Source organism: Maylandia zebra, linkage group LG19 (assembly GCF_041146795.1).
Source record: "Maylandia zebra isolate NMK-2024a linkage group LG19, Mzebra_GT3a, whole genome shotgun sequence".
Taxonomy (NCBI): Eukaryota; Metazoa; Chordata; class Actinopteri; order Cichliformes; family Cichlidae; genus Maylandia; species Maylandia zebra.
This window is the reverse complement of record NC_135185.1, coordinates 17,086,131-17,156,018: the sequence shown is the minus strand read 5'-3', so window position 1 is coordinate 17,156,018 and position 69,888 is coordinate 17,086,131. Positions and strand designations below refer to the sequence as shown.

General features: G+C 40.6%; 3 protein-coding genes and 1 long non-coding RNA gene across 4 annotated transcripts; 1 reads left to right on the top strand and 3 right to left on the bottom strand.

Moving 5' to 3' along the window:
• Positions 1-8,360: 8,360 nt before the first annotated feature.
• On the bottom strand, positions 8,361-9,144 carry LOC143413928 (uncharacterized). Its single transcript, XR_013094491.1, has 4 exons — positions 9,057-9,144; positions 8,872-8,980; positions 8,587-8,657; positions 8,361-8,468 (listed from the first exon to the last, which is right to left on the bottom strand). It is a non-coding gene; the product is annotated as an uncharacterized LOC143413928 (long non-coding RNA).
• A 4,176-nt stretch (positions 9,145-13,320) lies between these two features.
• On the top strand, positions 13,321-14,756 carry LOC112436599 (uncharacterized). Its single transcript, XM_024806328.2, has 3 exons — positions 13,321-13,502; positions 13,601-13,883; positions 14,016-14,756. Exons 1-3 carry the CDS (start codon positions 13,321-13,323, stop codon positions 14,667-14,669), a joined length of 1,119 nt encoding a protein of 372 aa, XP_024662096.2. The 3' UTR covers positions 14,670-14,756.
• A 12,041-nt stretch (positions 14,757-26,797) lies between these two features.
• On the bottom strand, positions 26,798-31,401 carry LOC143414141 (G-protein coupled receptor family C group 6 member A-like). The gene is made up of 4 exons (XM_076877871.1): positions 29,963-31,401; positions 29,586-29,880; positions 28,652-29,413; positions 26,798-27,019 (listed from the first exon to the last, which is right to left on the bottom strand). The coding sequence occupies exons 1-4, from the start codon at positions 30,148-30,150 to the stop codon at positions 26,798-26,800; spliced, it is 1,467 nt and encodes a 488-aa protein (XP_076733986.1). The 5' UTR covers positions 30,151-31,401.
• A 1,884-nt stretch (positions 31,402-33,285) lies between these two features.
• On the bottom strand, positions 33,286-68,982 carry LOC112436588 (uncharacterized). The gene is made up of 129 exons (XM_076877375.1): positions 68,887-68,982; positions 68,772-68,788; positions 68,656-68,671; positions 68,455-68,476; positions 68,268-68,340; positions 67,966-68,109; positions 67,676-67,872; positions 66,864-66,967; positions 66,656-66,774; positions 66,386-66,553; positions 65,970-66,169; positions 65,759-65,871; positions 65,500-65,606; positions 65,125-65,292; positions 64,709-64,908; positions 64,498-64,610; positions 64,245-64,351; positions 63,960-64,136; positions 63,506-63,714; positions 63,314-63,408; positions 63,181-63,206; positions 62,960-62,981; positions 62,839-62,866; positions 62,646-62,730; positions 62,379-62,525; positions 62,080-62,291; positions 61,889-61,992; positions 61,681-61,799; positions 61,411-61,578; positions 60,995-61,194; positions 60,784-60,896; positions 60,525-60,631; positions 60,149-60,316; positions 59,735-59,934; positions 59,524-59,636; positions 59,265-59,371; positions 58,890-59,057; positions 58,476-58,675; positions 58,265-58,377; positions 58,012-58,118; positions 57,727-57,903; positions 57,273-57,481; positions 57,081-57,175; positions 56,948-56,973; positions 56,729-56,750; positions 56,608-56,635; positions 56,415-56,499; positions 56,148-56,294; positions 55,849-56,060; positions 55,658-55,761; positions 55,450-55,568; positions 55,180-55,347; positions 54,764-54,963; positions 54,553-54,665; positions 54,294-54,400; positions 53,918-54,085; positions 53,504-53,703; positions 53,293-53,405; positions 53,034-53,140; positions 52,659-52,826; positions 52,245-52,444; positions 52,034-52,146; positions 51,781-51,887; positions 51,496-51,672; positions 51,042-51,250; positions 50,850-50,944; positions 50,717-50,742; positions 50,504-50,525; positions 50,383-50,410; positions 50,190-50,274; positions 49,923-50,069; positions 49,624-49,835; positions 49,433-49,536; positions 49,225-49,343; positions 48,955-49,122; positions 48,539-48,738; positions 48,328-48,440; positions 48,069-48,175; positions 47,693-47,860; positions 47,279-47,478; positions 47,068-47,180; positions 46,809-46,915; positions 46,434-46,601; positions 46,020-46,219; positions 45,809-45,921; positions 45,556-45,662; positions 45,271-45,447; positions 44,817-45,025; positions 44,625-44,719; positions 44,492-44,517; positions 44,287-44,308; positions 44,166-44,193; positions 43,973-44,057; positions 43,706-43,852; positions 43,407-43,618; positions 43,216-43,319; positions 43,008-43,126; positions 42,738-42,905; positions 42,322-42,521; positions 42,111-42,223; positions 41,852-41,958; positions 41,476-41,643; positions 41,062-41,261; positions 40,851-40,963; positions 40,592-40,698; positions 40,217-40,384; positions 39,801-40,000; positions 39,590-39,702; positions 39,337-39,443; positions 39,052-39,228; positions 38,598-38,806; positions 38,406-38,500; positions 38,273-38,298; positions 38,063-38,084; positions 37,942-37,969; positions 37,749-37,833; positions 37,482-37,628; positions 37,183-37,394; positions 36,992-37,095; positions 36,784-36,902; positions 36,514-36,681; positions 36,042-36,241; positions 35,831-35,943; positions 35,572-35,678; positions 35,196-35,363; positions 34,780-34,979; positions 34,569-34,681; positions 34,316-34,422; positions 33,286-34,207 (listed from the first exon to the last, which is right to left on the bottom strand). Exons 1-129 carry the CDS (start codon positions 68,939-68,941, stop codon positions 34,031-34,033), a joined length of 16,452 nt encoding a protein of 5,483 aa, XP_076733490.1. The 5' UTR covers positions 68,942-68,982; the 3' UTR covers positions 33,286-34,030.
• Positions 68,983-69,888: the final 906 nt, after the last annotated feature.

Here is a 69,888-nt window from a genome sequence, read left to right as displayed (position 1 = left end):
CAGAGATGAGTCCACTGTCAGAGGCCATAAGAAGATCATTTGTAACCTTCACTAAAGCTGTTTCTGTGCTGTGATGAGCTCGGAAACCTGACTGAAACTCTTCAAATAAGCCATTCCTCTGCAGATGATCTGTTAGCTGTTTGACAACTACTCTTTCAAGGATTTTTGATATGAAAGGAAGGTTGGAGATTGGCCTATAATTAGCTAAGACTGCTGGGTCTAGAGATGGCTTTTTGAGTAAAGGTTTAACTACAGCCAGCTTGAAGGCCTGTGGTACATAGCCGATTATTAGAGATAGTTTGATCATATTTAAGATCGAAGAATTAATTAATGGCAGGACTTCTTTGAGCAGTTTTGTAGGAATGGGGTCTAAAAGACACGTTGATGGTTTGGAGAAAGTAATTATTGAAGTTAACTCAGAAAGATCAATTGGAGAAAAAGAGTCTAACTTAACATCAATGGTACTAAAAGTAGCTGTAGATAATATTACATCTGTGGGATGATTATTGGTAATTTTTTCTCTAATGATAAAAAATTTATTTGTGAAGAAGTTCATGAAATCATTACTAGTTAACGTTAAAGGGATGGTTGGCTCAAAAGAGCTCTGACTTTTTGTCAGCCTGGCTACATTGCTGAAGAGAAACCTAGGGTTGTTCTTATTTTCTTCAATCAGTGACGAATAGTAAGATGTTCTGGCTTTGCAGAGGGCTTTCTTATAAAACAACAAACTATTTCTCCAGGCTAAATGATGATCCTCTAAATTTGTAACACGCCATTTCCTCTCCAGCTTACGAGTCATCTGCTTTAGGCTACGTGTTTGAGAATTATACCACGGAGTCAGGTACTTCTGATTAGAGACCTTAGTTTTCACAGGAGCTACAGTATCCAGAGTCGTACGTAGTAAGGAGGTAAAATTATTAACAAAATAATCGACCTCTGTTGGAGTAGCGTTCAGATAGCTGCTCTGCTCTATGTTGGTACAGGGCATTGAAGATGATAACAGTGGGTGGATTATATTCTTAAACTTAGTTACAGCACTTTCAGAAAGACATCTACTGTGATAAAGTCTGCTCTCCACTGCTGTGTAATCAATTATTGTAAATGTAAATGTTATCAGGAAATGATCAGACAGGAGAGGGTTTTCAGGAAACACTGTTAAATGTTCAGTTTCTATGCCATATGTTAAAACAAGATCTAGAGTGTGATTAAAGTGGTGGGTGGGTTCTTTTACATTTTGAGAGAAGCCAATTGAGTCTAATAACAGATTAAATGCCATGTTGAGGCTGTCATTTTTAGCATCTACATGGATGTTAAAATCACCCACAATAATTATTTTATCTGAGCTCAGAACTAAATCAGATATAAAGTCTGAGAAATCAGACAGAAACTCTGTGTAAGGCCCAGGTGGACGATAGATGATAACAAGCAAGACTGGTTTCTGAGTTTGAAAGCTGAGGTGAACAAGGCTAAGCATCAGGCTTTCAAATGAATTAAAAGTCTGTCTTGGTCTTTCATTAATTAATAGGCTGGTGTGAAAAATTGCTGCCACACCGCCCCCTCGGCCTGTGCTTCAAGATTTCTGGTAGTTAGAATGACTCGGAGGCGTTGATTCATTTAAACTAACATAATCATCCTGCTCCAACCAGGTTTCTGTAAGGCAGAGTAAATCGATTTGTTGATCAATTATTAAGTCATGTACTAACAGAGACTTGGAGGAGAGAGACCTAATATTTAATAATCCACATTTCACTGTTTTACTCTTTGGTTCAGATGTGGATACTGTATTGTTCTTTCTTTGTAATTGGTTATGTTTAAGTTGTTTGTTGCTGGTTTTTAGTTTGTTCTTTGTCTTTTTGGGAGCTGACACAGTCTCTATGGAGATGGATTTTGGGGGGGGTAGCAGGAGGAGAGAAGCTGCAGAGAGGCGTGTAAGACTGCAAGACTGCAACTCTGCTTCCTGGTCCCAACTCTGGATAGTCATATTTTGGGGGGTTTAATAAATTTGTCCATATTTCTAGAAATGAGAGCTGCTCCATCCAAAGTCAATCAAAACGCACACACCCCTGCTAGCATAACTTTAAGACAGACAAGTGTTGTTTTACTGTGCACACCCAACTTACCAGAGTAAACTGAAACTCTTGACAGTTATGAAAAATGTGACAGGCAATATTTCTTTCAGTAGATCGACAGACTCTCAAGTACCGACAAACACAATATGAAATTTTGTCCAGGAACTCGTGCATTAAGACGCTCACTATTACTGCTTTGGAGAAGTTCTGTACTTTATTATTTTGCATCTTGTGTTTTAAATCTCGTCATGTTAATCAATTTAATCATATCAAATCAAATTCACATTGCCTTGATTAGAGTAAAGCTAGCTTAAGATTAAATTGAGATGATGTTTATTGTACTTGACCTAAGCCCACCCGTAACCACTTTAGTTAAAGCATTTGTTTAACATGAAAGGCAATACAGCGCAGTGACAAAGTATCCTTCTGTACTGATTTCTTACTTTATATTTGTTTGGAAGTTTTTAATATTAGATAAAAGTAACTCAAATAAAAATAAAATGCAGCTTTTAAATGAAGATGTAATTTATTAAGTGAAAAATGTTTCCAAACGTACCTGGTCATATGTGAAAAAGTAATTGCCCCCTAAACTTATTACCTGGTTCTGCTCATGGATGCCATTTTTGACAAGTCTCTTTTTTATTTTGTTGTATCAGGAACACTGAAATTAACTAAGATAAGTGAGCCTGCAGTTCTTTAGATGTTTTTCTGGGTTCTTTTGGGACCTTATGGATAAGTTATCAATGCACTCTTGGAGTAATAAGTCTTGTAACGCCCAGGGGGCGATCGTGGCTCAAGAGTTGGGAGTTCACCTTGTCATTATGGGCTCCCGCCCCTGGCCCACGCACCTGCTGCCTATCGGGATGATCACTAGGCCGATTTAAGACAGCAGCACTGTGTCACTCGTCGCTGGATCGTTGAGCTATCAGCGTCAGTCGCTCAGTAGTTTGAGAATCAGAATCTGTGAGTTCTTTCCGTCTGTTCGCCTCTAACTAAAGTTTCTGTGTACAGATCTTTCCCGGACCTTTCTCTGCCTGCCTGTCATCCCGTGGATGAGTGAGTGGATTTCTGTTTCCCCAGTGTGGGGAGTGAAGAGAGAGAGCCTTTGGAAGGCGTCTGATTCGCGTCTTTCCCCTCACATACCCCGGAACCCTGGACCCCCCTCCCCTCCCTCCAGCACGTTGTAAATAGCATCACCTGGTGTCGTTGTGTAAATAAACTGATTGTTAACTCTGTAAAGATTCCCGGTCTGCGCCTGAGTCCGTTAACTAAAACGTGACATTAACTAGCTGGTCATTTACTTTTTCACACAGTGCCTGGTAGGTTTGGACAGCCTTTTTTCTCCCCATCAGTGAAGTCAACATTTAAATCATTTTGTATTTACTCGCATTAGCATTGTCTGATATAAAAATTTATTTGATGATCTGAAACATTTAAATGCGACATATACAAAAGAAAACTAATAAATGAGAAACAGGAAAAGTACTTTTATTTAGTGTTAGGAGAGAAACTGTACGCTTAAAACATAGTCTTGTAAAAATTAGCAGATAGCAACTGGTTAACTTAACACAAGTACAGGGTTCACAGTGTGAAATTGAAACAGCCAATCTATTAATGATTGACACAGCCATTGGGATGTTCTCCATTACTTTGTGGAGTCCTGTTTTAAAGGTTCAAGTTTAGCACTAAGTCATTATAGCCACCAATTTAGTTTGGTTTTGTTTGTAATCTGAAGTCACCTTATTTGAATTAGAGAACCGAAATGTAGCCCAACATATTGTGAAAAACGTTGTTGGGCTACATTAATGAGCTGCTGACCTCGGATTCACTAAATATAAAAATGAGAAGTATAAGTTTAAATCACAAAAACCCTGTTTGCGTTTTGGGTTCTGTCACTTATCCTACAGTTTTCCTTTAACTCAGATTTTCCTAATCAGTCTGACTTTATGTAAATGAGAATGTTTTATGCTGTTTACATGCATAATAATAAGTATGTATATTTTTAATGGTCTATATTGATATACTTATAAGGGATCAGGCAAAATTCTACTATTATACATCTGTTCACAGGTTGGTTTTATTTGAAAGAGTCATTGGAGCCAAGTTTATTTGATATCAGCTGTTGCCAACTTAAGAGGAAACCAACCTGAAACCATTCATCATTTTTTATGTCTATAATGACAGCTTAATAAGAATGAGCTAAGGGAGAACAACCTGAATGTTTAACATTGCTGACATAACAGTGAGAGACCCACCTACATTTTGACACTGACAATCTATCAGTGTAAACCTCCAATCAAATTAATCCTTTTGATCATTAAGGTTTAATGTTGACGGAGTTCTCGTAATGGTATCTTATTGCGTATTTTATAGTAAGAACATCTTCTGAGAAACACAAACATTTTCCCAGCATTAAACGAATGTGTTCATAGAAAAAACATACAAATATTTTAATTGTCTTCCTAGAATTACGAACTGCACAGACAAGATTTCAGAACAGAAAAATGCTTTAGTGAGTGCAACGTGATTGCCAAGTTTTGATTAGTGGTGAGGAATTCTCTTATAGTATTCCCACAAATACCTGAAAACATGAAGGCGTGTAAGACTGCAACTCTGCTTCCTAGTCCCAACTCTGGATAGTCATATTTTGGGGGGTTTAATAAATTTGTCCATATTTCTAGAAATGAGAGCTGCTCCATCCAAAGTCAATCAAAACGCACACACCCCTGCTAGCATAACTTTAAGACAGACAAGTGTTGTTTTACTGTGCACACCCAACTTACCAGAGTAAACTGAAACTCTTGACAGTTATGAAAAATGTGACAGGCAATATTTCTTTCAGTAGATCGACAGACTCTCAAGTACCGACAAACACAATATGAAATTTTGTCCAGGAACTTGTGCATTAAGACGCTCACTATTACTGCTTTGGAGAAGTTCTGTACTTTATTATTTTGCATCTTGTGTTTTAAATCTCGTCATGTTAATCAATTTAATCATATCAAATCAAATTCACATTGCCTTGATTAGAGTAAAGCTAGCTTAAGATTAAATTAAATTTGGGTAGCATGTTCAGATGGCCAAATCACACTATCAAAACATGCTTCCTGCATAGTTTTATTTAGGTAGCATGTTCAGATGGCCAAATCACACTATTAAAACATGCTTCCTGCATGGTTTTATTTGGGTAGCATGTTCAGATGGCCAAATCACACTATCAAAACATGCTTCCTGCATAGTTTTATTTAGGTAGCATGTTCAGATGGCCAAATCACACTATTAAAACATGCTTCCTGCATGGTTTTATTTGGGTAGCATGTTCAGATGGCCAAATCACACTATTAAAACATGCTTCCTGCATAGTTTTATTTGGGTAGCATGTTCAGATGGCCAAATCACACTATTAAAACATGCTTCCTGCATGGTTTTATTTGGGTAGCATGTTCAGATGGCCAAATCACACTATCAAAACATGCTTCCTGCATAGTTTTATTTAGGTAGCATGTTCAGATGGCCAAATCACACTATTAAAACATGCTTCCTGCATAGTTTTATTTGGGTAGCATGTTCAGATGGCCAAATCACACTATCAAAACATGCTTCCTGCATAGTTTTATTTAGGTAGCATGTTCAGATGGCCAAATCACACTATCAAAACATGCTTCCTGCATAGTTTTATTTGGGTAGCATGTTCAGATGGCCAAATCACACTATCAAAACATGCTTCCTGCATAGTTTTATTTAGGTAGCATGTTCAGATGGCCAAATCACACTATCAAAACATGCTTCCTGCACACAATCATCTAATGTTGACAAAGAATACAAAGAGACATGGAGGGGGAAAGACAGCTGTTTTTACAGTTTTACTCAAATGCTAAAACACATGTCACAAACGTTACCACCAGGTCCCCCAATGTCCAAACACAACACCCTTCTCTAAAGCTACATAAACACAACCACACCTTCCCACTGCAAAACTCAAACTCCCACACCAAGAGAGCAGCTCGAAGCTGTCAAAACTGTAAACACTATACACAGCATTACACACTACAGCAAAACAATTGAAAACACAATGCTCAATTTGTGAGAAGGTTCTTTGGTTCATAACTGCCAATGCATATTTTCATAAACTGTACAGTAACGGATCGTCATAGAACCCTGCAGAGGATTAGGCATTTAGATTTGTGAGTTTCACATGAAGACTATAAATCTATAAAAACACCCTGCATGTACGTACACTACTGTAACACAACTCAATGCAAAAACAGAATCTATCGCACACAACAGTACTCTCGGAAACATGATCAGGGTGTGAAGTCTTTTTTACTGTCTACACGGTCATTTGACAGTATTACACACAGTCACTGTGCGGCATCATGTCGCCGAGCTGCATTGGGCCACATCACCTCATCCACATCACAGGCTATATTGTCCCTTGCTAGGCACCGCGGGAAAAACGCCCTGGAATGGCGAATCCATCCCTGGAAGGCCTCCACTGGGATGTCAGCACAGGCCAGCTCCATTGCCCGTACGAGGTTCTCTCTTGTGTATGGCTGTCTGTCATACACCTTCCATCTCCATGATGAGAAGAACTCCTCTATAGGGTTCAGGAAAGGGGAGTAGGGTGGCAGACAGACGTTTAAAAAGTGGTCACTGTTGGTGGTGAACCACTCTCTGATTTGGTGTGTCTTGTGGAAGCGGACGTTGTCCCAAATGATCACATACATGTGATGTGCTAGCCTAGGATGGTGTTGTTGACGGTCCAGGAGGATGTCTTTTAGCTCCTCTAGGAAGGTGAGGAGACGTTGGGTGTTGTAAGACCCAAGGACAGCATGCCGGTGGACAAGCCCCTCCATACCCATAGCTGCACAAAGAGTAATATTACCCCCCCGTTGGCCAGGAACCTCAGTGATGGCTCTCTGGCCAATGATGTTACGGCCCCTTCGCCTTCGTTTCTGGAGGTTGAAGCCAGCCTCATCCAGGAAGAGGTACTCATGGGGTCTGGCCATCGCGTCCAACTGCATTATCCTCTGTGAACATGGAAAAGCGTACAGGTGTTCAGAACGGTCAATCAGGTAGCACAGTATTGTCCAGAAGTAATGTAGGCCACTAAGCAACACAGTATGTCCACTAACTGTACTGTGGACATGGATGTATACGTACTTGCACATACTCGTAACGTTGTCCTATGTGTCGCGCAGAGTTGCGCTCAAAGGGAACCCTGTAGACCTGTTTCATCCTCATCTGTTGGCGCCGGAGAACTCGGTCTATTGTGGACACGTATCAATGTTCTCAAAGTTTACATTATCTGCAATGACTTTGTCTCTGATCTCTCGGAGTCTAATGCAGTTGTTCTCACGGACCATATCTGCAATGAGGGTTTCTTGTGCCGCTGTGAATATGGCAACCCTCCCACCTCTATGTGGCATTCTTTCAGCTCTAAAGAAAGAAACATGTGTTGTCAATTGACTGATTTATATGTAAAACTACATGTAAGGTAACAGACCACTTTCACAGGCCTGTAAAACTGTAGTGTGACAAAGAAAGCAATAGCCTACTATACCTGTTGTGTTGTCTAAATGCCTTGATAATGGTGGCCACGGTGGACCTACTCAGGTTTGGATGTACTCTTCGTCCCGCTTCAGCCATTGTCATGCCATGGACAATGACATGGTCAATTACTGTTGCTCGCATATCATCTGTTATGATGGTGCGAGGTTGTCTTCTTCTCCCACCTGGACCTTCTCCTCTCTCTTGTTGGCCTCCTTGTCTTCCTCCTCTACTCCGAACTCCTCTTCTTCTTAGGCCTTCACCTCTTCCTCCTCTGATCTCAACCCCTCTTCCTCTTTGGCCTGCAGCTCTTCTCCTTCCGCACGCTCGAATGCCTTCATCCATTCTGATTGTTTGGCATCTTCACCAAACTATGCTTTCATAGGTGGGGTCACATCATTAGCAACAGGTGTCTTCAATTTTGAGTCGTTGTGTGTAGTGACTGACGCCAGGTGTGTTCCCTGTGTTCACAGATTGGTGACTGTGGCAAGCATTTTGCATCACATGGGCTTTCATTTGAGAATATGAGCAGAGTTGTTTTGCAACATGTGTTTTGGCAAGGAAAAATGTGTTTAGATTTATGAGTACGGAGGGTTGTGTTTTGTGAATTGTGTCTTCATGTGACATGTGTTTATGGTACTGGAATATGGTGGCTACATTTAGTAAATGTGTTTAGACTACTGGTCATTTGGGTTTCAGGATTGGCTTTTGTGTTTTAACATTTGAGAAAAACTGTATTAGAAGTTGTTATGTGTTTTCCTTACATTTTTTGCATTTATATTCTTGGTTGCTCTCTTTATATTTTGCACATGCAAAATGTGCCCATCTTTGGCAAGATTCACACTGCACCTGGAAAGGAAAAATAAATAGCTCATATTATGTTTGGTGAATACTATTAGTCAACATTTTAAACATGATTAGCAAGTAATGATACTAAGACTTATGTGTTTCTTTTGTTTTGTTTTACCATTTCAATCATGCTGCGGTCAGCGTCAGCATCTAACATAGAGCAAACAATGCAGTAATCCTCAGCGTTCCCTGAAACACATTCATGGTTAGGTTTTAATCAAACATTATTTATTGATTAATTAAAAAATAATAGTAAATTTGTTCCACAAATACTTCATGGCAAATTAGTCCCTTGAATTTTTTTAATTAGACTTAAAGAAGGGTCTTATCTGAAAGTGTTTGAAAAGCAGTATTTAAATTGGAAATACACACTCTAACGTGATAAGGACTTTACTGGACTTACCTCGATGTTCAAGTAGGGTGCAAGCTATCTGCATTCGCTCCAGCACAACTGCTTCTGTAGTGGTTAATACTTCACTGACCTCTCCAAAAGCAAGGTAGTGTTCTGCAAACTGAGATTTCTCATTATTATAATGTAAAGTCCTAATTGTAGCTAACAATAAATGGAATCATTTGAATAAGGGTTACCTTTAACAGCAAAACTCCGCAACTGCTGGAATCCTGTTGCTTGTTGTGTTGCATAGTCTGTAACTGCCACTCCATGGTGTCTTCATGCCCTCTCATCCTCAGAAAATTCCTATTTGAACAAAAATGTTTGTAATGAAACAAGAAATGTTTTATCTAAGAATAATACCTCAGTATCATGCATACCTCCAGTTGCGCAGAATTTTCCTGTCATAAACACCTTCATTCCCCATGGGGTCTATGAGCAGTATTCTCTGTGCAGAAATGTTGACAATCTAAAGAAAAAGTTAATAAATTAAAAATTACTATAGTTTTTGCCACTGAAAACCTATTTAAGAATAACACTTTCAGCAAGAAACTGCTTCACAACAAATTAATAACTAAATGGACACATACCACAAGAATCCAGTGCATACCAAAGTTCACAGGGCACAACCACATGACATTTACATGGTGGCTTCTTCTGTACGGCTTGATATGGTCAATGCTGTAGTGATTTTTTAAAGTTGCTCCTTCCGTGTTTTTTAATCTCACACATTTGCCAGCGATGTCTTGAATGGTGTAGGGTCCTGAAAAATCTGGATCAAACCTTCCTCCCTTCCTTCCACGTTTCCTCATGTTCAAGAGAAGAACTTCATCTCCAACGCTGTACACAAGGTTTCTGTACTTCTTCTGGACTCGTCTGGCATAGGCTTCCTTTTGTAAGTCTTGGGACTTTGCCATATTTTCCTCTACAGTTTTTTTTAACTTGCCCTTGTGTGTCTCTTGTAGAAGATACAAAGTCACCGTAACTCGACTCCTCAGGGAGAATGATGGAGGACAGCTAAAATTTTCACATTTTAAATTACAATTAAAATCATAAAGACAAATAATGCATGTGAAACATGAACTGAAAAATCTAACTATAATAACTCATGTTTAAAAGTAAATATACTATTATAAAGCTTTGAGCACAGAAAGCCACAAAGATAGACTCATATCATTTTTTGTATAGTCATTTTTACTCTTGATACACTTCCATAGGTGAACACATTATACTTAACGGTCTCCTCAAGATGTATTACTTTACATAAAGATACAAATATAAAGAAGTAACTAGTCACTTTCTTTATCTTTTAAATGTATCTTGCATATAGAAGTTAAGCAGAGAAGATTAAAGCTGCAGCCAATATCAATATGCACAATTTCCAATTAAGATTACATTTAATTTATGCATTATCATAGTTGTTGCATAAATAGAATTCCTTAATAACACTTACTGGGACTTCAACAGGAACTTCAGAAGGATATGTAGCTTCTCTCCCATACATTAAACGGAATGGTGTGTATTTGGTTGTGGTGTGGACCTTGGACCTCAAAGAAAACAGTGTAGCATCCAGATACACATCCCAGTCATTCTGTTGACTGTTGACTAATTTTCTCAGGGCTCTACATGTGGACATAAAAAAAACACAATAGTGACAGTGTCTTAAAAGCAAATGAAATGTTACATACAAATAAAACATACCTTTTTATGTTGTCATTTGTCTTTTCGTCTAGGCCATTTGTCTGAGGGTGATATGCTGCTGTGACACTTCTTTCTATTTTCATTAAGCTGCAAAGTCTTGAGTTGAGCTTCAAAGAAAAAAGAAAATTGTTTTTTAAAAACAACCACACAAAACCTTTGGCCTGGCAGCTACTTGGCACACTGTGACCAAGTATTTACCTAAAGAGGTATGGAAAAGTAAACTTAACACTTACCTCGTTAACAAATTCTCTTCCTTGGTCGGATAAAATTCGTTTTGGGCAGCCATGTCTATATATGAGTGAGCACAACTGATGAGCTACCTCAGCAGCACTTTTGCTTTTTAATGGAAAAGCCTCAACCCATTTTGAAAAATAGTCTGTTGCAGTCATAATGTACTGGAAGCCACTAGACGTTTTTGGAAGAGGTCCAGTTAGATCTATTCCGATTAGCTCCCAGACATGTGACACCTGTCAATGATAAAAGAATCACATTAATATGTAATGTACATTATAACATTACTATTTTCTACTAAAATGCTACTGATATTTACCTTTATACACTGCAGTGGTTGCACAGCAGCCAATGGTTTTCCCATTTTTTGACACTGGTCACAAGCCAGGACCTTAAACATATTGAACGATCTTTATATTACCCAACAATCGCAATTAATTAAACAACAAAATTGCAAATGTTCTATAAAAATACTCGATCAAGTGGCGAAACAGTGTTAATTACTGTACATCATCCTGAAATCTGGTACGTGTCTTCAGGATAACTATGCATTCTATTGGTGCACTATTAACATACTATATATAAATAACAACTTTAAAAATACATACCCAATTCCCAATGTCAACCGACATGCCATACCAGTAAAATCTGGAACAAATTGCAGTTCGAGTCTTGAGTACACCAGTGTGTCCACCGATGGGACTTGAATGAAACTCTTGGAATAGTCCCATGGCTTCTTCTTTTGTTTTTATCACTCTCCTGTTTCCAAACAAGAGCACTCCGCCTATATTTAAAAAAATGTAAATTAATTATAACATGTATTTAACCAATAATTACATTTAGTTGTTTATTTACATTACAATACTGACCCTTCAGTCTGAATTTTGCGGCGTATCTCCTAAGGGTTTGCCTCTGGGACTTATCGTATTCCGATGGGTAGGACCCAGCAGACAGAAACATGAGCAGTTCCTCGTATTTGTTCTCCATAACTAAGGAGAAAATCGGACAATTTCAACATGGCTTCGGAATCCATACAGTAAAATAAAACGACTACACGACGTTATCACGCAATTAACAAGTATGTGGTGCAGTAGTACTTTCTTCGACATAACAACGGAGCGTTTATTCACCATAACAACGGAGCGTGGTGTCCAGTAACTGCAGGAGGACTAAAATAAATTGAGAAGGTTTGCAGAAGTTGAAAAGCACAAAATAAACACTTGGAATATGACTTCAAGTGAGCAGCTTAAGGTAAACAATTATCATCTGTAATAAAGAAGTAAAACTTATAATACAAACCTTTTTTCGAAAGCAACGAGATCGGCACAAGATCGGGGTAGGATGAAATAATAGGCGTGTACTATTTACACCGGAAACATGGCCATTTTGAATTGTGCGCATGCGCAGTAACAACAAGTAGGGCAGCTTGATGGGTAGGACGTTTTGTCAGAACACCGGCACTGTCCTACCCCAATATCTTCACGTATCTTGTTTAGAATAGAATAGAATTCAACTTTATTGTCATTGCACATGCACAGGTACAGGGCAACGAAATGCAGTTTGCATCCATCCAGAAGTGCTTTAGTGATATAGATATATTACAATATATATTAGCAATAATATAGATATGTGAGTATATTACAGAAATGGGTCTATTATGGTATGTTATAATGTACACGGTATGAAGTATGTTGTGAATATTCTATAACTATAAGTATGTATAGGCTGTAGTGAGTACAAGCTATGTACAGGATATGAACAGGATATAAATATGAAAAACTATACAGAATATGAAATAAATAACTTTACAGAATCTGAGATATACAGCTATACAGAAATGGGAACTATGCAAGTTGTAAACAGTTGTAGGATTAAAAATTATCGAATGTACAGAATGATTATTTACACAGAGCTATACAGTAGTGCAGTTACAGTTTTTTACAGTCGCTAACAAGCGTTTGTCCAAACAGTTGACACATTTGCAAAACTCTAAACACAATTAGCACAGGATCGGTCTGTTGTGGCCATACCATTCACACATTTCATGTCGTGTTCACCCAATATGCAGTCAGTGAACACATTTCCACAATGCTTACATTTTCTTAACAGACAAGTTATACCTCCCAACAAAACTATGGACTGTTCTTGTAGTATCTACGAATGTTAACACACAACATCCCACAATAGCAAAAACAATATTCCAAACCGTAGATACAGTATAAAAACCTCTGCCCCTGCAATGATATCAGTACAAAAACAATATCAATATCAAAAATATATCTCAGCTGTAAACAAACAAACAATTGAATAATTGACACACAGCTGATTTATGTTGGGTAAATTGGGCCAACCACACCTTCTTCCATTCTGGCTTAGACTCAGTGGGGTTCATAAGGCAAGACCTTGAGGAGTGATGTTTTTGGAAACAAAAAAAAGACAAACACTGTAATGTCTGGTCGAGGAGGAGTAAGAGCAAGGGGCCCAGAGAGAAGAGCAGGCCCAAGGAGAGGGCAAGGTATAGGTGTAAGAATGCGTGGTGGTGGCATTCCAAGGGCTGCAAGAACAGTAGTCAGTGATGAAATCCGTGCCACTATCATTGACCATGTAATCAACCATGGTCTTTCACTAAGAGAGGCTGGTGAAAGAGTGCAGCCCAATTTGAGGCGGTCAATGGTTGCCTCCATTATACGCACCTTTCAACAAACCAACAGGTAAGTATTGCATTTTACATGGATTGTTCCTATTCTCACTTGACATGTCAATATGGTCATACAGTAATGCATATGTTGAATTGTCTGTCTTTCTAAAGAATGCAACGTCTTCCACCCTCTGGGGGAAGAGGAAAGCTCCTCAGTAATGATCAGGAGCTTGCCATTGTGGAAATGGTTACTGCAAATAATGCAATAAAACTGCGTGAAATACAAACCAGAATTGTGGCGGACCATGAGATATTCGACAATATCGATAGAATCAGCCTCACAACCATTTCGCGGACATTGTCCAAACATAGAGTGCGGATGAAGCAGCTCTACACTGTTCCCTTTGAGAGGAACAGTGAGAGGGTCAAGGAGCTACGACGACAATATGTCCAGGTACAGTGTATATTCAATCCAATGTCCAGTTCTATAAGCTTTGCACTTTGCAAGTAGGTAACCTACACAATACTAGGTTACAGTACAGTATGGTATACAGTACTAACATGACTTACATAAACTTTGTTTCAGAGAGTTATGGAATTGGAGGCCAACCAGGCCCCTCATGAATTCATATACATCGATGAGGCAGGATTCAATCTGGCCAAAAGGCGTCGACGTGGACGGAATGTAATTGGAAAAAGGGCCACAGTTGATGTGCCAGGACAGAGAGGGGCAAACATTACCATGTGTGCAGCAATTGCAAATGCAGGATTACTCCTTCACAAATGTCAGGTTGGACCCTATAATACAGAGCGCTTGCTTGCCTTTCTCAATGATCTCCACCAGCGCCTGGTTCCAGAGCAGGGTCAGGAGGGTGAAAACATGAGGACCTTTGTAATTACCTGGGACAATGTGGCTTTCCATCACTCGCAAGCAATAACAACATGGTTTGAAGTCCACCCAAGACTGGTGAGTCTCTTCCTTCCACCCTATTCACCTTTCCTCAACCCCATAGAGGAGTTCTTTTCTGCATGGCGGTGGAAGGTTTATGACCATCAGCCACATGACCAGATGTCCCTCCTTGAAGCCATGGATGCTGGCTCCAGGGACATCACAGTTGACGATTGCCAAGGGTGGATCCGACATACCAGGCGGTTTTATCCCAGGTGCATCGACTTGGCTGACATCAGATGTGATGTTGATGAAAACATGTGGCCTAACCCTGAAGATCGCAGAGATTAGATGCAACTTTTTTGCCTTTTTTTAGCCCCCCTCCCCCCCTTTTTATCTTGGCTTTTTGCTGTTGTTTTTTTGTTCAGAATGCTCTTGTGTGTTTCCTGGATATTTTGTTCACTGTAAGCAATACTGTAAAACTTTCTCTGTCCTATCATACCGTGTTTCTACTGTACCTCCTGTGGTAAACAGTAAAGAAACAAAAACTTGTTTGCTTTTTACTGGAATGCTTTTGAATGTGAACATTACTGTACATGTGGACATACAGTTACCAACCAAGACATTTCTGGTGTCAATATGGTGGATTGCATGTTTCGCATGCAAATACCTGTGAAACTGAAACATAAAAGTCTATGCAGTTTTTGTAATGTCAATAATAGCCAGTATTTTGAAACCTGGTGTACTTTGATTGACTGCATGTACCTTGTGAAGTGAAAACAAGTGTTATTCTTTGACAGACTAATTTCATTTTGAGTCAGATTTATAGTGTTTTTGTACAGTTAGTGTGTGCAGAGAAAGATGTGTTCTAATTTTGAAATGAGGAGTTAGTATATATTTAACAAAGTGTATTTTTGGGAAGGATATTATCCATTTGGCCAATTGTGTTTTGTAGGTGTGGGTCTGTGTTAAGAGTTTAGAAAAAGTATCTGAAGTATGGGTAGGCGCTTGTTAGCGACTGTAAAAAACTGTAAGATAAGTGAGGGTGTAGATAGTTTCTACAGAGGCTATATAAAGTGCTAGTGGTTGTGAGTGGTGGTTCAGTCCATGTTATTATTGTGTTTGAGGGTACAGTTGTCCATTGTGGGTGTGTGTATGTTCAGTCCATGAGTTTAACGTGGGTCAGATGTCAGGAGGCAGAGTTCAGGAGTCTGACAGCTGTGGGGAAGAAGCTGTTCCGGTACCTGGTGGTCTTAGTCCGGAGGCTCCTGTGGCGCCTCCCAGAGGGCAGGAGGGTGAAGAGTCCATGTGATGGGTGACTGGGGTCTTTGATGATTTTCCCAGCCCTTTTCAGACACCGCTTCCTGTAGATGTCTTTTATGGCAGGAAGTGGTGCTCCGGCGATGCGCTGGGCAGTTTTCACGACCCTCTGCAACGCCTTCCGGTCCGAGGCAGAGCAGTTCCCGTACCAGACTGTTATACAGTTGGTCAGGATGCTCTCGATGGAGTAAGCGCTTACACAGCGAACCAGTTTCGTAATTACAAGTCACTGGAGGCGCACATCCAATTTACAAATGGCTGGGTGCAAGATTTGGCTATTTTCAAGCCGCCAAACTCTGAGTACGTCGTCAAAGTAAGTCAGCTGGAGTGCATCGAGTGAAATAGCCATTGTCCACCCCCCACCATAATTAATGTTATACATTTATCATTGACCTGCTAAAATAACGTTATCATATTATATGCCCGTAATTGTAAAGTACATGCAAATTAACACCTTGATAATCGGGCAAATTATTAACGCCAATTTGTGTCCTTCCTGTCTCATTTCATTTATTGTCTTTACATCAACCAATCAAGTCACTCCATTCGATGTTTGATCGCAATTTCTATAACTTCCGAGACCACCAACGATGATATTATTCAGCTATAAAGTGTGATGTGAACATATTTAGAACTTACCGGAATGAAAATGTCTTGAGCACACCAACTGATATCTGGAGACGTAACAGAACTTGATATCAGCTCGTCTCATGGCTGCTATCCAGGCTAGACGCCTTCGTTTGGTAATATCCGATACATGAGCTCCTTCATGTTGCTTCCAGGTTCGGAAAGCATAAAAAGACAATCCAAACTTATTCCCGTGCCGGTCGTAAGATCGAACATTGCAGCCGACAACACAGCAAGTACGAACCATGGCTATGCTTTCGCTCCTTACTTAGACCCCCAAAATGGCGGATCGGGCCAAAATCCTTTCCACGCCCACCCCCGTGACATCACGCTCCAAAGCCCTATTCACAGTTTATAACATGGGGTATTGTTGATTAAATCCCACAGGATGTGGGCTCCAGACCCTGGTGACTAGAACTAGACACCCCCTTGTGGCAATATTCAGCAATTGTGGTTGATTACGGAGATGAAGGTTGTATTAGCAAAAAACAAACAAACAAACAAGAACAAAATAATTAGTACATAATGAGCTTGGATTGGCAACATTATGAATGAAATGTAGCAGGGATTTATGCACCAGGGGGCCAAAGCTGTTTGAGAGTAGTGCCAGTTTGTATGGCGCAGGCCCCAGTTCCCTCTGTGGTTACTTAGTTTAAGGATATCACATGTAAGTAACATAAAAGAAATTTGTACATTAATATTAGCCTGATAACTGACACTAGCTAACTTGCAAACTATGTAAACTTGAAAGATGATGTAAAATGGGTTTCAATCAGGTTTAAACCAAACCACTCCACTGGATTTAGCTACATTTTGGACAGTGTTTCTGGAATGCAGTAGTAGCTAGACCAAAACAACCAATCAGAATTTTTGCATCCAAGTCTGCTTGGTTGTTTTTTGTGGCACATTTTTAATGGTGTATAATAAGAGTTGAGCTTGCAGGGAGCAGAGATGTTTAGAGCGAGAGCGACACACTGAGAGCAGGTTCGCAGATGTCTCTCAGCACACAGAGCAGAGATCTGAGCAAGAGCAAATGCCAACAACTGAGCGAGAGGGGCTGCTATTGTGTGCGTGTGTGTGTATATGGATAATCGCAAACTCTGAAATACATTTCTTGCACACGGCAATTAATTTTGTTCGCTCAAATTAAGATTTTCTTTGCTCCAAAAAAATTCTCCTCAAAATGCAACATTTGTACTTGCAAAGATTATTTACGTGCGTTCAGAATAGGGCTACAAAAATAACGCCATACGAGTGCCCTTGCGCTTACTTTTCACGTATATGTGTGTGATAGAATTTAGAAAACACATTGATGCAAATTATAAATCTATATCATAATTTCTGGTATTTTTGTTGTTTTGTTTTTATTTTGTTAAATGGTTATTTGCTGCCACTCCAGCCAGCCAGAGGATCCTCCACCGCTCCGCCCCACTCCTCCCTGTGCAGCAAGCAGTCAGCAAAGTCAAGTCAAAGTCAAAATCAGCTTTATTGTCAAAGACCATATGTACTGATCATACACAGGAATTTGAAATAGCAATGCTCCCATGGCCCTCAGTGTATAACGAATAACTTAAAGATAAAAATAAAATAAAAGTCTTATGTAGGGGAGACTGGGGATAGTTGCAATGTGGGTCAGTTGTAACACTTCCAATCTCTCCAATCAGGGCTTAGTTTCAAATGATGTGATTCATCCTGTACATGCCCAACTCAGTTCTTCTATCACATGTGAAAAATTTGCACATTTTGGCAAACACAGACAATTTAAGAAGAAAAAAAGTCATTTGTATGGCAAAAAGTGTTTGTTTGGGGTTTTATTTTAAAATTTATTTTTACTCTATTTCAATTCCTAATAGCATTATCTGCTTTGCAGTTGAACTCATCAAACTTAAATTATGTTATTTGTATGTCTATGGGGATATAATCTGTGTAGGTCTTTAGTGCAAATGTTTTAGCTGTTGTCTGTAATGTTAGCTAGTTCATGGCTATAGGAGTCTGGGTTAGTTGTAACAGCAACAGCCTGAGCTAGTTGTAACATTCACGCAAATATTACAACTTACCACACTATTACTTTAACTTATATTAAAAAAGTTGGGGCAATGACATCAGCAGAGGGAGGTTCACTGGTCACCTTTGTACATGCGGTTAATGCCATTGGCAACACAATTCCTCCAATGTTTGTGTTCCCACGCATACTATATGCAGACCACTTTGTCAGAGATGGGCCAGTAGGAAGTACTGGTAATGGAAATAAATCAGGATGGGTACAAGAAACAGATTTCCTCATCTTTCTGAAGCACTTTGCAAACCACACCAAGGTAAGCCATGAAAAAAAGTAGTTCTTCTTAATGTAATCAACCACATTTTTTCAGCTTCATTGTTATGTTCAAAAGTTGGTGCAAGAGTTGTAGGTTACAATGCCCACTGAGCCAATGAGGCCAAGCTCAAGGAAGACCAACCAAAATTAATGAAATATTCAGTTGGAAATTCCATAATTTGTCTTTTTTGGGGGATTCAAAAGCTAGATTTCTGCTTTCTCTCTCACACACTGTTACGGCCCTGGGCCTTGGAGGGAGTGAGACTGCTTTTTTTTCTTCTCATGCAAATCCAAGTGTGCTATGACTCGTGAGTGATTGGTTACTGGGAGATCCATGCCAGCCTTCTTTTATGCAGAATGAAGTGTGTCAGACCACACGGACGATTGGCTCCCTGGAGATCCCACAACACTCCCGGACCAACTGACTGGCTGATTGTCTGCACCTGGGAGTATAAATGGCTGAAGAGTGGCTCACCTTAGTTAACCTTTAGCTTTTATTCTTGCCTGTTCTTTTCTTTGTGTATTAATTATTTGCACAGTGGTCTGTTGAACAGCCCCGTCGGTTTTCAGTTTAACGTTTGCAATAAAACCCCTTATTTACTCTGATTTCGTGAGCGGGCTTGTGTATGTTTGCCCCCCCACCTGTCGCCTAGCAGAGGGGGTCGTAACACACACACACACACACAGCTACATAAATAGTTCTAGGTGCATTCAGGTGTTGAATAAAAAAGATTACATTTTAAGATTTTGTCAGTACCCTTATTTCATTGTGTTACATTTCACCCCAGGATATGTTACAACTAACCCAGACTATGAGGTGAATTGTAATATTTCACTCTTTGTTTTTGAGACCATACCATGCAATGAGTAATTGTGATGCAGAGAAAATAGCTGTACTATTTAGAGACATGTAAATACTATCCATTACATTATGAATCCACTACCTTAAAAGAGCTCCAAGCTACAGACAGAAATGTCAAAAATAATTACAACTGTCCCCGGTCTCCCCTACAACACAATACAAGACAATACAATCTTACATAAACAACAGTGTCCAACAGAGTCAGAGTCCTTGTGGGCAAGAGTTTGTGGTGTGCAAATGGGGGTGGAGCAGTCAGTGAAAGGGCGATGTTCAGATTTTTGTATGTCGGGGGTGTGAGGGGTTTCAGAGGGAAGAGGTGAATGCAGGTCTGGAGTTCATGTGAGAGTTGAGAGGCGGCAGCTTACTCTGCTTTCAATGTTCTGAGAGCACATGTGCTTTGTTATCCACAGAGGCCACAAGATGGCAGTATTCGAAAAGATGGATGCAACAGGCAAGAAGCTTACAACAGGCTAGAGAGATAATTTTCACTTTGGTAGGTTTTAGTTGATTTTCTTGTTTACTTGACAAGCACTGCTGCATTGCTTGCTCTGATGGGATAACATTAATTTACTGCTAGCCTAGCAGCCTAGCACAGGCCAATTTCTCCCTTTTCAGGGATGTGGCCTCATTGAGAGACAGGTGGGGGCTAGCTCAGGTTGCTCTATCTGCTGGCCTTCACTTCATTAGACCTCCAGGCCATGTTTTTGCTGTTTGTGCCCTCTGAAGCATTTAACCCAATTATCTGAATAATAATAGGAGTGGCTGTGCAGTTGATTGTACAAATACATGGCTGAAAAAGTCTGTGCCCCACTTTGCTGAGAGAATTTCTGTTTTAAATGACTCAAGAGGAAGATGATGCTCAGATAAAGATGTATTGACTTTCCAATGAAGGTAAGATGCAGCTGTTGTTTATCTCAGCAAATATTGACCTTTTTATTTGAAAGCTTTCCCAGGCTGGATTTAATTGACATCAAAGGTATCTTTTTCTGGGGGAATTGCACAAAATACACATAATTTTTATTTTATTTTTTAGTTTGAAAGGTGAAGCAATTGTGAAAGTGCCACCTTTATTTTTCTGTTGAGTGAAAATAGTTCATGTTTCCTTTAATTCAAAATCGAAATAAACATTGTTCTTATGAGTCTAAATTGTGAGCTTTATGAATACTCTCTGTGCATCTACATCATCCTGAGGAAAGTATTTGACTCCAGTGATGAAGAAATAAAGTGGCTCCATCCAAGAAATGGTTATTTGTATGTTACTTTATTTATGCACAGGTCACAGCCTGCCTAAATCTTCCTTAACTGGAGCCAGGTTACGAGAGCCTATTGGACTGCAACTAAACTACAACCAAAACATTTTCCAAAGCACTCTACAAACCCCAGTTTGTGCCTCTCATTATGAAAAAGTGAAATTATTCAAGGTAACAAATGGTCCATGTTTAACCGCTGATGCTGATGAATGTTTGGTTTTTACCCTGATTGATCTCCGTTCTTAGTTTCAGCTTTGGTTACTGGTGCTGGATTTAAATTGTAAAAACATTCTGCATAATCTGCGTGTTTGAACCAATATTCAACCCATTTCTTGAGTTATTTCAGAGCAGAGCAGAACGTGTTGTATAAAATGACGGCATGGTGAATTACATTTCAGAAAGACTGATGATCACCTCTCACTGAAACAGATGACACATTTTGGGGGGCAAAGTGTGAGGTTTGCTCTTATATTAATCATTCTGATATGGTTGTTTTTGACGAGTTATTTAATGCTAAAGAAAGGGCGTGTGTTACCAAGACTTACAGAAACATAAAGTCATCACAGAGGTATCTGGAGTCCTCGTTGCATACACACACTTATGGATGAAAATTCCATCATCCTATTCACGTTGCAGCTCGGTATTTTCGTCTCTGGTTCCGCAACACCTGACGTGGACCTTGTTAGAGTTCTCTCTCTGCGTTAAGCTTGGTTAGCGAGGACCTTTACTGGATACAAACACTGTAGGTGAGAATCAAATCTGCAACTCCTATTTCAAAGGCATGTAGTCTCACCACTACACTGTCCAGCTGCTTTTATTCCTGCTTTTATTTCTGTTTATTCATATATACATATATATATATATATTGGGAAAACAGGGAGAGTGTATGAAATAAGATCTGCCTAAATAAAATGACATATGTTACATTAAAAATAGAAAAGATGTGTGATAAAGGTACGCCTAGCCTGCCTCCAAACAGCTGAGAAAGAGGGAAGGCAAAATTGACACAACACACAGACAAGAGAGTTTCGTAGTGTAGAGACTAGAGTAGTGGTTAGACCACACGTCTTTGGAGCAGAGGATCGCAAGTTTGATTCCCACCCGGAGAGTCTGTATCTTAGGCTATACTCGACTCCCCACCCCCCTGCTAATGCAGCACTGTGTACAATATCTATCAAGACTAACTAGATCACTACAATAGGGCAGCAGTAATCAGTGAGATGCTTGGCTGAAAGGGCAGGAGGCTAAGATCAGGGTAGCACAGAGGGAGGTTGCAGAAGTACAGGAACCATACCTGAGATATGCCAAGCAACAACTCCGCCAGAGAGATTGATGGAACAATATGGCCAGTAACCATCACACTGGCCTTCTTTTTCCAGGGCACGGGCTAAAAGTCATGTTGGCTGTCTGCCACTGTGATGGTTACTGGATCCACTGGCCACATCGTTCTCCACAGAATACCTTGGTTCTGTGGAGAACAGCTGGTTTATTCTCCTGCCTTTGATCTCTCTGGTGTAGTTGTTGCTTGGCAGGTATGGACAGGTTCCTGTACTTCTGCAACCTCCCTCTGTGCTACCCTGATCTTAGCCTCCTGCCCTTTCAGCCAAGAATCTCACTGATTACTGCTGCCCTATTGTAGTTAGTCTCGATAATGGTGGGTGCAGATATTGTACACAGTGCTGCATTAACATCTAGCAGACCTAACATGGGGGTGGGGGTGATGATAACTCCCCCTGACCTGGCGTCCTGGCTCCCCCTTGCCATAGCACTTAATTTGTACCTTCCTTCTTGTCAAGGTGCCCTGGTTCCACAACACCTGACACAGACCTTGTTGATTGCTTAGCAGCAGGGTAGGGAGTCTAGTCTAGCCTAAGGACCCTTATTGGATACAGACACTCCGGGTGGGAATCAAACTTGTGATCCTCTGCTCCAAAGACGTGTAGTCTACCCACTACTCTAGTCTCTACACTACTATACTAGCTTGTCTGTGTGTTGTGTCAATTTTGCCTTCCCTCTTTCTCAGCTGTTTGGAGGCAGGCTAGGCGTACCTTTATCACACATCTTTTCTATTTTTAATGTAACATATGCCATTTTATTTAGGCAGATCTTATTTCATACATTCTCCCTGTTTTCCCGAGATTGGGCACCAAGCCCTGTACAAGATGAGCTTTGATATATACGCTGATTTGATATAAACCAAGATTCCTTCATTTTAGTTAGGGCAGGGGTCAGCAACCTTTAACACCCAAAGAGCCACTTGGACCCAGTTTCCACGCAAAAGAAAACACTGGGAGCCGCAAATACTTTTTGAAATCTAAAATGAAGATAACACTGTATATATTGTGTTTTTTACCTTTATGCTTGGTGTGAACAACTAAAGTAAGTAAGTAAAGTTTATTTATCAAGGGCTTTTCACAGACAGGCAGTCACAAAGCACTGTACACAAATATTAAAATAAACAATACAATCAATAGACATTATACACAATTTAAAAGATCAAATGTAAATAATGTAAAGAATATAAAATAGGTAGATCAACAAAAGGCTTGTTTGAACAGAAAAGTTTTTAACTGCTTTTTAAAAGAATCCACAGAGCAACTAAGGTGTGTTGCTTATGAAATCCATGAAGTGCTACAGAGAAAATTACATTTTATTTATGTAATTAACACATTTTGAACTCTTAAAGAAATATAACAAAAGGAAAGACACCCAGCTGAACTAAAATGATCCATGTAGCAAACAAAAACTGTTGTGAGCCGCCACCCTTTGGGCTTTTGGAGCCTTGACCTGACTTTTAAAAAATAATTTGAAAAAAAGCACTATGCTGCTAAAAAAAAAAATATATATATATATTTGCAAAATTCTCCCTAAATATGTATTTTACCTGGTTAATGTGTGTTGCGGGGCGTGGTCTGCAGCGCCGCTGCAGGGGAGGCGGACGCACCTGAGCGGCACCCACAATCACGCCTTGCCGCCTTAACGTCTGTGCTCTCTCTGCTGTTGTGTTGTCGGGCTGTGAGCTGAAAAGTTACAGCCGGCTGTATGCGTACAACAACCGTGTGTGAAAAGCGATCGATAAAGAGATGCTGAAAAGCATGTTCATGCAAACATCTTCGGGTCTGCCGTGATATCTTTATAATGGGACTTCTGCTCCTGAACCTCTGCGCACAGCGTCTGCAAATTGAGGCTGTACGAAGTCACTTTCATCTTCACGCAGGACTGTAAGCTGTCATCTGTGAGTCGTGAGCCCCGGTGTTTGTTTTTAACATAGTTCACGGTGGAGAACAGCTGCCGACATAATATGGATCCGAAGATCCATAATTGGCCTACCTGGGGTCGAAAGTCTCGATAAATGCACGACGTTTCGGCGGGTATACCGGCTTTCGCGAGTGTGACGCTTATTTTGAGCGATGAAAAAAAAAAAGATATAATTTTATTTATATATTTTAAAATCACAATAATCTTCCAATTTAGAACTACAAGTTAAAAAAAGAACTAAACACAAATAAAATACACTTCAGCTAAATACTTCTAATTTCATTTCCCAAACCACCCGGAGGTGCAAAATAAAGACTAAAGAGCCGCATGCAGCTCCGGAACCGCGGGTTACCGACCCCTGAGTTAGGGGGTTAGGGTTAAATTAGACTTGCTGAACACAATAATAGCTCATTTTGTAAATTACATTTAAAAAGGGATTAATCAGAAGGGTGCCAATGAGCCAAAGAGATACTGCCTTCCCAACGTAGTCCCTAACTCAGCTGGAGGCTTCACAACAGGAATTCACTAACCAATAGGTAATGTGGCAGTGGCTGCATTCATCCTTTATATACAGCCTATGGAAAAATCACATATTAAATTGCTAGAAAGACATATTGATTAAAACGTCATCACAGGAAGAGTCATTCCTTTGCAGAACAATTTAAGTGTGACACTGCGAGTGGACCACAGAAATACCCTTTTGCTCATAAAACTTCCTAATGTATTCAGCAATGGCGCGCTCATGATTAAGCTCTTTCCTGAACAACATAATATAACATTTCGGGGCCAAATGACAACCAAGGATGCTGAAGCAGGAAGTGAGGATGGCTGCACTTTGTACTGCTGGTTGGTATTTCCCTGTCAAGGTCAAATAAATGGGGAGGAAGATGATCCAGATGACTACAAACAGCAGCATACTGATGGTGATCAAAGAAGCATTTTTGTACAAATCTGGCAGCTGTCTACCTTTGAATGCAAACAGGAAACAAATAAGGCCCAAGAAAGTGTTGTAGACTAACATGGCTATAAAGTATGTATGGGGCTCAATCTTACAGTTGTATAGGATAGTGTAATCTAAAGATTTATTGTCAGGATGTGGTGGTTCTTTGGTCAGCCATGAGACAGATAGGCCCAACTGAATCCCAGAGATGATGGTCACCACCACCAATGGCTTATTCAGCTTCTTTATCCAAGACTCTGCCTTAAGGTCAAACTTGAAGCCCAAGAAGATCTGAAGCAAGTTTGCCAGAATGCAAGAGATGCAGAGAGTAAAGGCTATGCCGAAGAGAGGAACACCTACACAGTGAATCTTCTCAGTAGGCTTGCCTATGAAGGTGAATGTAAGACAGAAGCCAGCCAGCAATGCAAAAAGCTCCAGAAAACACAAATAACCTCCAACTGCTTTCACAATGGGAGTTTTAAGATATACTGCAAACAGAACAGCAAACACAACGGTAGCAATGATCCCAACGACTGCAAGGGAGCTGAGAATGATTGAGAAGGGATCTTCCCAATCGAGATAGTCATCACTTTTTTTCAAACATGTATTCTCTTCAGGATGAGAATATGCCCCATCTTCACAATGCTTGCATGTTGAATCTGCAGAAGGAAACAAAAACACAAGTAGCACAAGTAAAGAAGACAATATTTTCCTATCCTATAATCATTTGGAAAGAAAAAGAAGCTGCAATCATAAATTAATATTAAACAGGCAAGTATAATGAATGCATAATGCACTTTGCACATTTAGGAAGACAAGATAGGCAATAAAATTACATCTGGACTCAGGACTCGAAATGCAGGACTTGCAACACGGGAATGAACTCAAAAGGACAGTTTATTGTAGACGCAGGAAAATGTTACAACTAATGATGAACTAAACTAGACTGGGAAAATATAATCTAACGTTCCACAGAGTGGCACACAAAGGATCACATAGCATGAGGAACGACGCAACACGGAACAGAGGGGGACTCTGACATAAATACACAGAGGGTAATGAGGGAAGTGGAAGCACACAAGGAACACAGCTGAGGACAATTACACTTGACAGGAATGGGAGGACACGAAACTGAAAACGCTGACACCAAGACATGGACCTTAAACGTAACACAGGAAGTACAGAGAGAGAGAGAGAGAGAGCGAGAGAGAGAGAGAGAGAATGAAGAAATATACGAAGGGAAGACGAAAACACAGAACACAAGGGGTGGGAGCAAAGCACAATAACGCACATCATGATATAGACAGTCACACAGAGGGAGACACAGAAGGCAACGACACAGGGGGAACAAACAGACAGAGAAGACTTAAACACAGAAGACTAAAGTAATCGTTACATTCACCAAATGCTGGAGGGCACAGAGAAACAAGAGGGGATCAAAACCCAGGAAGCATAAAATAAATCACAAATGAACCAGACATAACACAAAAATCACAAAGAACTGAAAACACTAGGTCAGGAGACCCAGGACCCTGAGTGTGACTCCAAATCCAGACCTCCATGGGTTGCTACATTTGATTTCTATTGATAATTTTTGTGTGATTTTGTTGTAAGCACATTCAACTATGTAAAGAACAAAGTTTTTGAATATTTCATTCATTCAGATCTGCGTTACCTTTGTTTTTTTGAGCAGTGTAATTTAGATTTGGAATAAAAGACTTACGATTTCCATCAGAAATCTCTCCACTTGCACACGGAGCACAAACTCCGCAACACTTTCCTTTTAATGTAAATCCTTGTCCTGCTTCACATTTTTTTGAGCAATTGTAAACAGAGACCTGCAAAAGAAACAGTAGCATGAGTACATGATTCATAAACCTTAATGGGACATAAATGAATGTTAAAAACTCATCTCACCGTGTCATTTATGAGGTGTCTGAAAAGGTCTGTTGGGATTGTAATTTTTCCATCTGGACTGTATTCTCCAATAGTTTGTATTATCATACTCTTGTTGCAATCAGACCTGTTCCAGTATACAATATCATATCCCAAACTGGGATCTCCATCACTATCAAAGTATATTTGTGTGTTGTTCTCAGTAAAGTTTACTTTCTGGATTTCCGATAGAAGCTGTGAAAAAACCAAAACATCATAAAGGAAGAAAGACATTTTTATGAAATAAAATCATCACAAACTGCAATATATTTGAAATTTTAATGTTTAACCTTTTCTAAGAAAAACTTACATATCTACCAATAAACAAGACAAATGTCGATAGTTTAGCAGTGGGTGCTGTGGAATGTGTAACATCTCTGCCCAGAAAAAGGGCAACATTGTGTAAAAGAAAATTGGAAAATTTGCAAATCATTTAAAATTTAAGAAGTTAATATTAATCATTGTTGTTGTTGTTGTTTTTAAATTGTTAGCTGTTTGGAGGTTATTGAAATGGTTTGTTTGGACTTTCAGCTGAGATTTTGACATTTTTGTAGGGACCACACATGTCTATATTTAAGTAACAGAATAATAATGAATAATAATGATAATGAAGTTGTCTTGCAGGCCGGATATAATTGTATCTGGCTCGGTGTATGTTTGACACCCCTGGTTTAAATGATTGAACATTTGGACTGCAGGCAAGACAGCTTAGGGTGTTTTTAGTAAAGTGCCATGCTGCTGAAATATGTGCAGTTTCGCTGAAAGAGGAAGTGAAAATGAAAACGTCCAAGGTTTGGAGGCCTATCTCCCCCCACCACCACTTCCCCTGCTGGTAGCGGACTCCCTCATACATCGGTGCGTTGGTGGTTCTTTGTGTCCCGGGATGGGCGTCCAGGTACACGCCGGCTCACTCCTTGGTGGCCGCTTATCGGGGCCTGGAGCCTGGGGCTCGCTCGGGCCACTTCGGAGGTGGGGTGCCCCCGGCCTCTCGGCCTGGGGCTCGGTCACTCAGGCACAGCTGGCTGCCGACCGAGCTCACGGGCGCGTCACTGCAACCCGCGGCTGGGACTCTCCTCAGCTCTTTCTGGGACAGTGGCGCGGCTGCCCCTCTGTTGGTCTTCCTTGGTCTCTTGTGTTCTGGGGGCCTCTGCTCACACACACAAACTACACCCTTTTTGGCTCCTACCTCAAAGCACACTGTGTTCTGTTGATCTATGTGCTGCACAATAATGTTTAATATTTAGTATTTACTGTCATATTCCCATATATCATTGTGATGTTGTTTATTCTATTACTCTTGTTTTCTTTTTTCTTTCTCAACAGGTGATCCAGGTGATCGATATATGTAATTTTTTTTCGCTGCTTATTCTGTTGGTTTTTGTTTTTTGCCCTCTATCCCCGTCCCTCTTCTCGGCTGTTTTTCTTTCCCCCAGTCAAGTCTGTCCCGTATTCAGCAAGTGAAAATAAAATAAACAATAAAAGGTGAATCAAATGGACCATTATGGCAAGGCTGGGATGGTCAATTTTGTAAAGTAAATCCGTTGGGCATCTTTCTTTGCCTTTAGACAATAATTCTGATGGCAAAAGAGCCAAACGGGACAGGCAAAAGAAAAAAAAGAAAAAAAAAGAAAAGAAAAAGTATGTTGTTTGTACCATTCAGCATAAATGATTTCCTGGCAATATTATGGTTGATTTTTCTCCAAGAATATCAATTTCTGGTTAAGTTTCATGTTTTAAAGACAGACAAAATTTCACAAACTTCTTATGTAACTGAAAATATTTGTTAAAGACAAATAATTAATAATTGGCAAGCTATCTTTATTGTACCTCTAAGGCTGTGAAACTGGAGCTTCGTTCACACAGATGGTCGTTACACTTCAGCAAGCGTCTGAGCCCTTCAGCAATGACTCGAACTGCTATATAGATACCATAAGATTCATCCTGGTCGATGTAAGAAGCCAGATATTGGTTTCTTTCTTCTTCAGACTTATTTAAAGAAAGTAGATGCTGCGTCTGGTAATCTCTAAGAATTGTGTTATTAGTTCCATTAAACATCGACATGACATGGTCTTTAAAGCCAGGCACCTCTTTCTGCTTATATATGAACCCAAAAACTTCTCCTGCCAGTTTGATGTCTGACATTGCAGAGATCTTTGAAGAGCTGGACCATGCATCACTTGCAATCCACGTTCTGTTGACTCTGTGTTCAATAGCTGCTTCCAGGATGATTTCTGCATTAGTGTCCTTTGTGAAGATGATGATGGCCTCAGCAGAAGAGTTTTGAATTTTTTCCAGTAGTTCATTCAGCTCAGTTTTGTCCATGCTATTATTGTTTGTCGTAAAATCAGCGGACAAGATGTGAACAAATTCAATGCAGATGCTCTTTTTGTTGAAGTTGTCTTGAAGGCTATCACTGCCATATTTCCCATACTCATCATCACTTCCCACAATAATCACTGTTTTCCAATGGAATATCTTCACCAGCTCAACAATACCTCTTGTCTGATATTTGTCACTAGGCACGGTTCGCAGAAAAGTGGGAAACTTGAACTTGCTGCTCAGCAGCTCACTTGTGGATGCATAACTAATCTGTTAAACAGACATAGAGCATATATGAAAACAGTTCATTAAAGATTTTTCAACACATAAGCATGGAAATCTAAAGACAGATTATGTATTTGCTGATATTATTGATTTTCATCAAATTTAGATTCTTATATTTCTAACTGAGCTTTGTAGGACAGAAAAAGAGAAAACAAACCTGGGCAACTGAAGACAGAGCAACAAGTCGTGCAACAGCTATTGATACTTCTGAGTACCTTTCCCCGATCACCACCTTGGTTTTGGGTTCAAGTAACTTGAACTGAGCATCTGCTGGCACTAAACAGCTTTCTGGGTCTGACTGATTCTTCAGCAGCTGGAGAGTTGCTCTCAAGGCGAGGCCGACATCTCCACAAGTGTCATAGATGTCGTATCCTATCGTGATGTTAGGTAGGTTGATTTTGTTGATGGCGTATATCATCACTTGACTGTGCAGGAATGTGTTTAAACCATAGCTGCAAGATTGACAGAAGACAGATTAAATTCACAAATCATCTATTTGACACTAATGAGCTGATGAACTCAGCCTGTACTTACTCACTACAGGAGAGAGGTGCAGAAGTGTTAGTCCTATTAGTTTTTAAATGAATGGGGAAAAGTCCACCAATGATGATATTCCCAGGAGAGTATGCACGGAGAAAACTATTCTGTCCCAAAGAGGAGTGAAACACACTCATGACAAATAACCACATTAAAAACATCATGGATACGCACAGGTAGAACATTTACACGTGTCTATCTTCTCTTTTCAGTATGACCAGGTTCCTGTACAGCAGCTATATAAAAAACTTCTACTCGTTTATCATTTGCATCATCAGATTGTTTTTGTAACGCAATCCAAATGAGTTCCTCTTTAATCTTCCAAACACGAAAAGACCAAGATGATTTGAATTTGTCACAGACAATGATGTCTAGGTTTTAGTTTCAACATGTTCAAATAAATTAAAAACATTTTTTCCAAGTTTTTCTAAATGATAATACATAACATATTCAAACAGGAGTAGAAATAGGCATAAATACGGTGGCCCTGAGAGGCCAAACGGACTGCAACTTCAGAAAACACTTGCAAAAAGAAAAATGCTGCAAAAAGAAAAATGTTGCAAAAAGAAAAATACCTGCAAAAAGAAAAATGCTTCAAAAAGAAAAATACCTGGAAAAAGAAAAACACTTGCAAAACTGTGTTTAGTCTGTTCCTTCCCATTCCATGCAAGGCCACCTGGGTTGGCTGGAAGACTGTTTACTTAGCCTAGCAGGGCGAAGGACACTGTCTCAGCTGAACTCTGGACACGCACACACATACATATACACTGATATGCACACACTCATCCCCCCTCCCTTTCCAAACGCCTTCGACGCTTATTCCCTTCCGATGCCGACGGTGGATCAAGGAGACCAGCGTACGCAGGCCCGCATGTACTGTCTAATTCGGCGGTCTCTCACCCTTTACCCACCCCTGTTGCTTGTCATGTGTTTCTTTGGTGTATTAAGAGTTTTTTTCATGTGCTATGTGCAGAGGTGTTTTTTTTCTGTTCTCAAACTGATCTCCCTGTTGGAGCTCAGTCTGGGGGGAGTTATTTTTTTTCTCCTTATCTTTCCTCATGTGGTGCATTTTCCATTGTTATACCTCTCTGACCTGTCTTCCCCATGTGATGTTTTGTGTAACGTATGTATGGTCGGAGGGTAAGATGGTGCCGCCATTGCGTGCAATAGGTCGGCAGCCTTATGAAATTTCCCCTTGTGGGACTAATAAAGATATATCAATTCAATTCAATTCTTACAGAAAACCAGTTTTGCAATGAAAGCACCAGTTAGAATAAGGAGGTTAAATTTAAAAGTTGTTCTGAAAAGCTAACATTAGTAAGTACTTTATTCATGGACCACCTCACCCACCCACTAACCCATACAGAATCCTCAAACTGTTTCACTGAGGTAAGTGACAAACTGTTCTCCATAAACAATAACTGCACTTCATTTAAACTCTCAACGATGAAATAACTATCGCCACCAGGGACAATACTTATTAAAAAAAACAACCATACTCAGTCAAAAATCACACTCAGTGAGAGATAATCTAGCCTTTTCTTATATCCCTTAATTCTTAATAAATTAAAAAAAAAAAAAAACATTAAATGACCTTCTGAAGAAAAAATTAAGATCTCATCAGACACCGTCACTACCTGTAATAGTGTCTGGGACAAAAAAAATGTTAAAGGCAATGTCTAATACCCAGTACAAAAAGCCCAATAAACAAGGATTGTTTTCAGTTGACAACATTGTTATACCTTTCTGACCTGTCTTCCCCATGTGATGTTTTTGTGTAATGTATGTATGGTCGGAGGGTAAGATGGCGCTGCCATTGCGTGCAATAGGTCGGCAGCCTTAACATGAAATTTCCCCTTATGGGACTAATAAAGGTATATCAAATCAAATCAAATCAAATAATCATTCAATAATAATCATTACTCAGTCAAATATTATGAACGCAAAGAACTGGTTTAAAAAACTAAAGGAAGAAACAGCAATTAGTTCTGATCTAATCTGCTCAACAAATCCAGAAACGATGGGGAAAAAGAGAAGAAATACTCCACAATAAACTTAGTTTTAAATGGTTGCTGTTAGCATTTGCACGCATTTAATAAAATAAATCATGTGAATTTAAATTAATGGTATATTTATGGTTTTGGAAAGTAAACTTGAACATGACAAGAACCGCAACAAATATTTCCTTGGTGAATTTGTGCAATTAAGTATTGAGGCAGTAAGGGAGGATTCAGGCTCACCTGGTCCAGCCCTAACTATATGCTTTAAGAAATAACCATGTTCATCTCTCCAGTGGTGACATAGATAGAGGCCAAGTGTCAGAAATCACCTGCCTGATTCAGTTCCCTTTTTATAAAGGGATATTTTTATCAACTGTATTTGAATAATATGCAAAATGCATTTTATTTGCATTGTAAATATTTTTGCTGTATTGAGGCAGGTCTGAAAGAAGTCCAACCAGTATTAGCAAGCTGTACTCAGAGAGCATATTGTACATTTATTTTATAACATTTATAATGTGCTTAAATGGTTGTAAATGAGAACACTTGGTTTTAGTTGTTTTTTCCGATTTTAAAAAAGCATCTATGTCATTAAGCTGATAAAAGAAAAAAAATGGTATTTTGTCCGAGGCCTTTTTCTTCTTTAGCATTTTGTCCCTTACAGAAAGAGTTCATGCAAAACATTGAAAAGTACTTCTGGGTATTTGTTCCACTTTAATCATGCATTTCCATCCAGGAATTAATTTCCATCTAGGGAGTGGTCCAGGGTGACAATGTCTCGATTCACAGGGCACGGTGTTTACAATGTCCACGAATGCTTCATTCACTGAGTTCGGGGACTAGTCCCAAGTTAAGTAACAAGGACACCTGCTATACCTTCTCCCTTTCATGCAAGCTCAGCATGCTGTGACTGAATGACACACGCACATTGCCTTTTTTTATTTTACAGATTGCACATCCTTGATTCCTCTTTTTGACCCCTCTCCTTGCATTTCAGAGCCTCCTGCAGAGATGGAAGCAGAGGAGGTGAGGAAGATATCCTACAAGAGGACTTGAGGAAACAGGCATTTAACAAAATGAGGCATCTTTGCTTTGTAGCTTCATTTCTAAGTGTTGTCAGTTCAATATGACGTTTGGCACAGCTGTACCATAAACTGTGTTCTTATAACCCAACAACACCTATAGTTGGCATTTGCTGTTAAAGAAGTAACAGTTCTCCAAACTTAAAGTCACAATGTATGTATAAACATACGGAAAGTGACCACAATTAGAATCATAATCAAAACACCAAATTATTGAATATATTTAATTCAATTCAATTCAATTCAATTTATATAGCACCAAATCAGAACAACAGTCACCTCAAAGTGCTTTATATTGTAAGGTAGGCCCTACAATAATACATACAGAGAAAAACCCAACAATCAAATGACCCCCTACGAGCAAGCACTTTGTTTTTGTTTTGTTTTTGTGTTGGTTTTTTTTTTTTTTTTTTTTTGCCTGTCCCGTTTGGTTCTTTTGCCATCAGAATTATTGTCTAAAGGCGAAGAAAGATGCCCAACGGATTTACTTTACCAAATGGACCCTCCCAGCCGTGCTGTAATGGTCTATTTGATTCACCTTTTATTGTTTATTTTATTTTTTATTTTCACTTGCTAGATAAGGGACAGACTTGAATGATGAAAAGAGAGGGGAGAAAGAAAGAGGGAAAGAAAAACAGCGGAGAAGAGGGACGGGGATAAAGGGCAAAAAACAAAAACCAACAAAATAAGCAGACAAAAAATACATATATCAACCACCTGGATCACCTGTTGAGAATGAAACAAGAAAACAAGCAGAAGAAAATGAGAGCAATAGAATAAACAACATCATGATGATTTATGTGAATATAACAGTAAATGCTATTTATTAAACGTTATTGTGTAAGATCGACAGCGCACAGTGTGCTTTGAGGTAGGAGCCAAAAAGGGTGTCGTTTGTGTCTGTGAGCACCCGTGTGTACACCTGTGAGCATGAACGCGCTTGTCCCAGAAAGAGCTGATGAGAGTCCCAGATGAGGGCTCACTCAGCAGCCGCGCTTTGCAAGAGCCTGGAAGAATTGGTTGAGCTTCTCATAATCACAGGTCTCTGTCAAGCTTCTCAACACCTCCTTTACAAAACATGCGTCATTTAAAGCTCCACTTTTTGGATCTAGGATTAGTTCAGCCTTCTGCGATGGTGAAAGAACGTCCAAAACTGCCAGCTATGGATACAAAAAAGTAGAATTCATGAAATGCATGTCTTTTGTATGATTTCCAGAATTTTGCTTTGCTATTCTCAAGAAAGACAGGAAGAGTAATATGAAGATTACCGTAGAGATGTTGAAGTCTTTGAGGTCAGAGTATGATGTATATTGGATCAATGGACCCAGATTTGCTTTAACCCATTGGGCATCACTCTCATTTTGTTGCCTGCAAGCTAAGACATGCAGACAAAAGTTAGGATGTGCTCAATTTAGCAAGGTTTGTGACTGGTAGACATGAAAGAATTTAAGTTTTTTGTCTGAGTGCTTTTCTAGACATTTCACACTGGAAAGCACATAACGCACCCTATGTCTGCCCTACCTGGCTCATTGATGGCATTGTCAGCATTTCTTAGGTAGCCCAGCAGACCATGTGTGATCTCTTGCCGTCTGTACAGTGGCATCTCCTGGATAACTAAAGCCAACCCACTCACACTGCAACAGTTGAAAGAAAACATTCTCATGCTGTTCTTTGTCACTATTGTCATTTTCTGTTACACCAAAATCTTGATTGCTCCAAGAAAGCTACTCACATGACTTGGTAGTTTGTGCAGCTTATTTTTGTGGTTGCGTTTATGAGCATTTCTGGAGTAAAACTGGCAAGGATAGGAATCAGTTTCACATGGAACCAAAGTTCATAGTCGTTTGTCGTGAAAGTGGAGAAATGTGGACTGATGATGATGAAGGTCGTATTCATGACCCGATCTCTCACAACAGGCTGGAAATGTGGGCTCTGTCATGTTAAAGTGGAAAAAGACATAAGCAAATGTGAGATTGCATGTTGGAAGTACACTCATACAACATGGTACAAAGGCTGTAACCATTTGTTTTCTAAGATACAATAGCCAACAATGGATGTAGCGGTTGAGACCGATGTGTTATTCTGTATTTACTTCTGGAATCAAATATCCGCATTGTCCTCCTTCACCCTTTTAGGAGGCTAGCCTACCTGTCCATTGGCTGTCAGCTGTGTCAGGAATTCATCCACATTTTTTAGAGCGTTGCCCTGTTCAAGTTGTTCAAACACAAGATCAATAAAATCTGTGTTATTTGAGGCTCCAGAGCTCAGTAGCAGCTGTGCCACCTCAGAGGGATTGAGCGTCGACAACAATCCAGCCTACAACAGGGAATCAACATAATATCAGACAGCAGTAATGACCAATGCTGTGGGTAAAGGATTACAGTTTGCAACCAAAGAAAGTGTGCTCTATGATTTGCTTGTACTTTTTGATATGGCAAAATAAACTCCTGTGTTTGTCTTCTTAAGTCTACAATTTTGTTTTCCTGTTCTTAAGGGAGGACTAGAAGTGCAATGTAGGGCTTACCGTAGAGATGTTGAAGTCTTTGAGGTCAGAGTACGCTGTATATTGGACGAATGGACCCAGATTTGCTTTAACCCATTGGGCATCACTCTCATTTTGTTGCCTGCAAGCTAAGGCATGCAAACAAAAGTTAGGATGTGCTCAATTTAGGAAGGTTTCTGACTGGTAGACATGAAAGAATTTGTGGGCAAGTTTTTTGTCTGAGTGCTTTTCAAGACATTTCACACTGGAAAGCACATAACGCACCCTATGTCTGCCCTACCTGGCTCATTGATGACATTTTCAGCATTTCTTAGGTAGCCCAGCAGACCACGTGTGATCTCTTGCCGTCTATACAGTGGCATCTCCTGGATAACTAAAGCCAACCCACTCACACTGCAACAGTTGAAAGAAAACGTTCTCATGCTGTTCTTTGTCACTATTGTCATTTTCATTTGCAACAAAATCTTGATTGCTCCAAGAAAGCTACTCACATGACTTGGTAGTTCATGCAGCTGATTTTTGTGGTTGTGTTTATGAGCATTTCTGGAGTAAAACTGGCAAGGATAGGAATCAGTTTCACATGGAACCAAAGTTCATAGTCGTTTGTCGTGAAAGTGGAGAAATGTGGACTGATGATGATGAAGGTCGTATTCATGACCCGATCTCTCACAACAGGCTGGAAAATTGGCATCTGTGAAATTGAGGTGGAAAAGAAGCTAAGCAATACAGAGACTGCATGTTGCAAATGTACTCATACAACATGGCACAAAGGCTGCAAGCAATTCTTTTCTATGATAGACTCCATGAAGACTTGTGTAGCGGTTTAGCAAATGTCTTATTCTTTTCTATGATAGACTCCATGAAGACTTGTGTAGCGGTTTAGCAAATGTCTTATTCTGTCTTATCCTGCTGGAATAAAACACCAGGATTGTCCTCCTTCACCCTTTTAGAAGCCTAGCATACCTGTCCATTGGCTGTCAGTTGTGTGAGGAATCCATCCACATTTTTTAGAGCGTTGCCCTCTTGCAGTCGCTCAAACACACGATCAATCAAATCTGTGTTATTGGAGGCTCCCAAACTCAGTACCAGCTGTGCCACCTGAGAAGGACTGAGGACTGACAACAATTCAGCCTACAAAAGAGAACCAGCATAATATAAGACAGCAGTCATGGAAATGTTCTGGGTAAAAGAATTCCGTTTACAGGAAGATGTACATCTGCAGTTGGCACTCACAGTGGACAAATTAGGATTGAAGGCTTGCAAGTCCTGCACAGTTGCAAAATCAGAGAAGTCGCCAAGGTTTGCCTTTAGCCACGCTTGGCTCCCCGTGATAGATGAGACACAGCCAGGATCTGCAGAAAAAGCAAGAAAGTTATTGACAGGGTAATATACCACATGTTGTCATGGAAAAACCAAAGTGAGCTTGAGTTTCTCCTTTTACCTGTTGAGTCATTTCTTGACAAGAACGGTTTGATGAAGTGAGTGAAGACTGCTTGCTGTGTGTCTCTGTCCATGGATGCCTTTTGGCTTCCAAATGCCTGAATGCTACATTTGAGAGAAAGCTTTCAACATCTAAACTTCTAGTCAACTGCAAGTTTGCAGAATAGAGCAATATGTCTCATATTTACTTACACAGTCTGGTATGTCTGGCAGCTGAAGTTTTTGGAGCTAAGGCAAAATAGGAAGTTGAAAGATGGAACGGCCAGAAACGGACGGATCTTTGTTTTGAACCAGCTGGTAATGAACTCCTCACTCTGTAGTTGTGCCTGGTTGAAGTTGTCAATTCTCACTTCTCCAAGAGCCTCGAGCACATTTGACGAGGTCGGGTAAGTGTTGTTGCTGGCCTTGAATTGGCAGAAAAATAATTGTAGCTGGACCCAAACTTCACGCAGGGAAACGGCAATATTGTGAAAATGTGATTTTGTACTTACCATGTTAGCAAATGTCTCAAGGGCCTGGTCCAGTACAGCAGAGGCTTTTTGGAAGAAAAGCTTCCAGACTTCTACTGGGTATATGTTTTGGCTTTTCAGTGTGCAGTTCAGCAGTGTGACCAAGTTGCTGGATGTGAGATAGGGAGCCTTGAAAAAGAAAATTGACAAAGAATACAGCCATTTTGTCAGAGCTCATGGAGATTTGTCTCAGAACCATAATGGGGCAAAATCTATGTTCTGTTTTTGGAGTTTAAAAAGGAATCTTACAGAGGAACAGGCATGTTCTGTGATGGTGAAATTGCACAGGGCTGCCGAGGAATTGCCAGCTGACAGGATTTGTTCAAGTTTTGAACTGTGGAAAAAACACAATAAATTGAAATCCAATGTCCCCTTAATTGCACTGTGTTAACGAATTTTACCTAGACAGAATCAACATTGAACAAAACGGCATTTCACCCACCCATCAACTCCATCACAAATGAGATTCACTGTGAAAAGAGAATGGTTGTGTGTCAGATAATAGTCCTTCAGAATGCATTTATATCCTTAGAGTTGAAATGTCTACTTTTAGACAGACTCACCATGAACTGGGGTCACCTTGCACTGAAGACAAAGAAAATATGATTGTTAGTATAGTGGAAACATCTTCTTCAAGTGTAAATACCTTGACTTTGTCACAGTTGGCCCAATTAGTGTGCCAAACCTGGATCAAATATTGGATAACCCATGCAAGACACCCCCCCCCCCCACACACACACACACACACACACACCCCAAAAAACTAATCTTACCACAAAGGAAGCTGGAACTGAGCAGCCTGTTTGGGAAGAAAAAGAAAGGAAACAAATCAATGGAGTAGTCATTACAGTGCTGGTACTGGGCTTTTGAGAAAAGTTTAGTCAGGAAAGCCTATTTGCCACATACGTGGGAATGTGTCCTGGAGGTACTGCTTGCTTGATCTCACGCCCTGTGAAAGGTCCAGTGGCAATGCTGCCAAACTCTGCGCAAGACCATCGTATCTAAAGGAAGAAAAGAATTCATTGTGACTTGTCAGGAGCCTCAGCTTGGCATTGTGCACACCCAAATGTCTAACTGTGGATATCAGAAATATCTTACATAGCCTGGTAGGATTCACAGGTGATGTTACTGGGGATCACCCGCAAGCTGCTAGGAAGGATGCTCGCCATCACAGGAACCAAATAAACCTGGAACCACTGTTGATAGTCTTCTGGCTGAAAGTCTTTAAGCTGAGGAGCAAGGGCTGTCAAGGTAAGGTTCAAAATGGTGTCTCGCACATCTGGATTTTGAATGAAGGTGACATTTCTCTGAAAAGAGAAGGGGATCATAATAAGGTCAGAGAGGAAGTCCTGAAGTCTTTGTGGAAATGTGGAGGTGAGGGGGAGCTTATCTAAACTAAATCTTTGTACTTCTGTACAGCAGGGATGCCTCAAGGCATGAAGCATATCAGAAATGGATCATTTTGAGTTAAACACTTGAGCAGGCTTATGAAAGAACACTGTTAACATTTGTTGATGTTTGCACTGAGGTAAGGTTACCAAGGAGAATTCACCTGCTTGTTGATGTTTGCAAAAGCCTGGAAGAATTGGTTGAGCTGCTCATAATCACTGGTCTCTGTCAAGCTTGTCAACACCTCCCTTACAACATGTGCATCGTTTAAAGCACCACTGTTTGGATCTAGGATTAGTTCAGCCTTCTGCGATGGTGAAAGAACGTCCAGAACTGTCAGCTATGGATACAAAAAAGTAGAATTCATGAAATGCATGTCTTTTGTATAATTTCCAGAATTTTGCTTTGCTATTCTCAAGAAAGACAGGAAGAGTAATATGAAGATTACCGTAGAGATGTTGAAGTCTTTGAGGTCAGAGTACGCTGAATATTGGATGAATGGACCCATATTTGCTTTAACCCATTGGGCATCGCTCTCATTTTGTTGCCTGCAAGCTAAGACATGCAGACAAAACTTAAGATGTGCTCAATTTAGGAAGGTTTCTGACTGGTAGACATGAAAGAATTTAAGTTTTTTGTCTGAGTGCTTTTCTAGACATTTCACACTGGAAAGCACATAACACACCCTATGTCTGCCCTACCTGGCTCATTGATGGCATTGTCAGCATTTCTTAGGTAGCCCAGCAGACCATGTGTGATCTCTTGCCGTCTGTACAGTGGCATCTCCTGGATAACTAAAGCCAACCCACTCACACTGCAACAGTTGAAAGAAAACGTTCTCATGCTGTTCTTTGTCACTATTGTCATTTTCTGTTACAACAAAATCTTGATTGCTCCAAGAAAGCTACTCACATGACTTGGTAGTTCGTGCAGCTGATGGTTGTGGTTGTGTTTATCAGCATTTCTGGAGTAAAACTGGCAAGGATAGGAATCAGTTTCACATGGAACCAAAGTTCATAGTCGTTTGTCGTGAAAGTGGAGAAATGTGGACTGATGATGATGAAGGTCGTATTCATGACCCGATCTCTCACAACAGGCTGGAAATGTGGGCTCTGTCATGTTAAAGTGGAAAAAGACATAAGCAAATGTGAGATTGCATGTTGGAAGTACACTCATACAACATGGTACAAAGGCTGTAACCATTTGTTTTCTAAGATACAATAGCCAACAATAGATGTAGCGGTTGAGACCGATGTTTTATTCTGTATTTACTTCTGGAATCAAATATCCACATTGTCCTCCTTCACCCTTTTAGGAGGCTAGCCTACCTGTCCATTGGCTGTCAGCTGTGTCAGGAATTCATCCACATTTTTTAGAGCGTTGCCCTGTTCAAGTTGTTCAAACACAAGATCAATAAAATCTGTGTTATTTGAGGCTCCAGAGCTCAGTAGCAGCTGTGCCACCTCAGAGGGATTGAGCGTCGACAACAATCCAGCCTACAACAGGGAATCAACATAATATCAGACAGCAGTAATGACCAATGCTGTGGGTAAAGGATTACAGTTTGCAACCAAAGAAAGTGTGCTCTATGATTTGCTTGTATTTTTTATATGGCAAAATAAACTCCTGTGTTTGTCTTCTTAAGTCTACAATTTTGTTTTTCTGCTCGTAAGGGAGGACTAGAAGTGCAATGTAGGGCTTACCGTAGAGATGTTGAAGTCTTTGAGGTCAGAGTACGCTGTATATTGGACGAATGGACCCAGATTTGCTTTAACCCATTGGGCATCACTCTCATTTTGTTGCCTGCAAGCTAAGGCATGCAAACAAAAGTTAGGATGTGCTCAATTTAGGAAGGTTTCTGACAGGTAGACATGAAAGAATTTGTGGGCAAGTTTTTTGTCTGAGTGCTTTTCAAGACATTTCACACTGGAAAGCACATAACGCACCCTATGTCTGCCCTACCTGGCTCATTGATGGCATTGTCAGCATTTCTTAGGTAGCCCAGCAGACCACGTGTGATCTCTTGCCGTCTATACAGTGGCATCTCCTGGATAACTAAAGCCAACCCACTCACACTGCAACAGTTGAAAGAAAACGTTCTCATGCTGTTCTTTGTCACTATTGTCATTTTCATTTACAACAAAATCTTGATTGCTCCAAGAAAGCTACTCACATGACTTGGTAGTTTGTGCAGCTGATGGTTGTGGTTGTGTTTATCAGCATTTCTGGAGTAAAACTGGCAAGGATAGGAATCAGTTTCACATGGAACCAAAGTTCATAGTTGTTTGTCGTGAAAGTGGAGAAATGTGGACTGATGATGATGAAGGTCGTATTCATGACCCGATCTCTCACAACAGGCTGGAAATGTGGGGTCTGTCATATTAAAGTGGAAAAAGACATAAGCAAATGTGAGATTGCATGTTTGAAGTACAGTCATACAACATGGTACAAAGGCTGTAACCATTTGTTTTCTAAGATACAATAGCCAACAATGGATGTAGCGGTTGAGACCGATTTTTCATTCTGTTTATCTCTGGAATCAAATATCCGCATTGTCCTCCTTCACCCTTTTAGGAGGCTAGCCTACCTGTCCATTGGCTGTCAGCTGTGTCAGGAATTCATCCACATTTTTTAGAGCGTTGCCCTGTTCAAGTTGTTCAAACACAAGATCAATAAAATCTGTGTTATTTGAGGCTCCAGAGCTCAGTAGCAGCTGTGCCACCTCAGAGGGATTGAGCGTCGACAACAATCCAGCCTACAACAGGGAATCAACATAATATCAGACAGCAGTAATGACCAATGCTGTGGGTAAAGGATTACAGTTTGCAACCAAAGAAAGTGTGCTCTATGATTTGCTTGTACTTTTTGATATGGCAAAATAAACTCCTGTGTTTGTCTTCTTAAGTCTACAATTTTGTTTTCCTGCTCTTAAGGGAGGACTAGAAGTGCAATGTAGGGCTTACCGTAGAGATGTTGAAGTCTTTGAGGTCAGAGTACGCTGTATATTGGACGAATGGACCCAGATTTGCTTTAACCCATTGGGCATCACTCTCATTTTGTTGCCTGCAAGCTAAGGCATGCAAACAAAAGTTAGGATGTGCTCAATTTAGGAAGGTTTCTGACTGGTAGACATGAAAGAATTTGTGGGCAAGTTTTTTGTCTGAGTGCTTTTCAAGACATTTCACACTGGAAAGCACATAACGCACCCTATGTCTGCCCTACCTGGCTCATTGATGGCATTTTCAGCATTTCTTAGATAGCCCAGCAGACCATGTGTGATCTCTTGCCGTCTGTACAGTGGCATCTCCTGGATAACTAAAGCCAACCCACTCACACTGCAACAGTTGAAAGAAAACGTTCTCATGCTGTTCTTTGTCACTATTGTCATTTTCATTTGCAACAAAATCTTGATTGCTCCAAGAAAGCTACTCACATGACTTGGTAGTTTGTGCAGCTGATTTTTGTGGTTGTGTTTATCAGCATTTCTGGAGTAAAACTGGCAAGGATAGGAATCAGTTTCACATGGAACCAAAGTTCATAGTCGTTTGTCGTGAAAGTGGAGAAATGTGGACTGATGACGATGAAGGTCGTATTCATGATCCGATCTCTCACAACAGGCTGGAAAATTGGCATCTGTGAAATTGAGGTGGAAAAGAAGCTAAGCAATACAGAGACTGCATGTTGCAAATGTACTCATACAACATGGCACAAAGGCTGCAAGCAATTCTTTTCTATGATAGACTCCTTGAAGACTTGTGTAGCGGTTTAGCAAATGTCTTATTCTGTCTTATCCTGCTGCAATAAAACACCAGGATTGTCCTGCTTCACCCTTTTAGAAGCCTAGCATACCTGTCCATTGGCTGTCAGTTGTGTGAGGAATCCATCCACATTTTTTAGAGCGTTGCCCTCTTGCAGTCGCTCAAACACACGATCAATCAAATCTGTGTTATTGGAGGCTCCCAAACTCAGTACCAGCTGTGCCATCTGAGAAGGACTAAGGACTGACAACAATTCAGCCTACAAAAGAGAACCAGCATAATATAAGACAGCAGTCATGGAAATGTTCTGGGTAAAAGAATTCCGTTTACAGGAAGATGTACATCTGCAGTTGGCACTCACAGTGGACAAATTAGGATTGAAGGCTTGCAAGTCCTGCACAGTTGCAAAATCAGAGAAGTCGCCAAGGTTTGCCTTTAGCCACGCTTGGCTCCCCGTGATAGATGAGACACAGCCAGGATCTGCAGAAAAAGCAAGAAAGTCATTGACAGGGTAATATACCACATGTTGTCATGGAAAAACCAAAGTGAGCTTGAGTTTCTCCTTTTACCTGTTGAGTCATTTCTTGACAAGAACGGTTTGATGAAGTGAGTGAAGACTGCTTGCTGTGTGTCTCTGTCCATGGATGCCTTTTGGCTTCCAAATGCCTGAATGCTACATTTGAGAGAAAGCTTTCAACATCTAAACTTCTAGTCAACTGCAAGTTTGCAGAATAGAGCAATATGTCTCATATTTACTTACACAGTCTGGTATGTCTGGCAGCTGAAGTTTTTGGAGCTAAGGCAAAATAGGAAGTTGAAAGATGGAACGGCCAGAAACGGACGGATCTTTGTTTTGAACCAGCTGGTAATGAACTCCTCACTCTGTAGTTGTGCCTGGTTGAAGTTGTCAATTCTCACTTCTCCAAGAGCCTCGAGCACATTTGACGAGGTCGGGTAAGTGTTGTTGCTGGCCTTGAATTGGCAGAAAAATAATTGTAGCTGGACCCAAACTTCACGCAGGGAAACGGCAATATTGTGAAAATGTGATTTTGTACTTACCATGTTAGCAAATGTCTCAAGGGCCTGGTCCAGTACAGCAGAGGCTTTTTGGAAGAAAAGCTTCCAGACTTCTACTGGGTATATGTTTTGGCTTTTCAGTGTGCAGTTCAGCAGTGTGACCAAGTTGCTGGATGTGAGATAGGGAGCCTTGAAAAAGAAAATTGACAAAGAATACAGCCATTTTGTCAGAGCTCATGGAGATTTGTCTCAGAACCATAATGGGGCAAAATCCATGTTCTGTTTTTGGAGTTTAAAAAGGAATCTTACAGAGGAACAGGCATGTTCTGTGATGGTGAAATTGCACAGGGCTGCCGAGGAATTGCCAGCTGACAGGATTTGTTCAAGCTTTGAACTGTGGAAAAAACACAATAAATTGAAATCCAATGCCCCCTTATTTGCACTGTGTTAACGAATTTTACCTAGACAGAATCAACATTGAACAAAACGGCATTTCACCCACCCATCAACTCCATCACAAATGAGATTCACTGTGAAAAGAGAATGGTTGTGTGTCAGATAATAGTCCTTCAGAATGCATTTATATCCTTTGAGTTGAAATGTCTACTTTTAGACAGACTCACCATGAACTGGGGTCACCTTGCACTGAAGACAAAGAAAATATGATTGTTAGTATAGTGGAAACATCTTCTTCAAGTGTAAATACCTTGACTTTGTCACAGTTGGCCCAATTAGTGTGCCAAACCTGGATCAACACCCCCCCCCCCCCCCCCCCCCCCCCCCCCCCCCACACACACACACACACACACCCCAAAAAACTAATCTTACCACAAAGGAAGCTGGAACTGAGCAGCCTGTTTGGGAAGAAAAAGAAAGGAAACAAATCAATGGAGTAGTCATTACAGTGCTGGCACTGGGCTTTTGAGAAAAGTTTAGTCAGGAAAGCCTATTTGCCACATACGTGGGAATGTGTCCTGGAGGTACTGCTTGCTTGATCTCACGCCCTGTGAAAGGTTCAGTGGCAATGCTGCCAAACTCTGCGCAAGACCATCGTATCTAAAGGAAGAAAAGAATTCATTGTGACTTGTCAGGAGCCTCAGCTTGGCATTGTGCACACCCAAATGTCTAACTGTGGATATCAGAAATATCTTACATAGCCTGGTAGGATTCACAGGTGATGTTACTGGGGATCACCCGCAAGCTGCTAGGAAGGATGCTCGCCATCACAGGAACCAAATAAACCTGGAACCACTGTTGATAGTCTTCTGGCTGAAAGTCTTTAAGCTGAGGAGCAAGGGCTGTCAAGGTCAGGTTCAAAATGGTGTCTCGCACATCTGGATTTTGGATGAAGGTGACATTTCTCTGAAAAGAGAAGGGGATCATAATAAGGTCAGAGAGGAAGTCCTGAAGTCTTTGTGGAAATGTGGAGGTGAGGGGGAGCTTATCTAAACTAAATCTTTGTACTTCTGTACAGCAGGGATGCCTCAAGGCATGAAGCATATCAGAAATAGATCATTTTGAGTTAAACACTTGAGCAGGCTTATGAAAGAACACTGTTAACATTTGTTGATGTTTGCACTGAGGTAAGGTTACCAATGAGAATTCACCTGCTTGTTGATGTTTGCAAAAGCCTGGAAGAATTGGTTGAGCTGCTCATAATCACTGGTCTCTGTCAAGCTTGTCAACACCTCCCTTACAACATGTGCATCGTTTAAAGCACCACTGTTTGGATCTAGGATTAGTTCAGCCTTCTGCGATGGTGAAAGAACGTCCAGAACTGTCAGCTATGGATACAAAAAAGTAGAATTCATGAAATGCATGTCTTTTGTATAATTTCCAGAATTTTGCTTTGCTATTCTCAAGAAAGACAGGAAGAGTAATATGAAGATTACCGTAGAGATGTTGAAGTCTTTGAGGTCAGAGTACGCTGAATATTGGATGAATGGACCCAGATTTGCTTTAACCCATTGGGCATCGCTCTCATTTTGTTGCCTGCAAGCTAAGACACGCAGACAAAAGTTAAGATGTGCTCAATTTAGGAAGGTTTCTGACTGGTAGACATGAAAGAATTTAAGTTTTTTGTCTGAGTGCTTTTCCAGACATTTCACACTGGAAAGCACATAACGCACCCTATGTCTGCCCTACCTGGCTCATTGATGGCATTGTCAGCATTTCTTAGGTAGCCCAGCAGACCATGTGTGATCTCTTGCCGTCTGTACAGTGGCATGTCCTGGATAACTAAAGCCAACCCACTCACACTGCAACAGTTGAAAGAAAACGTTCTCATGCTGTTCTTTGTCACTATTGTCATTTTCTGTTACACCAAAATCTTGATTGCTCCAAGAAAGCTACTCACATGACTTGGTAGTTCGTGCAGCTGATGGTTGTGGTTGTGTTTATCAGCATTTCTGGAGTAAAACTGGCAAGGATAGGAATCAGTTTCACATGGAACCAAAGTTCATAGTCGTTTGTCGTGAAAGTGGAGAAATGTGGACTGATGATGATGAAGGTCGTATTCATGACCCGATCTCTCACAACAGGCTGGAAATGTGGGGTCTGTCATATTAAAGTGGAAAAAGACATAAGCAAATGTGAGATTGCATGTTGGAAGTACACCCATACAACATGGTACAAAGGCTGTAACCATTTGTTTTCTAACATACAATAGCCAACAATGGATGTAGCGGTTGAGACCGATGTTTTATTCTGTTTACTTCTGGAATCAAATATCCACATTGTCCTCCTTCACCCTTTTAGGAGGCTAGCCTACCTGTCCATTGGCTGTCAGCTGTGTCAGGAATTCATCCACATTTTTTAGAGCGTTGCCCTGTTCAAGTTGTTCAAACACAAGATCAATAAAATCTGTGTTATTTGAGGCTCCAGAGCTCAGTAGCAGCTGTGCCACCTCAGAGGGATTGAGCGTTGACAACAATCCAGCCTACAACAAGGAATCAATATAATATCAGACAGCAGTAATGACCAATGCTGTGGGTAAAGGATTACAGTTTGCAACCAAAGAAAGTGTGTTCTATGATTTGCTTGTATTTTTTATATGGCAAAATAAACTCCTGTGTTTGTCTTCTTAAGTCTACAATTTTGTTTTCCTGTTCTTAAGGGAGGACTAGAAGTGCAATGTAGGGCTTACCGTAGAGATGTTGAAGTCTTTGAGGTCAGAGTACGCTGTATATTGGACGAATGGACCCAGCTTTGCTTTAACCCATTGGGCATCACTCTCATTTTGTTGCCTGCAAGCTAAGGCATGCAAACAAAAGTTAGGATGTGCTCAATTTAGGAAAGTTTCTGACAGGTAGACATGAAAGAATTTGTGGGCAAGTTTTTTGTCTGAGTGCTTTTCAAGACATTTCACACTGGAAAGCACATAACGCACCCTATGTTTGCCCTACCTGGCTCATTGATGGCATTGTCAGCATTTCTTAGGTAGCCCAGCAGACCATGTGTGATCTCTTGCCGTCTGTACAGTGGCATCTCCTGGATAACTAAAGCCAACCCACTCACACTGCAACAGTTGAAAGAAAACGTTCTCATGCTGTTCTTTGTCACTATTATCATTTTCATTTGCAACAAAATCTTGATTGCTCCAAGAAAGCTACTCACATGACTTGGTAGTTTGTGCAGCTGATGGTTGTGGTTGCGTTTATGAGCATTTCTGGAGTAAAACTGGCAAGGATAGGAATCAGTTTCACATGGAACCAAAGTTCATAGTCGTTTGTCGTGAAAGTGGAGAAATGTGGACTGATGATGATGAAGGTCATATTCATGACCCGATCTCTCACAACAGGCTGGAAATGTGGGGTCTGTCATATTAAAGTGGAAAAAGACATAAGCAAATGTGAGATTGCATGTTGGAAGTACACCCATACAACATGGTACAAAGGCTGTAACCATTTGTTTTCTAAGATACAATAGCCAACAATGGATGTAGCGGTTGAGACCGATGTTTTATTCTGTTTACTTCTGGAATCAAATATCCGCATTGTCCTCCTTCACCCTTTTAGGAGGCTAGCCTACCTGTCCATTGGCTGTCAGCTGTGTCAGGAATTCATCCACATTTTTTAGAGCGTTGCCCTGTTCAAGTTGTTTAAACACAAGATCAATAAAATCTGTGTTATTTGAGGCTCCAGAGCTCAGTAGCAGCTGTGCCACCTCAGAGGGATTGAGCGTCGACAACAATCCAGCCTACAACAGGGAATCAACATAATATCAGACAGCAGTAATGACCAATGCTGTGGGTAAAGGATTACAGTTTGCAACCAAAGAAAGTGTGCTCTATGATTTGCTTGTACTTTTTGATATGGCAAAATAAACTCCTGTGTTTGTCTTCTTAAGTCTACAATTTTGTTTTCCTGCTCTTAAGGGAGGACTAGAAGTGCAATGTAGGGCTTACCGTAGAGATGTTGAAGTCTTTGAGGTCAGAGTACGCTGTATATTGGACGAATGGACCCAGATTTGCTTTAACCCATTGGGCATCACTCTCATTTTGTTGCCTGCAAGCTAAGGCATGCAAACAAAAGTTAGGATGTGCTCAATTTAGGAAGGTTTCTGACTGGTAGACATGAAAGAATTTGTGGGCAAGTTTTTTGTCTGAGTGCTTTTCAAGACATTTCACACTGGAAAGCACATAACGCACCCTATGTCTGCCCTACCTGGCTCATTGATGGCATTGTCAGCATTTCTTAGATAGCCCAGCAGACCATGTGTGATCTCTTGCCGTCTGTACAGTGGCATCTCCTGGATAACTAAAGCCAACCCACTCACACTGCAACAGTTGAAAGAAAACGTTCTCATGCTGTTCTTTGTCACTATTGTCATTTTCATTTGCAACAAAATCTTGATTGCTCCAAGAAAGCTACTCACATGACTTGGTAGTTTGTGCAGCTGATTTTTGTGGTTGTGTTTATGAGCATTTCTGGAGTAAAACTGGCAAGGATAGGAATCAGTTTCACATGGAACCAAAGTTCATAGTCGTTTGTCGTGAAAGTGGAGAAATGTGGACTGATGATGATGAAGGTCGTATTCATGATCCGATCTCTCACAACAGGCTGGAAAATTGGCATCTGTGAAATTGAGGTGGAAAAGAAGCTAAGCAATACAGAGACTGCATGTTGCAAATGTACTCATACAACATGGTACAAAGGCTGCAAGCAATTCTTTTCTATGATAGACTCCATGAAGACTTGTGTAGCGGTTTAGCAAATGTCTTATTCTGTCTTATCCTGCTGGAATAAAACACCAGGATTGTCCTCCTTCACCCTTTTAGAAGCCTAGCATACCTGTCCATTGGCTGTCAGTTGTGTGAGGAATCCATCCACGTTTTTTAGAGCGTTGCCCTCTTGCAGTCGCTCAAACACACGATCAATCAAATCTGTGTTATTGGAGGCTCCCAAACTCAGTACCAGCTGTGCCATCTGAGAAGGACTAAAGACTGACAACAATTCAGCCTACAAAAGAGAACCAGCATAATATAAGACAGCAGTCATGGAAATGTTCTGGGTAAAAGAATTCCGTTTACAGGAAGATGTACATCTGCAGTTGGCACTCACAGTGGACAAATTAGGATTGAAGGCTTGCAAGTCCTGCACAGTTGCAAAATCAGAGAAGTCGCCAAGGTTTGCCTTTAGCCACGCTTGGCTCCCCGTGATAGATGAGACACAGCCAGGATCTGCAGAAAAAGCAAGAAAGTTATTGACAGGGTAATATACCACATGTTGTCATGGAAAAACCAAAGTGAGCTTGAGTTTCTCCTTTTACCTGTTGAGTCATTTCTTGACAAGAACGGTTTGATGAAGTGAGTGAAGACTGCTTGCTGTGTGTCTCTGTCCATGGATGCCTTTTGGCTTCCAAATGCCTGAATGCTACATTTGAGAGAAAGCTTTCAACATCTAAACTTCTAGTCAACTGCAAGTTTGCAGAATAGAGCAATATGTCTCATATTTACTTACACAGTCTGGTATGTCTGGCAGCTGAAGTTTTTGGAGCTAAGGCAAAATAGGAAGTTGAAAGATGGAACGGCCAGAAACGGACGGATCTTTGTTTTGAACCAGCTGGTAATGAACTCCTCACTCTGTAGTTGTGCCTGGTTGAAGTTGTCAATTCTCACTTCTCCAAGAGCCTCGAGCACATTTGACGAGGTCGGGTAAGTGTTGTTGCTGGCCTTGAATTGGCAGAAAAACAATTGTAGCTGGACCCAAACTTCATGCAGGGAAACGGCAATATTGTGAAAATGTGATTTTGTACTTACCATGTTAGCAAATGTCTCAAGGGCCTGGTCCAGTACAGCAGAGGCTTTTTGGAAGAAAAGCTTCCAGACTTCTACTGGGTATATGTTTTGGCTTTTCAGTGTGCAGTTCAGCAGTGTGACCAAGTTGCTGGATGTGAGATAGGGAGCCTTGAAAAAGAAAATTGACAAAGAATACAGCCATTTTGTCAGAGCTCATGGAGATTTGTCTCAGAACCATAATGGGGCAAAATCTATGTTCTGTTTTTGGAGTTTAAAAAGGAATCTTACAGAGGAACAGGCATGTTCTGTGATGGTGAAATTGCACAGGGCTGCCGAGGAATTGCCAGCTGACAGGATTTGTTCAAGTTTTGAACTGTGGAAAAAACACAATAAATTGAAATCCAATGTCCCCTTAATTGCACTGTGTTAACGAATTTTACCTAGACAGAATCAACATTGAACAAAACGGCATTTCACCCACCCATCAACTCCATCACAAATGAGATTCACTGTGAAAAGAGAATGGTTGTGTGTCAGATAATAGTCCTTCAGAATGCATTTATATCCTTAGAGTTGAAATGTCTACTTTTAGACAGACTCACCATGAACTGGGGTCACCTTGCACTGAAGACAAAGAAAATATGATTGTTAGTATAGTGGAAACGTCTTCTTCAAGTGTAAATACCTTGACTTTGTCACAGTTGGCCCAATTAGTGTGCCAAACCTGGATCAAATATTGGATAACCCATGCAAGACACCCCCCCCCCCCCCCCCCCACACACACACACACACACACCCCAAAAAACTAATCTTACCACAAAGGAAGCTGGAACTGAGCAGCCTGTTTGGGAAGAAAAAGAAAGGAAACAAATCAATGGAGTAGTCATTACAGTGCTGGTACTGGGCTTTTGAGAAAAGTTTAGTCAGGAAAGCCTATTTGCCACATACGTGGGAATGTGTCCTGGAGGTACTGCTTGCTTGATCTCACGCCCTGTGAAAGGTCCAGTGGCAATGCTGCCAAACTCTGCGCAAGACCATCGTATCTAAAGGAAGAAAAGAATTCATTGTGACTTGTCAGGAGCCTCAGCTTGGCATTGTGCACACCCAAATGTCTAACTGTGGATATCAGAAATATCTTACATAGCCTGGTAGGATTCACAGGTGATGTTACTGGGGATCACCCGCAAGCTGCTAGGAAGGATGCTCGCCATCACAGGAACCAAATAAACCTGGAACCACTGTTGATAGTCTTCTGGCTGAAAGTCTTTAAGCTGAGGAGCAAGGGCTGTCAAGGTCAGGTTCAAAATGGTGTCTCGCACATCTGGATTTTGGATGAAGGTGACATTTCTCTGAAAAGAGAAGGGGATCATAATAAGGTCAGAGAGGAAGTCCTGAAGTCTTTGTGGAAATGTGGAGGTGAGGGGGAGCTTATCTAAACTAAATCTTTGTACTTCTGTACAGCAGGGATGCCTAAAGGCATGAAGCATATCAGAAATAGATCATTTTGAGTTAAACACTTGAGCAGGCTTATGAAAGAACACTGTTAACATTTGTTGATGTTTGCACTGAGGTAAGGTTACCAATGAGAATTCACCTGCTTGTTGATGTTTGCAAAAGCCTGGAAGAATTGGTTGAGCTGCTCATAATCACTGGTCTCTGTCAAGCTTGTCAACACCTCCCTTACAACATGTGCATCGTTTAAAGCACCACTGTTTGGATCTAGGATTAGTTCAGCCTTCTGCGATGGTGAAAGAACGTCCAGAACTGTCAGCTATGGATACAAAAAAGTAGAATTCATGAAATGCATGTCTTTTGTATAATTTCCAGAATTTTGCTTTGCTATTCTCAAGAAAGACAGGAAGAGTAATATGAAGATTACCGTAGAGATGTTGAAGTCTTTGAGGTCAGAGTACGCTGAATATTGGATGAATGGACCCAGATTTGCTTTAACCCATTGGGCATCGCTCTCATTTTGTTGCCTGCAAGCTAAGACACGCAGACAAAACTTAAGATGTGCTCAATTTAGGAAGGTTTGTGACTGGTAGACATGAAAGAATTTAAGTTTTTTGTCTGAGTGCTTTTCTAGACATTTCACACTGGAAAGCACATAACACACCCTATGTCTGCCCTACCTGGCTCATTGATGACATTGTCAGCATTTCTTAGGTAGCCCAGCAGACCATGTGTGATCTCTTGCCGTCTGTACAGTGGCATCTCCTGGATAACTAAAGCCAACCCACTCACACTGCAACAGTTGAAAGAAAACGTTCTCATGCTGTTCTTTGTCACTATTGTCATTTTCATTTGCAACAAAATCTTGATTGCTCCAAGAAAGCTACTCACATGACTTGGTAGTTCGTGCAGCTGATGGTTGTGGTTGTGTTTATCAGCATTTCTGGAGTAAAACTGGCAAGGATAGGAATCAGTTTCACATGGAACCAAAGTTCATAGTCGTTTGTCGTGAAAGTGGAGAAATGTGGACTGATGATGATGAAGGTTGTATTCATGACCCGATCTCTCACAACAGGCTGGAAATGTGGGGTCTGTCATATTAAAGTGGAAAAAGACATAAGCAAATGTGAGATTGCATGTTGGAAGTACACCCATACAACATGGTACAAAGGCTGTAACCATTTGTTTTCTAAGATACAATAGCCAACAATGGATGTAGCGGTTGAGACCGATGTTTTATTCTGTTTACTTCTGGAATCAAATATCCGCATTGTCCTCCTTCACCCTTTTAGGAGGCTAGCCTACCTGTCCATTGGCTGTCAGCTGTGTCAGGAATTCATCCACATTTTTTAGAGCGTTGCCCTGTTCAAGTTGTTCAAACACAAGATCAATAAAATCTGTGTTATTTGAGGCTCCAGAGCTCAGTAGCAGCTGTGCCACCTCAGAGGGATTGAGCGTTGACAACAATCCAGCCTACAACAGGGAATCAACATAATATCAGACAGCAGTAATGACCAATGCTGTGGGTAAAGGATTACAGTTTGCAACCAAAGAAAGTGTGTTCTATGATTTGCTTGTATTTTTTATATGGCAAAATAAACTCCTGTGTTTGTCTTCTTAAGTCTACAATTTTGTTTTCCTGTTCTTAAGGGAGGACTAGAAGTGCAATGTAGGGCTTACCGTAGAGATGTTGAAGTCTTTGAGGTCAGAGTACGCTGTATATTGGACGAATGGACCCAGCTTTGCTTTAACCCATTGGGCATCACTCTCATTTTGTTGCCTGCAAGCTAAGGCATGCAAACAAAAGTTAGGATGTGCTCAATTTAGGAAAGTTTCTGACAGGTAGACATGAAAGAATTTGTGGGCAAGTTTTTTGTCTGAGTGCTTTTCAAGACATTTCACACTGGAAAGCACATAACGCACCCTATGTTTGCCCTACCTGGCTCATTGATGGCATTGTCAGCATTTCTTAGGTAGCCCAGCAGACCATGTGTGATCTCTTGCCGTCTGTACAGTGGCATCTCCTGGATAACTAAAGCCAACCCACTCACACTGCAACAGTTGAAAGAAAACGTTCTCATGCTGTTCTTTGTCACTATTATCATTTTCATTTGCAACAAAATCTTGATTGCTCCAAGAAAGCTACTCACATGACTTGGTAGTTTGTGCAGCTTATTTTTGTGGTTGCGTTTATGAGCATTTCTGGAGTAAAACTGGCAAGGATAGGAATCAGTTTCACATGGAACCAAAGTTCATAGTCGTTTGTCGTGAAAGTGGAGAAATGTGGACTGATGATGATGAAGGTCGTATTCATGACCCGATCTCTCACAACAGGCTGGAAATGTGGGGTCTGTCATATTAAAGTGGAAAAAGACATAAGCAAATGTGAGATTGCATGTTGGAAGTACACCCATACAACATGGTACAAAGGCTGTAACCATTTGTTTTCTAAGATACAATAGCCAACAATGGATGTAGCGGTTGAGACCGATGTTTTATTCTGTTTACTTCTGGAATCAAATATCCGCATTGTCCTCCTTCACCCTTTTAGGAGGCTAGCCTACCTGTCCATTGGCTGTCAGCTGTGTCAGGAATTCATCCACATTTTTTAGAGCGTTGCCCTGTTCAAGTTGTTCAAACACAAGATCAATAAAATCTGTGTTATTTGAGGCTCCAGAGCTCAGTAGCAGCTGTGCCACCTCAGAGGGATTGAGCGTCGACAACAATCCAGCCTACAACAGGGAATCAACATAATATCAGACAGCAGTAATGACCAATGCTGTGGGTAAAGGATTACAGTTTGCAACCAAAGAAAGTGTGCTCTATGATTTGCTTGTACTTTTTGATATGGCAAAATAAACTCCTGTGTTTGTCTTCTTAAGTCTACAATTTTGTTTTCCTGCTCTTAAGGGAGGACTAGAAGTGCAATGTAGGGCTTACCGTAGAGATGTTGAAGTCTTTGAGGTCAGAGTACGCTGTATATTGGACGAATGGACCCAGATTTGCTTTAACCCATTGGGCATCACTCTCATTTTGTTGCCTGCAAGCTAAGGCATGCAAACAAAAGTTAGGATGTGCTCAATTTAGGAAGGTTTCTGACTGGTAGACATGAAAGAATTTGTGGGCAAGTTTTTTGTCTGAGTGCTTTTCAAGACATTTCACACTGGAAAGCACATAACGCACCCTATGTCTGCCCTACCTGGCTCATTGATGGCATTTTCAGCATTTCTTAGATAGCCCAGCAGACCATGTGTGATCTCTTGCCGTCTGTACAGTGGCATCTCCTGGATAACTAAAGCCAACCCACTCACACTGCAACAGTTGAAAGAAAATGTTCTCATGCTGTTCTTTGTCACTATTGTCATTTTCATTTGCAACAAAATCTTGATTGCTCCAAGAAAGCTACTCACATGACTTGGTAGTTTGTGCAGCTGATTTTTGTGGTTGTGTTTATCAGCATTTCTGGAGTAAAACTGGCAAGGATAGGAATCAGTTTCACATGGAACCAAAGTTCATAGTCGTTTGTCGTGAAAGTGGAGAAATGTGGACTGATGATGATGAAGGTCGTATTCATGACCCGATCTCTCACAACAGGCTCGAAAATTGGCATCTGTGAAATTGAGGTGGAAAAGAAGCTAAGCAATACAGAGACTGCATGTTGCAAATGTACTCATACAACATGGTACAAAGGCTGCAAGCAATTCTTTTCTATGATAGACTCCATGAAGACTTGTGTAGCGGTTTAGCAAATGTCTTATTCTGTCTTATCCTGCTGGAATAAAACACCAGGATTGTCCTCCTTCACCCTTTTAGAAGCCTAGCATACCTGTCCATTGGCTGTCAGTTGTGTGAGGAATCCATCCACGTTTTTTAGAGCGTTGCCCTCTTGCAGTCGCTCAAACACACGATCAATCAAATCTGTGTTATTGGAGGCTCCCAAACTCAGTACCAGCTGTGCCATCTGAGAAGGACTAAAGACTGACAACAATTCAGCCTACAAAAGAGAACCAGCATAATATAAGACAGCAGTCATGGAAATGTTCTGGGTAAAAGAATTCCGTTTACAGGAAGATGTACATCTGCAGTTGGCACTCACAGTGGACAAATTAGGATTGAAGGCTTGCAAGTCCTGCACAGTTGCAAAATCAGAGAAGTCGCCAAGGTTTGCCTTTAGCCACGCTTGGCTCCCCGTGATAGATGAGACACAGCCAGGATCTGCAGAAAAAGCAAGAAAGTTATTGACAGGGTAATATACCACATGTTGTCATGGAAAAACCAAAGTGAGCTTGAGTTTCTCCTTTTACCTGTTGAGTCATTTCTTGACAAGAACGGTTTGATGAAGTGAGTGAAGACTGCTTGCTGTGTGTCTCTGTCCATGGATGCCTTTTGGCTTCCAAATGCCTGAATGCTACATTTGAGAGAAAGCTTTCAACATCTAAACTTCTAGTCAACTGCAAGTTTGCAGAATAGAGCAATATGTCTCATATTTACTTACACAGTCTGGTATGTCTGGCAGCTGAAGTTTTTGGAGCTAAGGCAAAATAGGAAGTTGAAAGATGGAACGGCCAGAAACGGACGGATCTTTGTTTTGAACCAGCTGGTAATGAACTCCTCACTCTGTAGTTGTGCCTGGTTGAAGTTGTCAATTCTCACTTCTCCAAGAGCCTCGAGCACATTTGACGAGGTCGGGTAAGTGTTGTTGCTGGCCTTGAATTGGCAGAAAAATAATTGTAGCTGGACCCAAACTTCACGCAGGGAAACGGCAATATTGTGAAAATGTGATTTTGTACTTACCATGTTAGCAAATGTCTCAAGGGCCTGGTCCAGTACAGCAGAGGCTTTTTGGAAGAAAAGCTTCCAGACTTCTACTGGGTATATGTTTTGGCTTTTCAGTGTGCAGTTCAGCAGTGTGACCAAGTTGCTGGATGTGAGATAGGGAGCCTTGAAAAAGAAAATTGACAAAGAATACAGCCATTTTGTCAGAGCTCATGGAGATTTGTCTCAGAACCATAATGGGGCAAAATCTATGTTCTGTTTTTGGAGTTTAAAAAGGAATCTTACAGAGGAACAGGCATGTTCTGTGATGGTGAAATTGCACAGGGCTGCCGAGGAATTGCCAGCTGACAGGATTTGTTCAAGTTTTGAACTGTGGAAAAAACACAATAAATTGAAATCCAATGTCCCCTTAATTGCACTGTGTTAACGAATTTTACCTAGACAGAATCAACATTGAACAAAACGGCATTTCACCCACCCATCAACTCCATCACAAATGAGATTCACTGTGAAAAGAGAATGGTTGTGTGTCAGATAATAGTCCTTCAGAATGCATTTATATCCTTAGAGTTGAAATGTCTACTTTTAGACAGACTCACCATGAACTGGGGTCACCTTGCACTGAAGACAAAGAAAATATGATTGTTAGTATAGTGGAAACATCTTCTTCAAGTGTAAATACCTTGACTTTGTCACAGTTGGCCCAATTAGTGTGCCAAACCTGGATCAAATATTGGATAACCCATGCAAGACACCCCCCCCCCCCCCCCCCCCCCCCCACACACACACACACACACACCCCAAAAAACTAATCTTACCACAAAGGAAGCTGGAACTGAGCAGCCTGTTTGGGAAGAAAAAGAAAGGAAACAAATCAATGGAGTAGTCATTACAGTGCTGGTACTGGGCTTTTGAGAAAAGTTTAGTCAGGAAAGCCTATTTGCCACATACGTGGGAATGTGTCCTGGAGGTACTGCTTGCTTGATCTCACGCCCTGTGAAAGGTCCAGTGGCAATGCTACCAAACTCTGCGCAAGACCATCGTATCTAAAGGAAGAAAAGAATTCATTGTGACTTGTCAGGAGCCTCAGCTTGGCATTGTGCACACCCAAATGTCTAACTGTGGATATCAGAAATATCTTACATAGCCTGGTAGGATTCACAGGTGATGTTACTGGGGATCACCCGCAAGCTGCTAGGAAGGATGCTCGCCATCACAGGAACCAAATAAACCTGGAACCACTGTTGATAGTCTTCTGGCTGAAAGTCTTTAAGCTGAGGAGCAAGGGCTGTCAAGGTCAGGTTCAAAATGGTGTCTCGCACATCTGGATTTTGGATGAAGGTGACATTTCTCTGAAAAGAGAAGGGGATCATAATAAGGTCAGAGAGGAAGTCCTGAAGTCTTTGTGGAAATGTGGAGGTGAGGGGGAGCTTATCTAAACTAAATCTTTGTACTTCTGTACAGCAGGGATGCCTAAAGGCATGAAGCATATCAGAAATAGATCATTTTGAGTTAAACACTTGAGCAGGCTTATGAAAGAACACTGTTAACATTTGTTGATGTTTGCACTGAGGTAAGGTTACCAATGAGAATTCACCTGCTTGTTGATGTTTGCAAAAGCCTGGAAGAATTGGTTGAGCTGCTCATAATCACTGGTCTCTGTCAAGCTTGTCAACACCTCCCTTACAACATGTGCATCGTTTAAAGCACCACTGTTTGGATCTAGGATTAGTTCAGCCTTCTGCGATGGTGAAAGAACGTCCAGAACTGTCAGCTATGGATACAAAAAAGTAGAATTCATGAAATGCATGTCTTTTGTATAATTTCCAGAATTTTGCTTTGCTATTCTCAAGAAAGACAGGAAGAGTAATATGAAGATTACCGTAGAGATGTTGAAGTCTTTGAGGTCAGAGTACGCTGAATATTGGATGAATGGACCCAGATTTGCTTTAACCCATTGGGCATCGCTCTCATTTTGTTGCCTGCAAGCTAAGACACGCAGACAAAACTTAAGATGTGCTCAATTTAGGAAGGTTTCTGACTGGTAGACATGAAAGAATTTAAGTTTTTTGTCTGAGTGCTTTTCAAGACATTTCACACTGGAAAGCACATAACACACCCTATGTCTGCCCTACCTGGCTCATTGATGGCATTGTCAGCATTTCTTAGGTAGCCCAGCAGACCATGTGTGATCTCTTGCCGTCTGTACAGTGGCATCTCCTGGATAACTAAAGCCAACCCACTCACACTGCAACAGTTGAAAGAAAACGTTCTCATGCTGTTCTTTGTCACTATTGTCATTTTCATTTGCAACAAAATCTTGATTGCTCCAAGAAAGCTACTCACATGACTTGGTAGTTCGTGCAGCTGATGGTTGTGGTTGTGTTTATCAGCATTTCTGGAGTAAAACTGGCAAGGATAGGAATCAGTTTCACATGGAACCAAAGTTCATAGTCGTTTGTCGTGAAAGTGGAGAAATGTGGACTGATGATGATGAAGGTCGTATTCATGACCCGATCTCTCACAACAGGCTGGAAATGTGGGGTCTGTCATATTAAAGTGGAAAAAGACATAAGCAAATGTGAGATTGCATGTTGGAAGTACACCCATACAACATGGTACAAAGGCTGTAACCATTTGTTTTCTAAGATACAATAGCCAACAATGGATGTAGCGGTTGAGACCGATGTTTTATTCTGTTTACTTCTGGAATCAAATATCCGCATTGTCCTCCTTCACCCTTTTAGGAGGCTAGCCTACCTGTCCATTGGCTGTCAGCTGTGTCAGGAATTCATCCACATTTTTTAGAGCGTTGCCCTGTTCAAGTTGTTCAAACACAAGATCAATAAAATCTGTGTTATTTGAGGCTCCAGAGCTCAGTAGCAGCTGTGCCACCTCAGAGGGATTGAGCGTTGACAACAATCCAGCCTACAACAGGGAATCAACATAATATCAGACAGCAGTAATGACCAATGCTGTGGGTAAAGGATTACAGTTTGCAACCAAAGAAAGTGTGTTCTATGATTTGCTTGTATTTTTTATATGGCAAAATAAACTCCTGTGTTTGTCTTCTTAAGTCTACAATTTTGTTTTCCTGTTCTTAAGGGAGGACTAGAAGTGCAATGTAGGGCTTACCGTAGAGATGTTGAAGTCTTTGAGGTCAGAGTACGCTGTATATTGGACGAATGGACCCAGCTTTGCTTTAACCCATTGGGCATCACTCTCATTTTGTTGCCTGCAAGCTAAGGCATGCAAACAAAAGTTAGGATGTGCTCAATTTAGGAAAGTTTCTGACAGGTAGACATGAAAGAATTTGTGGGCAAGTTTTTTGTCTGAGTGCTTTTCAAGACATTTCACACTGGAAAGCACATAACGCACCCTATGTTTGCCCTACCTGGCTCATTGATGGCATTGTCAGCATTTCTTAGGTAGCCCAGCAGACCATGTGTGATCTCTTGCCGTCTGTACAGTGGCATCTCCTGGATAACTAAAGCCAACCCACTCACACTGCAACAGTTGAAAGAAAACGTTCTCATGCTGTTCTTTGTCACTATTGTCATTTTCTGTTACAACAAAATCTTGATTGCTCCAAGAAAGCTACTCACATGACTTGGTAGTTTGTGCAGCTGATGGTTGTGGTTGCGTTTATGAGCATTTCTGGAGTAAAACTGGCAAGGATAGGAATCAGTTTCACATGGAACCAAAGTTCATAGTCGTTTGTCGTGAAAGTGGAGAAATGTGGACTGATGATGATGAAGGTCGTATTCATGACCCGATCTCTCACAACAGGCTGGAAATGTGGGGTCTGTCATATTAAAGTGGAAAAAGACATAAGCAAATGTGAGATTGCATGTTGGAAGTACACCCATACAACATGGTACAAAGGCTGTAACCATTTGTTTTCTAAGATACAATAGCCAACAATGGATGTAGCGGTTGAGACCGATGTTTTATTCTGTTTACTTCTGGAATCAAATATCCGCATTGTCCTCCTTCACCCTTTTAGGAGGCTAGCCTACCTGTCCATTGGCTGTCAGCTGTGTCAGGAATTCATCCACATTTTTTAGAGCGTTGCCCTGTTCAAGTTGTTCAAACACAAGATCAATAAAATCTGTGTTATTTGAGGCTCCAGAGCTCAGTAGCAGCTGTGCCACCTCAGAGGGATTGAGCGTCGACAACAATCCAGCCTACAACAGGGAATCAACATAATATCAGACAGCAGTAATGACCAATGCTGTGGGTAAAGGATTACAGTTTGCAACCAAAGAAAGTGTGCTCTATGATTTGCTTGTACTTTTTGATATGGCAAAATAAACTCCTGTGTTTGTCTTCTTAAGTCTACAATTTTGTTTTCCTGCTCTTAAGGGAGGACTAGAAGTGCAATGTAGGGCTTACCGTAGAGATGTTGAAGTCTTTGAGGTCAGAGTACGCTGTATATTGGACGAATGGACCCAGATTTGCTTTAACCCATTGGGCATCACTCTCATTTTGTTGCCTGCAAGCTAAGGCATGCAAACAAAAGTTAGGATGTGCTCAATTTAGGAAGGTTTCTGACTGGTAGACATGAAAGAATTTGTGGGCAAGTTTTTTGTCTGAGTGCTTTTCAAGACATTTCACACTGGAAAGCACATAACGCACCCTATGTCTGCCCTACCTGGCTCATTGATGGCATTTTCAGCATTTCTTAGATAGCCCAGCAGACCATGTGTGATCTCTTGCCGTCTGTACAGTGGCATCTCCTGGATAACTAAAGCCAACCCACTCACACTGCAACAGTTGAAAGAAAACGTTCTCATGCTGTTCTTTGTCACTATTGTCATTTTCATTTGCAACAAAATCTTGATTGCTCCAAGAAAGCTACTCACATGACTTGGTAGTTTGTGCAGCTTATTTTTGTGGTTGCGTTTATGAGCATTTCTGGAGTAAAACTGGCAAGGATAGGAATCAGTTTCACATGGAACCAAAGTTCATAGTCGTTTGTCGTGAAAGTGGAGAAATGTGGACTGATGATGATGAAGGTCGTATTCATGATCCGATCTCTCACAACAGGCTCGAAAATTGGCATCTGTGAAATTGAGGTGGAAAAGAAGCTAAGCAATACAGAGACTGCATGTTGCAAATGTACTCATACAACACAGCACAAAGGCTGCAAGCAATTCTTTTCTATGATAGACTCCTTGAAGACTTGTGTAGCGGTTTAGCAAATGTCTTATTCTGTCTTATCCTGCTGGAATAAAACACCAGGATTGTCCTCCTTCACCCTTTTAGAAGCCTAGCATACCTGTCCATTGGCTGTCAGTTGTGTGAGGAATCCATCCACATTTTTTAGAGCGTTGCCCTCTTGCAGTCGCTCAAACACACGATCAATCAAATCTGTGTTATTGGAGGCTCCCAAACTCAGTACCAGCTGTGCCATCTGAGAAGGACTAAAGACTGACAACAATTCAGCCTACAAAAGAGAACCAGCATAATATAAGACAGCAGTCATGGAAATGTTCTGGGTAAAAGAATTCCGTTTACAGGAAGATGTACATCTGCAGTTGGCACTCACAGTGGACAAATTAGGATTGAAGGCTTGCAAGTCCTGCACAGTTGCAAAATCAGAGAAGTCGCCAAGGTTTGCCTTTAGCCACGCTTGGCTCCCCGTGATAGATGAGACACAGCCAGGATCTGCAGAAAAAGCAAGAAAGTTATTGACAGGGTAATATACCACATGTTGTCATGGAAAAACCAAAGTGAGCTTGAGTTTCTCCTTTTACCTGTTGAGTCATTTCTTGACAAGAACGGTTTGATGAAGTGAGTGAAGACTGCTTGCTGTGTGTCTCTGTCCATGGATGCCTTTTGGCTTCCAAATGCCTGAATGCTACATTTGAGAGAAAGCTTTCAACATCTAAACTTCTAGTCAACTGCAAGTTTGCAGAATAGAGCAATATGTCTCATATTTACTTACACAGTCTGGTATGTCTGGCAGCTGAAGTTTTTGGAGCTAAGGCAAAATAGGAAGTTGAAAGATGGAACGGCCAGAAACGGACGGATCTTTGTTTTGAACCAGCTGGTAATGAACTCCTCACTCTGTAGTTGTGCCTGGTTGAAGTTGTCAATTCTCACTTCTCCAAGAGCCTCGAGCACATTTGACGAGGTCGGGTAAGTGTTGTTGCTGGCCTTGAATTGGCAGAAAAATAATTGTAGCTGGACCCAAACTTCACGCAGGGAAACGGCAATATTGTGAAAATGTGATTTTGTACTTACCATGTTAGCAAATGTCTCAAGGGCCTGGTCCAGTACAGCAGAGGCTTTTTGGAAGAAAAGCTTCCAGACTTCTACTGGGTATATGTTTTGGCTTTTCAGTGTGCAGTTCAGCAGTGTGACCAAGTTGCTGGATGTGAGATAGGGAGCCTTGAAAAAGAAAATTGACAAAGAGTACAGCCATTTTGTCAGAGCTCATGGAGATTTGTCTCAGAACCATAATGGGGCAAAATCTATGTTCTGTTTTTGGAGTTTAAAAAGGAATCTTACAGAGGAACAGGCATGTTCTGTGATGGTGAAATTGCACAGGGCTGCCGAGGAATTGCCAGCTGACAGGATTTGTTCAAGTTTTGAACTGTGGAAAAAACACAATAAATTGAAATCCAATGTCCCCTTAATTGCACTGTGTTAACGAATTTTACCTAGACAGAATCAACATTGAACAAAACGGCATTTCACCCACCCATCAACTCCATCACAAATGAGATTCACTGTGAAAAGAGAATGGTTGTGTGTCAGATAATAGTCCTTCAGAATGCATTTATATCCTTAGAGTTGAAATGTCTACTTTTAGACAGACTCACCATGAACTGGGGTCACCTTGCACTGAAGACAAAGAAAATATGATTGTTAGTATAGTGGAAACATCTTCTTCAAGTGTAAATACCTTGACTTTGTCACAGTTGGCCCAATTAGTGTGCCAAACCTGGATCAACTATTGGATAACCCATGTAAGACACCCCCCCCCCCCCCCCCCCCAACACACACACACACACACACACACACCCCAAAAAACTAATCTTACCACAAAGGAAGCTGGAACTGAGCAGCCTGTTTGGGAAGAAAAAGAAAGGAAACAAATCAATGGAGTAGTCATTACAGTGCTGGTACTGGGCTTTTGAGAAAAGTTTAGTCAGGAAAGCCTATTTGCCACATACGTGGGAATGTGTCCTGGAGGTACTGCTTGCTTGATCTCACGCCCTGTGAAAGGTCCAGTGGCAATGCTGCCAAACTCTGCGCAAGACCATCGTATCTAAAGGAAGAAAAGAATTCATTGTGACTTGTCAGGAGCCTCAGCTTGGCATTGTGCACACCCAAATGTCTAACTGTGGATATCAGAAATATCTTACATAGCCTGGTAGGATTCACAGGTGATGTTACTGGGGATCACCCGCAAGCTGCTAGGAAGGATGCTCGCCATCACAGGAACCAAATAAACCTGGAACCACTGTTGATAGTCTTCTGGCTGAAAGTCTTTAAGCTGAGGAGCAAGGGCTGTCAAGGTCAGGTTCAAAATGGTGTCTCGCACATCTGGATTTTGGATGAAGGTGACATTTCTCTGAAAAGAGAAGGGGATCATAATAAGGTCAGAGAGGAAGTCCTGAAGTCTTTGTGGAAATGTGGAGGTGAGGGGGAGCTTATCTAAACTAAATCTTTGTACTTCTGTACAGCAGGGATGCCTAAAGGCATGAAGCATATCAGAAATAGATCATTTTGAGTTAAACACTTGAGCAGGCTTATGAAAGAACACTGTTAACATTTGTTGATGTTTGCACTGAGGTAAGGTTACCAATGAGAATTCACCTGCTTGTTGATGTTTGCAAAAGCCTGGAAGAATTGGTTGAGCTGCTCATAATCACTGGTCTCTGTCAAGCTTGTCAACACCTCCCTTACAACATGTGCATCGTTTAAAGCACCACTGTTTGGATCTAGGATTAGTTCAGCCTTCTGCGATGGTGAAAGAACGTCCAGAACTGTCAGCTATGGATACAAAAAAGTAGAATTCATGAAATGCATGTCTTTTGTATAATTTCCAGAATTTTGCTTTGCTATTCTCAAGAAAGACAGGAAGAGTAATATGAAGATTACCGTAGAGATGTTGAAGTCTTTGAGGTCAGAGTACGCTGAATATTGGATGAATGGACCCAGATTTGCTTTAACCCATTGGGCATCGCTCTCATTTTGTTGCCTGCAAGCTAAGACACGCAGACAAAACTTAAGATGTGCTCAATTTAGGAAGGTTTCTGACTGGTAGACATGAAAGAATTTAAGTTTTTTGTCTGAGTGCTTTTCAAGACATTTCACACTGGAAAGCACATAACGCACCCTATGTCTGCCCTACCTGGCTCATTGATGGCATTGTCAGCATTTCTTAGGTAGCCCAGCAGACCATGTGTGATCTCTTGCCGTCTGTACAGTGGCATCTCCTGGATAACTAAAGCCAACCCACTCACACTGCAACAGTTGAAAGAAAACGTTCTCATGCTGTTCTTTGTCACTATTGTCATTTTTATTTGCAACAAAATCTTGATTGCTCCAAGAAAGCTACTCACATGACTTGGTAGTTCGTGCAGCTGATGGTTGTGGTTGTGTTTATCAGCATTTCTGGAGTAAAACTGGCAAGGATAGGAATCAGTTTCACATGGAACCAAAGTTCATAGTCGTTTGTCGTGAAAGTGGAGAAATGTGGACTGATGATGATGAAGGTCGTATTCATGACCCGATCTCTCACAACAGGCTGGAAATGTGGGGTCTGTCATATTAAAGTGGAAAAAGACATAAGCAAATGTGAGATTGCATGTTGGAAGTACACCCATACAACATGGTACAAAAGCTGTAACCATTTGTTTTCTAAGATACAATAGCCAACAATGGATGTAGCGGTTGAGACCGATGTGTTATTCTGTATTTACTTCTGGAATCAAATATCCGCATTGTCCTCCTTCACCCTTTTAGGAGGCTAGCCTACCTGTCCATTGGCTGTCAGCTGTGTCAGGAATTCATCCACATTTTTTAGAGCGTTGCCCTGTTCAAGTTGTTCAAACACAAGATCAATAAAATCTGTGTTATTTGAGGCTCCAGAGCTCAGTAGCAGCTGTGCCACCTCAGAGGGATTGAGCGTTGACAACAATCCAGCCTACAACAGGGAATCAACATAATATCAGACAGCAGTAATGACCAATGCTGTGGGTAAAGGATTATAGTTTGCAACCAAAGAAAGTGTGCTCTATGATTTGCTTGTATTTTTTATATGGCAAAATAAACTCCTGTGTTTGTCTTCTTAAGTCTACAATTTTGTTTTCCTGTTCTTAAGGGAGGACTAGAAGTGCAATGTAGGGCTTACCGTAGAGATGTTGAAGTCTTTGAGGTCAGAGTACGCTGTATATTGGACGAATGGACCCAGATTTGCTTTAACCCATTGGGCATCACTCTCATTTTGTTGCCTGCAAGCTAAGGCATGCAAACAAAAGTTAGGATGTGCTCAATTTAGGAAGGTTTCTGACAGGTAGACATGAAAGAATTTGTGGGCAAGTTTTTTGTCTGAGTGCTTTTCAAGACATTTCACACTGGAAAGCACATAACGCACCCTATGTCTGCCCTACCTGGCTCATTGATGGCATTTTCAGCATTTCTTAGATAGCCCAGCAGACCATGTGTGATCTCTTGCCGTCTGTACAGTGACATCTCCTGGATAACTAAAGCCAACCCACTCACACTGCAACAGTTGAAAGAAAACGTTCTCATGCTGTTCTTTGTCACTATTGTCATTTTCATTTGCAACAAAATCTTGATTGCTCCAAGAAAGCTACTCACATGACTTGGTAGTTTGTGCAGCTTATTTTTGTGGTTGCGTTTATGAGCATTTCTGGAGTAAAACTGGCAAGGATAGGAATCAGTTTCACATGGAACCAAAGTTCATAGTCGTTTGTCGTGAAAGTGGAGAAATGTGGACTGATGATGATGAAGGTCGTATTCATGATCCGATCTCTCACAACAGGCTCGAAAATTGGCATCTGTGAAATTGAGGTGGAAAAGAAGCTAAGCAATACAGAGACTGCATGTTGCAAATGTACTCATACAACACAGCACAAAGGCTGCAAGCAATTCTTTTCTATGATAGACTCCTTGAAGACTTGTGTAGCGGTTTAGCAAATGTCTTATTCTGTCTTATCCTGCTGGAATAAAACACCAGGATTGTCCTCCTTCACCCTTTTAGAAGCCTAGCATACCTGTCCATTGGTTGTCAGTTGTGTGAGGAATCCATCCACATTTTTTAGAGCGTTGCCCTCTTGCAGTCGCTCAAACACACGATCAATCAAATCTGTGTTATTGGAGGCTCCCAAACTCAGTACCAGCTGTGCCACCTGAGAAGGACTGAGGACTGACAACAATTCAGCCTACAAAAGAGAACCAGCATAATATAAGACAGCAGTCATGGAAATGTTCTGGGTAAAAGAATTCCGTTTACAGGAAGATGTACATCTGCAGTTGGCACTCACAGTGGACAAATTAGGATTGAAGGCTTGCAAGTCCTGCACAGTTGCAAAATCAGAGAAGTCGCCAAGGTTTGCCTTTAGCCACGCTTGGCTCCCCGTGATAGATGAGACACAGCCAGGATCTGCAGAAAAAGCAAGAAAGTTATTGACAGGGTAATATACCACATGATGTCATGGAAAAACCAAAGTGAGCTTGAGTTTCTCCTTTTACCTGTTGAGTCATTTCTTGACAAGAACGGTTTGATGAAGTAAGTGAAGACTGCTTGCTGTGTGTCTCTGTCCATGGATGCCTTTTGGCTTCCAAATGCCTGAATGCTACATTTGAGAGAAAGCTTTCAATAACTAATTACTCAACATATTCAAAATTCAACATAATTCAATCACAAACATTTCAAACTTAAATCCCATTGATATTTTAAATCATCGTAATCAACAAATTGGTACATTTTGTCACAACCTCTTCTACACAGAATAAGACCTTTTTTTCTTTCGTTTATTCATCCACACTTTCATTTCCTTTGATAATTTGCTAATTTCATATGGTATTCTAATATGGGATAGTGAACTCTTTTAACCTCAGTCTTTTCATGTCTGGAAAAGTTTCCAACCGCGTTTTACATCGTGGGTAGCAATTTTCAGTTGAAATTCTCCTATTGACTTGTTTTCAATTACATAATTTTTGAATCATTATATAACATTCTTATTTTAAAGAAAACAGCTTCACGAACGACCACCTTATATTAAGGTCTATGCCTCTTCTACAACAGCTGGGTCACACAGTCATAACTTGTTTGGTCTGACTTGTAATTTAACAATCAGGTGATACACATATTTCTTTCTTCCTTTTAGTAGTGATTTCAGTGGACTTTGGGACCCTGACATCAACATTCAATGCAATACACAGTGAGAAATGTGTTACATGTTAGAATATTCAATTAAAATTGTTTATGTCTTTAATGATTTCCATAAGCAGTTAACAGCAGTCACCAGCAATAATTGGTAAAATGGAATTTATTCACTTACATCTCTTGGAAAGAGGTGCAGCTGAAGTTCTGCTTGCTGAGCTGGTTTAGGAAGTTTCCATTGACATAAGGCAAAAGAGGAATCATCTTCACAGAGAACCACAGCCTGATGAATTCGGGGTCACTGTCATTACCCAAACGAAGGCTGTCCAGAACTCCAAATATATCCAGAACATCAAATCCAGGGACATTGTTGTTCTGTTACAAGACAAATTTGCCATTTACCATTCTTAAAAGCTGTTACATGTTTTACACCTACACTATACTGAAGTAAAGCATTAGCTCATTTACCAGGTCAAAGAACACTTGTAAAGTCGACTCTACAATCTGCCTGAGATTTTGTTCCACCATCCTCGACTTTTCATCTGTTAAGCTTGCATTTTTACCCCTTTTACAGGATAGCTCGCCTGTCAGTGTGTCCACTGCAGCAGAGCTCTAAGAACACATAGAGCAGGTGAAAGCACTGGGTTACTGTCAGTAACTTAGCACAAGGGGGAGTCATTTATCAACAATGCTTTGTGGTGACATTTAATAATTTAAGGTTTAAAGATGAATTTATCATTTTTTACTCAAATTAATTCCAAAAGGCTTACTCTTTGAATGGCATCTTGTAGATTTGCTGCATGGCAAGTTTCCTGGAAACCGTTGGTATGAGTGGTGGCTTTGCTTAAAGAAGAAAAAACACGGTAACAGAAATGAATAATAAAGTCATCTTTAACTAAAATAACATCCCTGGAATGTATTATGTCTACAAATTGTTATTTGAGTTTGCATGCCTACCTGTTTTCAGATAAACCTGGTCCTATAAAATGCAAAAAAGAAAATGAATGAACACATGTATTAACATTTTCAAATTAATAATTAATGGAAAATGGATAAGAATGATGTTAATGGATTAACTTTTAAAAGAGGAAAAAGGTGACATTTTATTTTATATCCATATAAAATTGCATATGGTTTATATGTATAAAAAAAACTTACCTTCTGTTGTGTTGGACTGTAATGTAAATTTATAGAAGAACATGTTAATTCAGTATTTCATTGCATTTCATTGTTTTTGATTTAATTATTTAATCTTGAAAAAAAAAAACACTTACAGTTGCAGAGACCAGTCCTGACATACATACAATAGATTTTTTTATAAAAAAGAAAAGTGTTAGATAAGGATATATATTCTATTAAATGACTAATTGAATGTTCAGAGATACTTACCAATGCCAATAGATGACAGTAGCAGAACTTGCACTGACATTTTTATGCCACCCATCGTGAGAACTCAGTTCTCACTTTTTTTTTGTGCCCCTCAGTTGATTTTCAGATTATTTAATTTTTATTTTAGATAAAGATGTAAAGTGATACTGGAAAAGAAAAATGAAGTGATAAAAGTGCATTTTAATTATTGCAGTGCATTAGATCTAAGAATTGTTGATACAGAAACTCAATAGTAAAGAACATAAAAGTATGACGTTTGAATGACATGTTATACATACACAATACATACATTTTCTTTTTAATCCCTCCAAAGCTAAAAGCAAGATTAAATAGTATGGATTATTTCTTACTTCTGTATAGTGATTATAAATTAATAACAGAGTATATCAGAAAGCAAGATAAGCCATAGAAAGATGTTTAACTGGTTGAACTCACCTCTCGAACTCCTTCACTCTGTGAGAGAAGACTGAAGATCGCTGTTAGTGGTGAAGCAGGTATATACTGGGTGGAGTAAAAGAAAATTAGAGCAGATGAAGCAAAACATGCTGAGAATGTTCTAAAAGATTCCATTGGGTAAACACATTGCCAAACACTGTGCACAAACAGTATGGACTACACTTTGGATAGATGATCATTATTCAGTCAACAGAACATGAAATTTGCGAAATATGATTAAGGACTGTTGATATGTAAATGCTTTGTTTATAACTACCTACAACGGAGTTAAAGGAAATGTTATGATTTTGGATAAAGTTTGGCAAAATCAATGTTTATGGCTAAAAAGAAAACAAAAAGGATATCATTTTGGGTTACCTAGACCTCCTTTCTTCCACCTCAGTCTCACATTACTCAGCAACTGCTGAGTAATAAAATTGTTACCCCTTATGAAGGCAGTCCATCGTTACCTTTTAGAGTTTACATATACTGTAGTGGTACTGGCAATAATTTCGATGCAAGCATGAACTGTCTATTCCCTGATTTGGTCTTCAATCTAGCCTCCAT

What these genes read in the sequence shown, in the direction of transcription:
- LOC112436599 (XM_024806328.2), top strand. Translation starts at nt 13,321, where the DNA reads ATGCGTGGTGGTGGCATTCCAAGGGCTGCAAGAACAGTAGTCAGTGAT. An exon ending in ACCTTTCAACAAACCAACAG is followed by an intron (nt 13,503 to 13,600) that starts GTAAGTATTGCA and finishes GTCTTTCTAAAG; the next exon opens with AATGCAACGTCTTCCACCCT. An exon ending in TACGACGACAATATGTCCAG is followed by an intron (nt 13,884 to 14,015) that starts GTACAGTGTATA and finishes ACTTTGTTTCAG; the next exon opens with AGAGTTATGGAATTGGAGGC.
- LOC143414141 (XM_076877871.1), bottom strand. Translation starts at nt 30,150, where the DNA reads ATGTTCTACCTGTGCGTATCCATGATGTTTTTAATGTGGTTATTTGTC. An exon ending in GCACCTCTCTCCTGTAGTGA is followed by an intron (nt 29,881 to 29,962) that starts GTAAGTACAGGC and finishes TCAATCTTGCAG; the next exon opens with CTATGGTTTAAACACATTCC. An exon ending in CTCTGTCTTCAGTTGCCCAG is followed by an intron (nt 29,414 to 29,585) that starts GTTTGTTTTCTC and finishes TCTGTTTAACAG; the next exon opens with ATTAGTTATGCATCCACAAG.
- LOC112436588 (XM_076877375.1), bottom strand. Translation starts at nt 68,941, where the DNA reads ATGGGTGGCATAAAAATGTCAGTGCAAGTTCTGCTACTGTCATCTATT. An exon ending in CAATGCCATCAATGAGCCAG is followed by an intron (nt 64,352 to 64,497) that starts GTAGGGCAGACA and finishes TGCGTGTCTTAG; the next exon opens with CTTGCAGGCAACAAAATGAG. An exon ending in AGCTGACAGCCAATGGACAG is followed by an intron (nt 59,935 to 60,148) that starts GTAGGCTAGCCT and finishes TTAATATGACAG; the next exon opens with ACCCCACATTTCCAGCCTGT.